Source organism: Oncorhynchus mykiss, chromosome 17 (assembly GCF_013265735.2).
Source record: "Oncorhynchus mykiss isolate Arlee chromosome 17, USDA_OmykA_1.1, whole genome shotgun sequence".
Taxonomy (NCBI): Eukaryota; Metazoa; Chordata; class Actinopteri; order Salmoniformes; family Salmonidae; genus Oncorhynchus; species Oncorhynchus mykiss.
Window position 1 is genome coordinate 71,644,997 of NC_048581.1, and position 65,805 is coordinate 71,710,801.

Genomic DNA, 65,805 nt, shown 5'->3' on the forward strand with positions numbered 1-65,805 from the left:
TTGGACACGACTCCAACAGAGTCACCAGGAGGGATAAGCCAATGAAGTTGGAAGTCCCACCCAGTTGACTACATTAAAATGGTGGAAACCATCAATGGCGCTGCCCATGCTAACACAGCCTTTTTGCCACTAGAGACCTCTATCATTCTCTATGATTTCACCAGAGAAAGCATCCGAGCTAGGCAAACAGCGTCCCTCTTTCTTAATATCTGTAGCCCATGTATTTTGTATTGGGTTGCGAAAGGTGGCCAGAAGCGCAACAGCATAAGGTGGCAAATCAGATTATCTCAGAACCCATGTTTGATTGAATGCAGCCCAACGTGTTTTTTCTCTGTCCGTTAAGTGGCAGTGCTGCTCCCTGTGCATGGAGTAGAGTGTTTTTATTTCCTAAAAGGCCCCTGACCTCTGAGGCTCCCTGACAGGGTGAAGCATTAGCCCCTCGCGGTGGCGTTCGTCCCCAGCCCCTGGATGTAAATTTCATGTCACAATATCAAACGCTCATCTGATCAAAGGTCAGCTCTCCTTTGTGTAGGTGTTTGATATAGAAATGTTTATTTTATATCCAGCTGTCAGAGTATGTTAGGGTGGAGAGAGAGAGATTAATTGAAGAGAAGCTAAAAAGCTTGTCATTTTTGTTGAGTGTTTCTTTTTTATCACTATGTGTTTACATTTAGCAAATGGTTTTGGTTGGTTTGAGCAATACAGTTTGGCACTGTGAAAGTGAGAGCAGATTATCTGATTATTCCTGTATAGTTAGCCAATTGCTCCTTAAAATCCTACCCCAGCTTAATGTGAATATTAGATTGTGTTTTGGACATGCCCCTACACTCACACAGATACACACACAAACAGATACACAGACACTCAAACATTATCCTACACATGATTGATAGCAATAATGATACTGAACAGCTATTATGATACTGAGCTGCTATTTTATGTTTAATAAAACGCCTTATTTGGGTTTACTGGCCCCTCACCTCAAATGGCATTGTTGTTATTTCCCCATGTACTTCTCATGAGCCACAGAAGATTGGAGAGGAAAGGAGGAAGGAAGTTTGAATTGATGCATCATTCCGATTAATTAGGGACATGATTTGCTGCTGCGCTTCTGAAATAAACCAATCTGAATGTGAAATTAGGATTAATCAGAGAACAGCGTGGCCAGGAAGCATCCAGATCTGTGACATTATGCATTAAATTACGTTTAAAAAAGAAACCATCCCTACCAATCAGTGACAGAGTCTTATGTCATTCAGGGTGTGTGCGTGCATGCGTGTGTGTGTGCGTGTGTGTATGTGTGAGAGAGAGAGAGAGAGAGAGAGAGAGACATCCAGATGGGCTGTTGAGGCATGTGGTAGCTGAACAAACACACAGCCATGTCAGACACATGTTTACTTACTTGCACCACCGGAGGTGTTATACATTATCTCCATAATATCTCAATGAGTCTGGCCACTCTGTCTGTGTGCTACACTGGCACCATATTTGCCTGAAGAAATTAAATAAGATTCATGGTAGGCACCAGTGGAACACCATGGCCTGCAGCAAAGGGATTGTTATTATTTAACTTTATGGAAGCACCAGAAGATTTGTCAGCTCAATGCAGACCATAGGAATAAATGTCTGAACTGCTACAAGTAGCCAAGTGGTTGTACTGTTATGTGCTTGATAAGTGTCACAGCACGTCAGGCCGGATGGCACAGAGAGACAAATAGGGAGCATTCTAGTTACAGTATCTCCTGTTTAGGGTCATAATATGTAGTCCCCTGTCTGTCTGACTAGCCCTGACATTTTTTGATTGATACAAACTCTGAAATGAACTACTCTTGTATTTTACCTGTGGTAGCACAGAGAGACCTTGGTGTCAGAACCTGCATAGTTCAGATCTCTTTCTGTTCATAGTTGCCTGATTATCGGGGAAGCTATCTCCAACCCTGTTCCTGGAAAGTTACCCTCCTGTAGGTTTTTTCTCCATTTCCCCAGTTGTAACTAACCTGATTCAGCAAGATCAGTGAAGTGAAGTATATAGCCAATCCTCAATTACTATCCTGTTTTTAAGGCAGATGAAGCATGTCATTCCCTTTCTAGATGATAGATGGCAATGTTGCTCTTCCAAAGAATCCCATCCAGTCAAGTTGGCGGCTAATACATGTGACTAGGTGTTCCCTCTCTGTCCCTTTGCTAATGTAAATGACTGCTCTTGTGAGAGGACAATTCATTTAGGTACATACAACATCATTCAACAATACATCTGACGCTACTATACTAAATGTTACAACTAAATGCACAGGTAACTTTTTTCAACTATGTCTTTATAGCAAAGCATAAAAAATACATTTTGAGAGCAACATTGAGTTTGATGGCTCAATAGTAGGCATACACAATCATAAAAGATAAATGTATATATTCTTCACCACAGCTCTCATCATGTACAACATCATTTTGAACCATACTCAGACATGTCCCTCCATCCTATCCAGTGAAACATTACATTCTCTCTTTGACTAGTTCGATGTGAATTATTGCACAATTCATAATGCTGAGAGATTTATAGATTCAGTGATAATAAAAAAGGCCAGACTACGGATGATTTGGGGGAAGGGGAAGAATTTGCATTGCTCACAGGGGGCCCAAATATTCTGACTATAATCCATAAAGGAAGATCTGTATGTGAGAAGAAAAAAAGCAAAGAAAACGGGCATCTCTTAAACAGATTGCTTTATCATCTCAAATATAAAATGAATCAATGGGGAAGAGATAGATTCATTCCACTGGGTAATTTATTCTCTCCCTGCTGCAAATGAAGGTCTGGTCTCATCTCTGTGGCAGTGAATAGGCTTTGTTTATGACTAAGCCTTGGTGCCCATAGACTGTTGCATTAATCGGCTGACAGCCCAGCGCTGACCATGCCCATAGAGAGGAAAGAGGGTGGGGGACCACAGCGAGAGAAAGGAGGGGAGGCAAGGATTCACGGTCCTTTATTTGTGTGTACTCCACCTTACCCACAGTGAGATTGGAAGAAAAGAGAGCTCAAGAAAGAAAAATGAACAGAGAGGGAGAGAAATAGAAAGTGAGAGAGAGAAAGTAAGAGAGGTTAAGTTAAATACAAATGAGGACAGTTGAAGATAGGCTGAGAGGGGTAGTAAGAAAGAGCTAAAAGAGAGGAGGGGAGATAGAGGGAGGGAGAAACACAGTCAGACAGAGAGAAACTATGATCTTAGTACAGAGTAGGGATTAACATGGGTAACCTGGGACTGCGTCTCTTTTAACAATTTAGAGAGGCATGAGGGAAAATGCTATCTTCTGTCCTAGAGCCTATGCTATTTTACTATCCAGTCCCAATCCCACTGAAACCCCAAATCCTAACTCCTGTTTTACATGAACATTCAAACTTTATTCTGTATAGGTTGCATTACCAAAGCACGCCTCTCATTTCTGCATTCCAAAATACCTCTGTAACATTTCTCCTGTCTCGTAGGCTACTGGCTGCCCATGTGAGAGCTTCGGTAGAGAACGTGTAATCAACCAACTGTGTGATTAATATATATATTTTTAAATGTTGGTACCAGTTAAGGTACCTTGATATTTAAACTATTGTCACTCTTCATCTCCCAGTTATTGATCTGATCTGCGATCTGTATAATCACCGACTTGATTTAGACAAATATAGGAGATGTTCTGCAATTTGCTGAAGGAGGTTATCTAACACGTTTAACAACTTTGGTCATTTGACTTTAGTCATTCGACTACCGTTACGACGTTTGTGTGATTCGACAACGCTATATTCGGGCTGCGCTCTCTGTCTCATTGGCGCTCTCTGTGTCGAAATAGCCTAGTGCTTAAATGCGCTGAATTAATTGAGGAACATGATAACGCTCGGAATTTATGAACGGACTGTTTGGAACTTCACAACATCTTCATCATTGGCGATCAAATATAGTTACTCTATCATTACTAAATCTCAATTTAATTTGCTCTGAAATGTTTACATAGTGGCGCAGCCAAGCCGATAAGGTGGTGCAACGCCCTTCTTTTGTGGGGAGAACCCTGGCATAATGATCATATCTTGGTTTTAAACGCTTTAAATGGACACCACCAATTTTTGTGATATTTCCCTGGACACATAAATATGAATTATTCCCGGTATTGAAATTTGGTAGATTCTCTGAAAAATATTAATCCCTAGTACAGAGCTCCAGATGCTGTTTAAATCTCCCTTTTCCACAGAGTGCCACCTAGGTGACTCCAGCGCTGCTCCCCTGTGTTGTCGCTGCTTCTGAAGCTGAAAGCTTAATTAACACACACACACACACGCACGCACACACACACACACACACACACACGCACGCACGCACGCACACACACACGCACGCACGCGCGCGCACGCACACACACACACACATGTGCGCGCACGCACACACACACACACACACACACACACCGACTGCATGGCTAGGATATGTCAAGCAGACACGTGTTCCATCTCTCAATTCTGATATAAATATTTCTTCAAGATCAAAATGTGTTTTCATGTCACTTTTGTAAAGTGTAATTTCAGATGCAACTTATCACAGTGTGTATTGGAGTGCACTGGAGTGTATATTTCTCCATCACTTTTGCCTCCACACACACTCTAACACATAGCGTTAGGATGCAATGTGGTGTGGGTGTGCTTTGTGATTAGGCTAAGTTGATGAGGGAGAGGAGTGGTGGAGGAGATACTCAGTGACATTTCCTCTCTCTCCATGGCAGGCAGGCAGATGGTGGCCCCGTCCCCAGCCCCTGCTGCTCCTGTGTCTCTGCTCTACCTCGCCACCTCAGGTCAGTGACTTTGATTCACTAAGCACCCTCATTAGTATTCCTAGAAGCTCCACAGCAGACACCCAGTTTCTGGGTGAAAAACATTCGCTTGTGTCATTGTAGGACTCTCTTTCCATGTGCCATATTATTCCAGAGATTAACATCAAGGGATGAGGAGAAAGTGAGATACTCTCAGACGTCTTAATAAAAGTGTAAGATGTTATCTTAGGTAAAACTAACGGAAACAGGAGTATCGACCACTTTCATGATATTTGGAGGCACTGATGACACACACATGTGCACACACATACACACACACATTTACTGACACACTGTCACAGGGCTCTCATGATGTCAACTGAATAATATTCAGCTAAATGAATGAATTCTCCCTCTATCAAAAGAGGAAACAGGCAAAAGTGTCTAAATGGTACATTTTGGTGCACAAGAAAAATCTCCATATTGAAGGAACATTAAGAAATCACTTTAGAACATTTTAATAAACCATGTTTTCTGATATGCAAATACCTCTGTGGGGTTTGGCTTTTTTTTGTTGCTGAAATGCAACAGTGACAGAGAATGTGTATACAGTGAGTAAATGCTAAATTAAAACAAATTACTGCTCAAGGACATGAGCTACATACATTTAGGCAGTTAAAGGCAGTATTAGGATGTCATTTTCAGGAACATTTTGTGGAATAGCCATTAGACAAATTCACTATGAAAATTACAACATTTAAATGTCCAACCTTTAAATCAGAGACAATAAGAGGACATAACCTGTCCATGTCCTTTACTACTTTTCCCTCTCACATGTCATATTCCATGTTCGCACTTTATCTATATTGTTAAAGAAAGAGGCCAAGTATGTACAGTATGTGGTTGTATTGATTGGGGCTATGCACAAGGTAATATACAAGAGGCCACATGGGTCTAATTTCCAAAGCATCTATTGTTATTTTCACATGCATAATGGGATGGACTTTCAGCAGAATTGTCAGTTCACTAGGACAAGGTTGTCTGCTTATATTGCCTAATATTGAGTTAAGTCGGACATTGATTTATCAGAACTTGTAAACTTAAACAATCATGGCCTTGCCACACAATTATATGGGAGTTTCTTAGTGTGAATACCTTGTTAACTAATTCATTTTACTGACTGGTCCCTGGTCATGAGATTAGAAAGATTAAGAAAGGTGTCACGCATACTGGTAGCCTTGAATAGTAGGTTGCACCATTTGTCACTTCTAAGGCAAGTGAATAAAACATGCGGTTGTCCGGCCCAACCAGTAAACCAAGGTCACTCTCAGTCAGTAAAAGGTATTGCCCTTGTCTAACCGGTTAGGCCCCCTGAGGCTGATTCAGACAGGTCTATTTGGAACAGTCTTGCTTGACCTCCCACTATGTCTTCGCCTGGGGCCATGTATGCAGTGAATCAATCACATGATAATACACACCTCACTATTCATGACCTCACCATACACACACAGGTACACACACACACAGTCACACACCACTGCCCCTACTCGGCCAGTCCCTCTCTTTGCTACCATAATGTAGCAGGCAAGAAGGTGTTGTACACTTAGTTGGTAACATGGCACTCCCAGGCAGAACCGTTGAGGGTGCAACAATACAGCCATCCAGGGTTGCAAACTGACGCTATATTACTGGAAACTTTTGAAGGTTACGATTAAACTACCAAAATATTGGTGACTTTCAAGGTTTAATTGGCCTTTTTGGGTACTTCAGATGATCACTAGCGTCTGTAATTATCTTTGGCCCTCTGTGAGGCCTTATCACATATATCAACTAATCAAATATTTTCAGACCAACAGTTGATTGTTATGCACTGCTCCTCTAGAGATTACCAGAGCCAAATGTTTTTGCCAAACAAATAGTATTTTTCACTGGTATGGTGTAGTGGCTCATTTTCTGTGGTATCCATAATGCAAAAGTTTTGAGCTGAAAATGCTCAGCAGTCAATTGGGTTCGTGAGTGTAAATTCTTCAGCAGGTCCTGTATAACATCACACCCTACTGAGCTATTTTTCCGCATGGCATAACTTCACTTATAAGGCAAGGTTTCAGCTGGTGCATTGGTTTCTGGTGCTTCAAATGAGAGAGGGCAAATGGAGGGGCAGAAGACCTAAGACAAGATGGGGAATACAACAGTGCACCCGATGAGGAATGTGGTAACATATTGTTGGGAGAACGATCAGATAGACTGGTGTGGTCTGTATGGGTGAGATGATTAAGTGCTTAAGTTGCATTTTCTTCTCAGAGCAGCCAGCCTGGGGCTGGGAAGCTGCATGATTGCCTCTGTGCGCTACATTACATTGACATGATGGAGAATACTCTCCCGGGGTCTGGAATAATGTAAAAGGGAAAAAAAGCCCATTCCAGCCAGGACCTCAGAATTCTCAGTATGCAATCGGATTTGCTGATGTATCTCCCTGCGCCAGCACCTCAATATTGATGACAGGCAGAGCTTTCACACACGGGTGAGCCGCACACATCGGGGGAGTCCTCTGAGAGAACCAGGCCTCCCAGCTGGGTGTCTCCCGGCCCGCTCCCCCTCACACCAAGAGAGCTCAACCGTGCCTACAGGAGAGAGAAAAAACTGAGCTGGAAGCGAAGTCAAAGTGGACGAAATGTGTATTTTCTTTCTTCAGTAATTAGAGAAGGGCAAAAAAAGGCTGATTTGATCAAAACCGAATCCATCAGCCAGACAACTGGAACAAATGACTCAACCTCACAGCGGGGAGCTGCAGCCTTATTATTTTGCTTTTGCAACTTGAAGGGCACATGACGCATGGTCATCTGGCCCAATGAACTGTCCCCAAAGTTAAGGTGGATATACATTCGTAAAATATGTGTAGTGAGATCTATCTCTCTTCAACATCAGATGTGCAACTTTTCTGTTTAGACTCGCCTTGTATGTGATGTGGCCAAAGCCACTGCTTCATGTAAATAGTATAGTATATAGACAAATAAAATAATGATAGAAATTTAAACTATACAGGAGCTCCTCCAAACAATATTGCACATGGTGTTGCACACACTTGATAAATGCAATGATTCACAAATGTGTGGATATTTTTAAAGCCTTTCATGTTCAATTTGGCTAAGGGAGCAGAAATGCTGTCTGCTAGTATTCTGGTATTTAAGGTCATTGTTGCAGGGATGTGGTGTGAGAAACATTGTCTTTACACTGTACCACTCAGAGGGGGTATGTGGTGTGAGACCCATTGTGATTAACACTGTACCACTCAGAGGGGGTATGTGGTATACAGTAGATGTCTCCCACATTACCACTCAGAGGGGGGATGTGTTGTAGATGTCTCCTACACTACCACTCAGAGGGGGGATGTGGTGTAGATGTCTCCTACACTACTACTCAGAGGAGGGATGTGGTGTAGATGTCTCCTACACTACCACTCAGACGGGGGATGTGGTGTAGATGTCTACTACACTACCAATCAGAGGAGGGATGTGGTGTAGATGTCTCCTACACTACTACTCAGAGAGGGGATGCTGTGTAGATGTCTCCCACACTACCACTCAGAGGTGGGATGTGGTGTAGATGTCTCCTACTTTACCACTCAGAGGAGGGATGATGTGTAGATGTCTCCTACACTACTACTCAGAGGAGGGATGTGGTGTAGATGTCTCCTACACTACCACTCAGGGGGGGGATGCTGTGAAGATGTCTCCTACACTACCACTCAGAGAGGGGATGTGGTGTAGATGTCTCCCACATTACCATTCAGAGGGGGGATGTGGTGTAGATGCCTCCCACACTACCACTCAGAGGAGGAATGTGGTGTAGATGTCTCCTACACTACCACTCAGAGGTGGGATGTGGTGTAGATGTCTCCTACTCTACCACTCAGAGGAGGGATGTGGTGTAGATGTCTCCTACACTACCACTCAGAGGTGGGATGTGGTGTAGATGTCTCCCACACTACCACTCAGAGGTGGGATGTGGTGTAGATGTCTCCTACACTACCACTCAGAGTAGGGATGTGGTGTAGATGTCTCCTACACTACCACTCAGAGTAGGGATGTGGTGTAGATGTCTCCTACACTACCACTCAGAGGTGGGATGTGGTGTAGATGTCTCCCACACTACCACTCAGAGGTGGGATGTGGTGTAGATGTCTCCTACACTACCACTGAGAGGAGGGATGTGGTGTAGATGTCTCCTACACTACCACTCAGAGGAGGGATGTGGTGTAGATGTCTCCTACACTACCACTCAGAGGTGGGATGTGGTGTAGATGTCTCCTACTCTACCACTCAGAGGAGGGATGTGGTGTAGATGTCTCCTACACTACCACTCAGAGGTGGGATGTGGTGTAGATGTCTCCCACACTACCACTCAGAGGTGGGATGTGGTGTAGATGTCTCCTACACTACCACTCAGAGTAGGGATGTGGTGTAGATGTCTCCTACACTACCACTCAGAGTAGGGATGTGGTGTAGATGTCTCCTACACTACCACTCAGAGGTGGGATGTGGTGTAGATGTCTCCCACACTACCACTCAGAGGTGGGATGTGGTGTAGATGTCTCCTACACTACCACTGAGAGGAGGGATGTGGTGTAGATGTCTCCTACACTACCACTCAGAGGAGGGATGTGGTGTAGATGTCTCCTACACTACCACTCAGAGGGGGGATGTAGTGTAGATGTCTCCCACACTACCACTCAGAGGTGGGATGTGGTGTAGATGTCTCCTACACTACCACTCAGAGGTGGGATGTGGTGTAGATGTCTCCCACACTACCACTCAGAGGTGGGATGTGGTGTAGATGTCTCCTACACTACCACTCAGAGTAGGGATGTGGTGTAGATGTCTCCTACACTACCACTCAGAGTAGGGATGTGGTGTAGATGTCTCCTACACTACCACTCAGAGGTGGGATGTGGTGTAGATGTCTCCCACACTACCACTCAGAGGTGGGATGTGGTGTAGATGTCTCCTACACTACCACTCAGAGTAGGGATGTGGTCTAGATGTCCCCTACACTACTACTCAGAGGAGGGATGTGGTGTAGATGTCTCCTACAATACCACTCAGAGGAGGGATGTGGTGTAGATGTCTCCTACAATACCACTCAGAGGGGGGATGTGGTGTAGATGTCTCCTACTCTACCACTCAGAGGAGGGATGTGGTGTAGATGTCTCCTACACTACCACTCAGAGGTGGGATGTGGTGTAGATGTCTCCCACACTACCACTCAGAGGTGGGATGTGGTGTAGATGTCTCCTACACTACCACTCAGAGTAGGGATGTGGTGTAGATGTCTCCTACACTACCACTCAGAGTAGGGATGTGGTGTAGATGTCTCCTACACTACCACTCAGAGGTGGGATGTGGTGTAGATGTCTCCCACACTACCACTCAGAGGTGGGATGTGGTGTAGATGTCTCCTACACTACCACTGAGAGGAGGGATGTGGTGTAGATGTCTCCTACACTACCACTCAGAGGAGGGATGTGGTGTAGATGTCTCCTACACTACCACTCAGAGGGGGGATGTAGTGTAGATGTCTCCCACACTACCACTCAGAGGTGGGATGTGGTGTAGATGTCTCCTACACTACCACTCAGAGGTGGGATGTGGTGTAGATGTCTCCCACACTACCACTCAGAGGTGGGATGTGGTGTAGATGTCTCCTACACTACCACTCAGAGTAGGGATGTGGTGTAGATGTCTCCTACACTACCACTCAGAGTAGGGATGTGGTGTAGATGTCTCCTACACTACCACTCAGAGGTGGGATGTGGTGTAGATGTCTCCCACACTACCACTCAGAGGTGGGATGTGGTGTAGATGTCTCCTACACTACCACTCAGAGTAGGGATGTGGTCTAGATGTCCCCTACACTACTACTCAGAGGAGGGATGTGGTGTAGATGTCTCCTACAATACCACTCAGAGGAGGGATGTGGTGTAGATGTCTCCTACAATACCACTCAGAGGGGGGATGTGGTATAGATGTCTCCTACAATACCACTCAGAGGAGGGATGTGGTGTAGATGTCTCCTACAATACCACTCAGAGGAGGGATGTGGTGTAGATGTCTCCTACAATACCACTCAGAGGAGGGATGTGGTGTAGATGTCTCCCACACTACCACTGGAGGTAGCAAATAATAAAGATCACATCATCATCTGGACCTCTTTGTCTTCTTCTTCTTCTTCTTCTTCTTCACCGGTTGACATTTATTTGGATGAGTCTTGCACTGGAGGCATGAACTGAGCAATTTCAGCAAGATGGGCCAGGCCAGCTGCAAAGTCAAAATTGGCTATATTGTAAAAATGTATGAAAACAAAAATGTGCTTTTTGGTCTTCATTTAAGGTTACCGTTTGACATTAGGGTTAGCAGTGTGGTTAAGGTTAGGGTTAAAGTTAGGGTTACGTTTAAAAAATAAGATTTTCTGACTTTATGGCTGTGCCAGCTAGTGACCACCCTGCAGAGCTGCCTCCAGAGTAAGATTCATGACGAAAAATTCTTACCTGAAGAGAACTGTAGAGGATTGTTTTTGACTCATTGACCATACAGACTTTCAATGAACCAAAGTGGTTTCCAGTTCTGCTGTAATTCAACTCATAAACAATAGCTATTGTAGTAATTAAGAAACATCCTCATCATCAGTGTTCATGGGGTTGTGCTGAAACTAGCCAGATAGGCTCAGAGTAAAAGCTGGGGTATTCATCCAGCCCCACAGATGGGGTTAGAAAGGCACATTTGAAACTTGAAGCGGGAACTCCAGGCCTGTATTTACATCAGCCTCCCATTGAGCTCCTATTTGTCTCACCTAGGTGGCAAAGGAGACATAGACAGAACGAGAGAGGCTTCATAACATCAGCAGGCGTTCTTCCACAGGTCCCTAGAGGCATATAATAACCTATTACCTCCATCTCTGACAAAAACACACATTTAAACTACAATTACACCCCCTGCCTCCTCTCCCTCATGCATTCCATCTCATCCCCTCTTCTGTTCTGCAATTCAATCACTCCCGACCCATGGCTCCTCCGCTTAACCCTTTCTTTCATCCGCCATGGAGAGGGTGCAAGATTGTCTCACAACTGGAGAGAGGCCTTGTGGGCAGGATAGGGAAATTCATCATAATGTGCAATCCTTCTATGGCGCACACACACAAACACACACACAAACACACACGCAAACACACACACTAAAACACTTTGATTCCCACATTCACGTAGACATTGGTTATTTTTATGGAGTAACATCTGTTGTGTAATTAAATGACTGTACACAATACGTACCAAATAATTACATTTGGATTCCACAGGACAATATAGTGCCCATTCTCTCAGCAGGTTCTTGTTGCTAAGGGTAAACATCTGAGAAAAGACAGGGCTAAATGAGGACAACGCAAATTCTTCCAGAGGAATATTTGATAGCATCGCTCTTTTTAATACCGAATGCATAAAGGTTTCCCCTTCTCAAACGAGGCTCTGTGACCCCCACCCCCACCAGAAAATAATGGTATCTTAACAATGTGTATCAAAGGATTACATTTTTTAAACCATAAAGTATCATTCTCTAAGCCTATAACTGCATGATAAAGATCATCCAAAATATTGTCCCTTGGTAGTAAAACATCAGCCTACAAGTTTAGACTGCAGTCTGAGGATAAACAACAAAATATGACCCCATCTATTCCCATTCTCTCAGTCAACATTCCCCACATTTGCAGCAAAAAGTTGAGACAGAGTAGAAAGTGCCCCAAAATAATGAATACTTTTTCAGTATTACTTTGACCTGAAAACGCAGTGCTACGTGCAAAAAATACATGTTATAAAGAGAAAATATATCAGGAGATCGGTTTCAATGTATAAAAAGGGAACATTCTACAGAAGTAAACATAAGCCAAAGGTATCATTAAATTACAGAAACCCCAGGAAGCCGCTTTCCCTCATCCTAGAGCAGCTAGGCCCTATTTCACAGCCTGTGCTGCAGCTGAAGGGGAAGAAATTGGAAAAAATGTGAAATTGATTTCAGTTCTATTTTATTTGACTCTCCTTCTATCATTTTACAATGCTATGCAGCGTTAGTCCATTTCCAGCCTGCACTGTGCTGATAATGGCAAAAAGAGCAGTCAGGCTGTTGCCTGTACTGTAGTATTGCAAGACACAGACATCCTGAGCAGGAAATACAACTAGCCCAGGCCAGGCCAGGGGTGGAGATCAAATCAAATCAAATTGTATTCACATGCTTCGTAAGCAACAGGTGTGGACAGCAGGTGTGGCCATGTACTCTTATAATATCCACCCGATTTCTTGCAAGATTTCTTATAAGTGACCGAATTAGTGTTCCTTGAAAGCGGCAGCTCTAGCCTTTTGCTCAGTGTGAATGTTGCCTGTAATCCATGGCTTCTGGATGGGATATGTATGTACGGTCACTGTGGGGACGGCGGCGTCGGTGCACTTATTAATGAAGCCTATGACTGATGTGGTAAAATCCTTAATACCATCGGATGAGTCCCGGAACATATTCCAGTCTGTGCTAGCTAAACTGTCCTGTAGTTTAGCATCTGCTTCATCGGACTGCTTCCATATTGAGCACGTCACTGGTACTTCCTGTTTGAGTTTTTGCTTGTAAGCGGGAATCAGGAGGATAGAGTTATAGTCAGATTTGTCAAATGGGGACAAGGGAGAGCTTTGTATGAGTCTCTGTGTGTGGAGTAAAGGTGATTTAGAGTTTTTTCGCCTCTAGTTGCACAGGTGACAAAATGGTAGAAGATTAGGTAAAACGTATTTCAGTTTTCCTGCATTAAAATCACCAGCCACTAGGAGCGCTGTCTCTGGATGAGCATTTTCTTGTTTCCTTATGGCCCTATACAACTCGTTGAGTGCGGATTTAGTACCAGCATCAGTTTGTGGTGGTAAATAGACAGCTACAAAAAATATTTACATAAACTCTCTTGGTAAATAGTGTGGTCTACAGCTTATCCATGGGGTATTGTAACTCAGGCAAGCAAAACCTCAAGACCTCCTTAATATTAATGATTGCGCACCAGCTGTTTTTAACAAAGAGACACACACCACCCCCCTTGAGCTTACCCGACGCTGCCATTCTGCCCAGCTGATGCATAAAAAGACAGATACATTTATATTATCCGTGTTTCCGGGAAACAAAGCATATTACAGTTTTACAGGTCCCTTTGATATTCATTTATTTTTATTTAACCTTTATTTAACTAGGCAAGTCAGTTACAAACAAATTCTTATTTAAAATGATGGCCTACCAGAAGGCAAAAGGCCTCCTGCGGGGATAAAAAAACAATTGGACAAAACACACATCACGACAAGAGAGACATCACAACACTACATAAAGAGAGACCTAACACAACGACATAGCATGGCAGCAACACATGAAACACAGCATGGTATCAACACAACATGACAACAACATGGTAGCAACACAACATGGCAGCAGCACAACATGGTAGCAGTACAAAACATGGTACAAACATTGTATGGCACGGACAACAGCACAAAGGGCAAGAAGGTAGAGACAACAGTACATCACACGAAGTAGCCACAACTGTCAGATAGAGTGTCCATGATTGAGTCGTTGAATGAAGAGGTGATAGGTGATAGGATAGTCTCGAATGGAGCTCATCCCGTTTGTTCTCCAGTGATTGTACATTCGCCAATAGAAAAGAGGGTAGAAGCGGTTTATTTACTCGCCGCCATTGTTTCTTCATGGTTCCTACATGTCGGCCTCTATATTGTTGTCTCTTTCTCTTCAGAGTGTTGGGAATTAGGGCCTGGTCCTGGGTGACCAGTATGTCTGCGCCGCCGACTCGTCGAGATAGAAATCTTCATCCAAATCCAGGTTAGTGATTGCTGTTCTGATGTCCAGGAGCTCTTTTCGGTCATCGGAAGTGATGGTGGAAACATTCTGTAAAGATCGTCGCAGAAAAAACACATAAAATAGCAGAACAAAGGTCAGGCGTCAATAAAACAGCCAGGAAGTTGTTCTACACAGCCATCACTGGCCTGGACTAGAAACATGTCCTGTTCTGCATTGATAAAAAGAACAAACAATACAGACAAAACCATTTTTTTCTCCAATGTCAGTGCACATGTTGCCTATACACAGGAATAAAATGTCCAAAAATGTCCAAAAATATGCCAGTGTCAGTGAATTGTTATAGCCACTAAAAGATCATGTCCTCTTGCATGTTGATGTAATTAATCTAATAATGCTGCCAGAATATATATTCTAATTAAGAGCAATATAGATTAAATGACACACCGCATTACCATTTGGAAATTACAAGATAATTGTATGGCTTATAACAGCAACTACCCTGTTTATCTTGACAGCATTAGATTGCAGGTGGCACCTCATGTGCTGAATGCCAAGAGGCCCACAGCACACGCTCAGCACATGTATTGTGATTGAGAGCTTAAATAGAAATTCTTTGCCTTTCATGCATTCTTATTAATTACGGAAAGGGCATTCCCTAACGCTAATGTTGAAAACAAGCTTGATATGGTATCTTTACTAGCATAGGAAAAAAAACAGATTACACAAGAGTATTTGGACACCCCTACAAATTAGTGGACTCGGCTATTTCAGCAACACCCGTTGTTGACAGGTGGATAAAATCAAGCACACAGCCATGCAGTCTCAATAGACAAAGTAGAGTGGCCTTGTTGAAGAGATCAGTGACTTTCAACTTTGCACTGTCAAACTGTAGGATGCCACCTTTCCAACAAGTCAGTTCGTAAAGTTTCAGCCCTGCTAGAGCTACCCCGGTAAACTGTAAGTGCTGTTATTGTGAAGTGGAAAGGTCTAGGAGCAACAACAGCTCAGCCGCAAAGTAGTAGGTCACACAAGCGCACAGAACAGGACCGTCGAGTGCTGAAGTGCGTAGGGTGTAAAAATCATCTGTCTTCGGTTACAACACTCACTACTGAGTTCCAAACTGCCTCTGGAAACAACGTCAGCACAAGAACTGTTCGTCGGGAGCTTCATGAAATGGGTTTCCATGGCCGAGCAGCCGCACACAAGCCTAAGATCACCATGCGCAATGCCAAGCATCGGCTGGAGTGGTGTAAAGCTCACCCCCATCGGAGTCTGGAGCAGTGGAAATGCGTTTTCTGGAATCATGCTTCAACATCTGTCAGTCCGACGGACGAATCTGGATTTGGCGGATGCCAGGAGAACGCTACCTGCCCCAATGCATAGTGCCAAATGTAAAGTTTGGTGGAGGAAGAATAATGCTCTGGGGCTTTTTTTCATGGATCGAGCTAGGCCCTTTAGTTCCAGTGAAAGAAAATCTTAACGCTACAGCATACAATGACAGTCTAGACGATTCTGTGCTTCCAACTTTGTGGCAAAAGTTTGGGCGAGGCCCATTCCTGTTTCAGCATGACAATGCAGAAATTGTTTGTTGAGATCGTTGTGGAAGAAGTTGACTGGCCTGCACAGAGCCCTGACTCCAACTCCATCGAAGACCTTTTGGGTGAATTGAAACGCTGACTGCGTAATTGCTCAACATCAGTGTCCGACCTCACTAATACTCTTGCGGCTGAATGGAATTTTGGAATGAGATATTCGCCAAGCAGTTGTCCACATACTTTTGGTAATGTTGTGTATTTCTGGAGTAAAATATCTATATCTCAGATATAATTCTGCTGTTGAAGTCGTGTTTTGAGGGCGAGAGGAAATCAAATGTCTAGGTAGCTAACTAGCTAGATGGTTAGCTTTGGCTAACCCTGAATCTTACAGACAAAGTTTCATCTCCTGTTTTTAGCTCCCCATATGATATGTGCTTGTTGGATAACTAGCCACCTTGTCATAGGAATAAAGAGTGATTCATCAGATATGTGTGGCAATAGCTAACATTAGGGACAGTTCAAAATTGACTGGGGAACTGGTCCAACTCAAGGTGTCATAAAAAATAAATCCACCCCCCTCCTCAACATAAAAAAATATTTTCACAAGACCCTACCTAGTACTGTAAAATAAATTGCACACCCTTTCCCTCATAGAATTATCTAAAAATAATGTTTACGACCATAAATAACAATAACTGTAGCGACCCTATGTTTATAAGTAGTGACTTCACCGCTTCAGCGTGCTTTTGTGGCACAGTCGATGTCACGCAGTGCTATGGGCCAGAAGGTTCAGGGTTCACCAAACCATGGTCGACCTCACTCTCCCTGCCTGTTTCATTAAACTACAATCAGAGACAATGATCAGCTACACTCTTATAAAAAAGTGCTCCAAAAGGGTTCTTCGGCTGTCCCCATAGGAGAAGCCTTTTTGGTTCCAGGTAGAACAATTTTGGGTTCTACCAAAATGGATTGATTTAATTTGTCAGTAAAAATAAATATATATCCACACAGTACAAAGATGTGTAAAAGGGACTTATTTCCATTGTTGTCCCTATTTTTTACATAAAGAGATATGCAACTACATACAGTGGGGAGAACAAGTATTTGATACACTGCCGATTTTGCAGGTTTTCCTACTTGCATGCAATAAATGCAAATGAATTACTTAAAAATCATACAATGTGATTTTCTGGATTTTTGTTTTAGATTCCGTCTCTCACAGTTGAAGTGTACCTATGATAAACATTACAGACCTCTACATGCTTTGTAAGTAGGAAAACCTGCAAAATCAGCAGTGTATCAAATACAGAGGGGCAAAAAGTATTTAGTCAGCCACCAATTGTGCAAGTTCTCCCATTTAAAAAGATGAGAGAGGCCTGTAATTTTCATCATAGGTACACTTCAACTATGACAGACAAAATGAGAAAAAGAAATCCAGAAAATCACATTGTAGGATTTTTTTATGAATTTATTTACAAATTATGGTGAAAAATAAGTAAATAACAAAAGTTTATCTCAATACTTTGTTATATACCCTTTGTTGGCAATGACAGATGTCGAACGTTTTCTGTAAGTCTTCACAAAGTTTTCACACACTGTTGCTGGTATTTTGGCCCATTCCTCCATGCAGATCTCCTCTAGAGGAGTAATGTTTTGGGGCTGTTGCTGGGCAACACAGACTTTCAACTCCCTCCAAATATTTTCTATAGGGTTGAGATCTGGAGACTGGCTAGGCCACTCCATGACCTTGAAATGCTTCTTACGAAGCCACTCCTTCGTTGCCCGGGTGGTGTGTTTGGGATCATTGTCATGCTGAAAGACCCAGCCACGTTTCATCTTCAATGCCCTTGCTGATGGAAGTAGGTTTTCACTCAAAATCTCACGATACATGGCCCCATTCATTCTTTCCTTTACATGGATCAGTCATCCTGGTCCCTTTGCAGAAAAACAGCCCCAAAGCATGATGTTTCCACCCCCATGCTTCACAGTAGGTATGGTGTTCTTTGGATCCAACTCAGAATTCTTTGTCCTCCAAACACGACGAGTTGAGTTCTTACCAAAAAGTTCAATTTTGGTTTCATCTGACCATATGACATTCTCCCAATCTTCTTCTGGATCATCCAAATGCTCTCTAGCAAACTTCAGATGGGCCTGGACATGTACTGGCTTAAGCAGGGGGACACGTCTGGCACTGCAGGATTTGAGTCCCTGGCGGCGTAGTGTGTTACTGATGGTAGGCTTTGTTACTTTGGTCCCAGCTCTGTGCAGGTCATTTACTAGGTCCCCCCCATGTGGTTCTGGGATTTTTGCTCACCGTTCTTGTGATCATTTTGACCCCACGGGGTGAGATCTTGCGTGGAGCCCCAGATCGAGGGAGATTATCAGTGGTCTTGTATGTCTTCCATGTCCTAATAATTGCTCCCACAGTTGATTTCTTCAAACCAAGCTGCTTACCTATTGCTGATTCAGTCTTCCCAGCCTGGTGCAGGTCTACAATTTTGTTTCTGGTGTCCTTTGACAGATCTTTGGTCTTGGCCATAGTGGAGTTTGGAGTGTGACTGTTTGAGGTTGTGGACAGGTGTCTTTTATACTGATAACAAGTTCAAACAGGTGCCATTAATACAGGTAACGAGTGGAGGACAGAGGAGCCTCTTAAAGAAGAAGTTACAGGTCTGTGAGAGCCAGAAATCTTGCTTGTTTATAGGTGACCAAATACTTATTTTCCACCATAATTAGCAAATAAATTCATAAAAAATCCTACAATGTTATTTTCTGGATTTTTTTACTCATTTTGTCTGTCATAGTTTAAGTGTACCTATGATGAAAATTACAGGCCTCTCTCATCTTTTTAAGTGGGAGAACTTGCACAATTGGTGGCTGACTAAATTATTTTTTGCCCCACTGTACTTGTTCTCCCCACCGTAGATACATTACATAGATACAGAGACATTAGAGAGATACATTACATAGATACAGAGACATTAGAGAGATACAGACACATTACAGAGATACAGACACATTACATAGATACAGACCCATTACAGAGGTACAGACACATTACAGAGGTACAGCAATGCTCAACCCCCAGACGAGTATGAGGGGCGAGTTTGAATATAATTCTTACAAGCTTGTTTGGCTGGTAGTTTATTCTTCAGATGTTTGGGGCTGCTGGTGAACCATGTGCAGACATAGTCAAAGTGACACTGGACTAGAGCAGCTGCCAGAGTCTTTAGGGTGTCAATAGCTGGGTTTCCATCCTGTTGGGGACAGATTTTCATGGGAATATTCTCAAATCTGCATGAAAACAATATGCACATTTTCCCATCACATTTGTGTTTCCACCAAATTGAGTTGTTGCTAATTAAAGTCTGTGAGTAAATACGTAGGGCACATCAAAATAACTTTGTGGGGTAAATTCCCATGTACTGAATAAAAATACAAAGAAAATGGGTTTCCGTAACATTTTCCACTGTAGGGCTACTGATGGTTTTGTCACAAAAACATTGTGTAGGTGTAGTGAATGTGCCCTCTATGGTATTGGCATGTGCGCTCTAGCCAACAGCTCACAGATGAGATTATTATACACAAAAGTGAGATTATTTATTATTTGTCAAATGGCAGCCAAGCATCGATCATCATGTCTCCAGAATAAAACCCTTGATATGTATTAAAATAAGCATCAAGCGCATCACCATGCACTTTCACCACCCTGTGAAGTTCATCATAATTGATTTAATCTGTAGCCTAATAAACTGCAAGCTTTCCCATGACGTCGTGACATGTTTTATCTGACATGTACTTTCCTCGCATAAAAAGGTTGGATGGAAACCTGGTTAATGTCAAGCCATTTTGAGGATGCTATGATTAAATTTTTGACAAATGTGCACATGCCTACAGGAGACTTTGAAGTAGCCTAATCAGATTAAAATGTTGACTGGTTGTGTTTATGCCACATATAAAAGGTTATACATTCTAAAAGTTAAATGACAAATATTTTTGATATATTGAAGCATCAGGTTATAGGTGCGAGAGAAATAGCCACTTGGATTGGAGACAGAGCTTGCGTTAAACTTTTCTAAATAATTGGGCCTGTCAGGAGCATACAGTATGTGGCAACATTATTATTGGACTACTTGGGAGAATGATGATCTGCAACAGACAGAGCATCTCAGTATCAGAAGTAAAAATACAGCCAGACTGGCCTGCTACTGTGTCTTTCTAAACTGTCCAGAGGAAACCCACAATGGATCCAAATGGAATGAAACAGTCAAATCACAGGACTTTTGCACAGTTATTCCAATGATGTTTTCACTGCAGCCTAGAGTAGAATTTTGTACCCACTTGAAAACAATAATCCAAGTATTTGTTGCATTGTGGTGTTGTAGGGTACTATAGTCTAGGTAGGTTAATTGTATTATCCCTAAACAAGATCAATAGGAGAGCTTTTGAGCTGATTGTTTCATGTCTTCACTGTTCTTTCATATGCAATGATGCACCTCACCTCTCCGCGTTGCATCGTGCCTGAGAACAGCTCTTACCCGTGGTATATTGGCCATATATCACAAACCCCTGAGGTGCCTTATTGCTATTTTTAACTGGTTAACAACGTAAATAGAGCAGCATAAATGCATGTTTCGTCATACCCGTGGTATACGGTCTGATATACCTTGGCTGTCAGCCAATCAGCATTCAGGGATCAAACCACCCAGTTTATAATAAAAGTTAGCACATGGAAAAGCGTAGTGCATAAGGGAAGTACCAAAACACCTTGATATGGGGGAGGTGCATGCAAGCAGATGAGGAAATGTGGCTAGCATGGAAGAAATTCTATAGTTAAACCTGCAAAAGAGCTAATGTAAACAAGGGAGAAAACACACTACCCCCATTAAAAAAACACAACCCTCCCCACAGCAAACCCCTGCCCCAAAACAAACCCCTGCCCCAAAGCAAACCCCTGCCCAGTACATTTTTATCTGTCCCTTAGCTAACTAGCTGCAGTGTCAAATATGTAGCTAGCTAACATGAGCTGGGTCAGTCCAGCGAAGCATCCTCCCACTCTACTGCTCTCTCTCACTCTGTGTGTGTGTGTCTAAATGTCATAAGCACATCTACCATACAGAGGGTTTATCATCCTAGTCAGCTTTTTGTAGACCATATACTAGAAATCAAAAATGTTTGTGTGTTTGTCTTTTTATTTACAACTTGTAGTGGCACAACAGAGGGGAATGAGAATGTGCCAGCACAGAAAACAAAACACCCTTCAAGGTGGAAAGGAGAGGTTTGGAAGAGAAGGAGGATGGAGGGTAAATCCCTTTTTGTCTAGAAGGGATACAGCTTTTGTCAAAATTGTTCTTTTAATAGCAGGTTAGGAGAATTGATGTAGAAAATGTATTTTATACCATACTGAAATGTGTCTGATTTGCATACTATTAACATGATTGATAGTAACATTTAGATATTGATTGTTGTTTGACTGATCAACCTTGATATTTCATTCTGAATGAAAATTTGAACATCACACTTGGAGCAAATCTTTTTAGTACGCATTCACCATCACATTTACTTGTAAAATTAATTGTCATTAATGCTATACAAATTGTAAAATTCGAGTACCGTTGACCTTTTTATGAAATTGAGCACATTGATAGATATTAAGTGAACTGTGAATAAGACCTTAATTGAAACTGTCCAGACTACAAACTTTGTTTGACATCAGTCTTCATTGTAAACTACCTGTGCTGGAAGACATCTCCACTATGGTGCTGGAAGGCTTAATTAATAAATTCATGTCAAATAAATTGCACTAATTTGTTGTCGCTGTCACAGTTTGCCATGAGGTGTAAAATGAAATTACCAAACAAAATGTTTAACTAGTACTTAAATAGTTTTCTGACTGGATACGTTTTACTCTTACTTGAATAGTTTCTTAAGAGGCATACTTTTACTTGAGTAAATTACAATCTAAATAATAGTACTTTTACTGAAGTACATATTTTCTGTACTCTACCCATCTCTGTAAATTATACATTATCTAATTATAAAATGTGGGTGAGAATCCACACTGGAGGAAAGTAGCCTAATCAGAGTGTTTCATCATTACACATCACCCCTTGTTCCTGTGGTCGAGCCCATCAAGGCTCTGATTGGTGAACCACTGATCCATTCAAAGCTCTTTGTTTGTTGGCAAGATTAGGGATTTCACACAATGCTTTTAACATACAGTGTTTTTGCAATTTACATATTTGACACACTTTAACATACATGATGACATTGTGCATGTTCATTTATACAGTAGTTATTGTTCAACATGTCCTCCCTTGGGAGTTTAACTCAAAATCTCTTTGTTCACGGCATTCCGATCTTCTTCCTATGCCACCATGTCTGTGTCATTTATCAGTTAATCTGACTGTTCTCTCATTGTTGATTTGATTGACTTATTTCAGCAATTTTCTGGCTTTTTGTATAGTTGTCTAATATTGGTGGGGTATATAACCCTGTTTCAATGTTACTCCAGTCCTGAATCACTATGATCAATAAAATAGTTTTTCTTGAGTGTACTTTTGACAGACCTGAGATTTGCATTCACCCTATTGCTTACACCTATCCAGTTGTTTCAGATTAAGTGTCTAGGGAGAAGGGGTTAGGATTTGTTTACGGACATGGCCTAACTATACTGGCTCAATAAGCACATGCGTGCCCTAGGGCAGGGGCACTCAAATACTATTTGAGAAGGTCCAGTCACACCAATTTCCTAGGTGACAAAGGTCCAGATGGATATTGTCATTTATCGGCATAGTAACAAATGCCCAACTCAAATCAAATCAAATCTTATTTGTCACATGCACCGAATACAACTTACCATGAAATGCTTACTTACAAACCCTTAACCAAATCAAATCAAATGTTATTGGTCACATACAGATGGTTAACAGATGTTAATGCGAGTTTAACAAAATGCTTGTGCTTCTAGTTCCGACGGTGCAGTAATATCTAACAAGTAATCTAACAATTCCCCAACAACTACTTAATACACACAAATCTAAAGGGTTGGAATAAGAATATGTACATATAAATATATGGATTAGCGATGACCGAGCGGCATAGGCAAGATGCAATAGATGGTATAAGGTACAGTATATGCATACTGCGGCAGGTAGCCTAGTGGTTAGAGTGTTGGGCCAGTAACCGAAAGGTTGCTGGATTGAATCCCTAAACTGACAAGATAAAAATCTGCCGTAGCCGTCATTGTAAATCAGAGTTTGTTCTTAACTGACTTGCCTAGTTAAATTAAAAAAATATATTTATGAGATGAGTAATGCAAGATATGTGAACATTATTAAAGTGGCATTATTTAAAGTGACTTGAGATCAATTTATTAAAGTGGCCAATGATTTGAGTCTGTATGTAGGTGGCAGCCTCTCTTTGCTAGTGATGGCTGTTTAACAGTCTGATGGCCTTGAGATAGATTTGATGTACCTGTACTGATCTCTCCTTCTGGATGGCAATGGGGTGAACAGGCTGTGGCTCAGGTGGTTGATGTCCTTGAGGATATTTTTGGCCTTCCTGTGACATTGGGTGCTGTAGGTGTCCTGGAGGGCGGGTAGTTTGCCCCCGGTGATGTGTTGTGCAGACTGCACCACCCTCTGGAGAGCTTTGCAGTTGAGGGCGGTGCAGTTGTCGTACCATGCGGTGATACAGCCCGACAGGATGCTCTCAATTGTGCATCTGTAAAAGTTTTTGAGTGTTTTAGGTGACAAGCCAAACCTACAATGCAGTTTTAAGAAAATGAGAGTTAAGAAAATATTTACTAAATAAACAAAAGTTGTAAAAAAGTAACACAATAAAATAGCAATAATGAGGCTATATACTGTACACGGGGTACCGGTACCGAGTCAATGTGCGTAGGTAAAGGATACCTCGCAACCCATGCGACCCCAAACTGTTCACACCCCTGTTGAGCATTTAGAAGCTTTAAAGTCAATTTCCCGCAATTCTACACATTTTGCATGAGGCAGATATGTATTTTTTGCTATTTTAAAGCGTATTTCCTGCAATTCGGCTCATTTTGTCTTATGTGTTTTTATATGATACCAGGGGTCGAAGCCCGACCGATTCAAATGTTTTATTAAATAAATAAATTGTTGGGACACCGTTTGTAGTATTGACCTAGTTCTGGGTCCAGATCCAGACCGCAGTCCACCAGTTGAGTATGGGGTCCCTTATTGGGACCATGGTTAGGTCATTGGTGCTTGGTGCTGGTGGCCTGGGTTCAAGATCTGCTAGGGGAGACACACTACTCTCACATTCTTAGCAATATACTGTATGTTAATGTAATTATTTAGCAACAGTTACAACACCCCTAACTGATCTAATTAAAATTGGTTTCTCATTGAAAGACGGGAATCTGTAGGATTAGCCCTTGAGCACATATTATTACCACATGTCCGCTACCTCTCATGAAAATATCAGTATTTATTGATTCTATGTGGTTGAGCATTTCTCCATCATCTTCATGTAGTCAAAGTGTGTCAAATATGTGTGTGTGTGTGTGTACGTGTGTATGTGCTTGTCCATAATCTTGCCAACAGAAAGCGCTGTAAATGGATCAGTGGTTCACCAGTCGGGCTTTGATGGGCTCGGAAACAGTAACAAGGCATGGTGTGTAATGAAAACTTTTTTGTTGTTGTTGAAAATTTTTCTTTGGGACCATCAGGTGACACACAGAAATGTCTATTATCTATTATTCTAAGAACATGACAACCATGTTCTGTGTATGTTTGTTGGGAAATTAATGGAATATTTTCCTAACCCTTAGAAAACTGGACACATGAATATTCTTGCAACATTCCCACGCGTGTCTAGAACATTAATATTGGATATCCACGTTCTGGGTAAATTCTATTAGACATTTAGGGAATGCTCTCCTAACACTAATGGCAAAACATGCTAAATAGGTTTTCAGGAGGTTTTGCTAACATAAATAAAATGTTCCCCTAACTAATGGCAAGCTGGACACTCAAACTGGGTAAAATCTGGGTAACATTACAAAAACATTCTCTCTCCTAAATAAAATGCTCTGGGTATATATATATATATATATATCTCTATGGTGTATTTATTATATTTATATAAAATCTAATTTTACTGTGAAAATAACATATAGATGAAAAGCATATAGCTTTTCCTTTTTCCTGTGTTTTGTAGGATACATTCAATGTATCAAAATGTCTTTGAAAATACAATGCAATAGTCTATCTTTTGATTGGAGAAAACGTATTTTTCACTTAGACAATCAATTAGTACCAGTAACTCACATTTACCTTTTTGCGGAACCTTGTGGGCTATGTCAAAATGAGACAATAAATTGATCATCCATTTTTGAAAGGTTGCTTTGATATTTTATTTTGCTTTCTCTTTACCCAAAATAATTTTATTGGCTTGCTCTCTTTTGCGATTGGCTGTCGTCTGTTTCCGGGGCTCACAGTAGTGACGTTTCACGGTCTGCTTTGAGACGATTTTGGCTAGAAGGGATTCAGCTTTTATCAAATTAACGTCAAAAGTTGAAATGTTTTGCGTTTTAGCTAACCCTTCCCATAACATAATTATCCTACGTTAATTATCATAACATGCTGCGTAAATTATCTTAACCTGTTAGTACGAAAAGTATAATCTAACAAAAGCTGTATCCCTTCTAGCCTTAACAGCATTGAGCTTGTAGACCAGTTTGAGAAAGACTGGGGGAGAATGGCTGCCAGTGGAGGTTAGCGTTTCTTGATTGTTTGTGTTGACGATTCAAACTTATTTAACGCATTTTAAAGTTCCATAATTCATACTGAAGGATATATAACCGAGATTACACTCTGACAAAAGTAATAGACAATGACTTCTCTTTTGTTTTAGCTACAAGTGAAGCTGTAAGCGAATGGCTTCTTTAAAATGTGTGCTAGCTGTTAGCATTGTTAGCATTGCTATAACCTTAGCTAATTCGATCAGATAGATGGCTAGCTAGTACAGCCGAGTCTAAACAATTGCATGTCTTTGTATGCAAATGACAGTCGTGGCTAAGACTGTCAACCTGTTCGTAGCTATCTTAGCTTTTATTAATAGTTGTCAAAGTGTGTAGTTAGATAGTTGACTAGTTAATATCTACCGCTACTATAGTTAGCCAACAGAAAAGTAGATATGTCCAGTTATCTACAGTACTTAACATAACCACGTCTCATCCTGACGAACAATTAACGGTGGTTGGCCAGTTTACTTGGATAGCCAGTTAACTGGCTAGCTCCATTTCAACATCATCAGCACGATATCCTTAACGATCAAATTAGATTCGTGACTATCCGTTAGGTGGTTTTAGTGACCGTTTTGACTGGTTTAAGGGCTAAAAGATTGCTTTCTAGCTGCTTTAGCCGGCTAATAATGCCGCGGATGACTTGCTCTGGTACTATGCAACTGAGTTTCTAATCCGCAGAGCTAGCTGGCTTGTGAAAGCCTCGTTGTTTTAGACGGGTCTTTGTTCTGTCATTAAGTTAACTCGAGCACACAAGTTGAACTGGGTGGGGAATTTCCATGGTACACTGGTAACGTTAGCACTACAAACAAGGTATCGAAAAGTAATTTTAGTTCAGTAATAGATTCATGCTACTAATCTCCACGTTGTAGCAAGAGTATTTGTTCTCCACTCTATAAAGTACACTTGACTCAATTGTGCTGCATATAGCTAGCTAATGATGCCACTAACGTTAAGTAATCTTATTTAGTACCAACATAATTTTAACATCTGATCTGTAGCCTTTTGTTTGTGACTCTCGTATGTCAGTGTTGTTTAATCCATCATTTTTAAAAGGCATGTTGTCTCTTTCATGTTTGTTCCATAGACGTAGGCAAGCTGTTACAAGTACAGAATGTGACTCCTGCGAACACAACCTACAGTGGGGTTGATGCCGTTCATGCCTGTAACATCCTCCAGCAGCTCAAAGCCTTGTATGATGAAGCACAGCTCACAGACATTGTCGTTGAGGTGGACCATGGCAAGACATTTCCATGTCACCGAAATGTCCTTGCAGCAATCAGCCCTTACTTTAGGTAGGTCAGATATGTGAGGCATTTGCTTGCTTTTAGTCTTTTACATTTGGGATATCACTTTGAGTTGAGGGAAATGTATTAGCTATGCTGAGTTTTTGAAGGGTCAAACCTTTATATGATAACAAATACCGCGACTAGCCTGAGTGCCAGTTTGTTTGCGCCATCATGCCAACTCTGTAACTTATTGTCATGTCAATGACAGCAATGGAGTAGGCAAGAGCCCAAAATATGCTGCAACACCTTTCAAACTGTTATGCATTTTCTGTTTCCTCCTCTTCCTACCAGGTCCATGTTCACCAGTGGCCTTACAGAGAGCAGCCAGAGGGAGGTGCGGCTCATCGGGGTTGAGTCTGAGTCCATGCACCAGGTCCTGGACTATGCCTACACGTCCAGAGTCATGCTGTCCGAGTCCAATGTCCAGGCCCTGTTCACGGCAGCCAGCATCTTCCAGATCCCAGCCCTGCAGGACCAGTGTGCCCTGTTCATGATCAGTCGTCTGGACCCCCAGAACTGCACCGGGGTCTACATGTTCGCAGACGCCTACGGCCACCAGTTGCTGAGGGAGCGCTCCCAGGACTACATACGCAAGAAGGTGGGTTTTATTCTAAGAACAAGCTGTTCTGTTCCACTGTTATGCTTCACTTTGCTCGCCTTTTGGGAAGGATTAATGTATGGATCTGTTGTTAATATGGCCTTATAACTACAGTAATATGGGAGCACATTGAAGTACATATGGTAGATGACACACTAAATAAGATTTAGATAAGTATCCCAGGTCTGCGTCTGTTAGTTGAGCATGCTGTGACAGATGAAATGTAACATGCGGTGCTGTGTTGTAGTTCCTGTGTGTGGCACGGGAGCAGGAGTTCCTCCAGCTCACCAAGGAGCAGCTGGTGAGCATCCTGAACAACGATGACCTGAACGTGGAGAAGGAAGAGCATGTGTATGAGAGCATTGTGCGCTGGTTGGAGCACGACAGCCCTCGCAGGGAGACCCACCTGGCTGAGGTGTTTTCTCAATGCATCCGACTGCCCCTCCTGGATGACTCTTTTCTCAGCCGCATCCCGGCCCCTTTCGCCTGCGCCCTCTCTCTGTCCAGGGAACCTGCCGAAACCAAGGCACGTCTCAACGGCTGCTCTCAGCGCCTGGGCATGACCGCCTCCGAGATGGTCATCTGCTTTGATGCGGCACACAAACACTCAATGAAGAAGCAGACCGTGCCTTGCCTGGACACTGCTGCTGGGAAAGTGTTCAAGCTCTGCAAGCCCCCCAATGACCTGCGGGAGGTGGGCATCCTGGTGTCATCGGAGAACGACATCTTCATCGCTGGGGGCTACCGCCCTAGCAACAGCGAGGTGTCCATCGACCACAGGGCGGAGAGCGACTTCTGGCAATACGAGCATGCAGGGAACCGTTGGCTGGCGCGTTCGCCCATGCTACGGGCCCGGATCGGCTGCAGGCTGGTCCACTGCTGTGGGAAGCTGTACGCCCTGGGGGGCCGTGTGTACGAAGGGGACGGAAGGAATGCACTGAAGTCAGTGGAGTGCTACGATGCCAGGGATAACTGCTGGACTGCCGTCAGCCCCATGCCTGTCGCCATGGAGTTCCACAGCGCTGTGGAGTACAGAGACCACATCTACATCCTCCAAGGTGAGTCGGGATAGTGGAGCGACTATGGGATCTTGAAATGCAGTGGGAAAAAGATTCAGGAGAGGTATTTTATTTTTCCATGTAAGTTGACTGAGAACACGTTCTCATTTACAGCAACGACCTGGGGAATAGTTACAGGGGAGATAAATGAGCCAATTGGAAGCTGGGGATGATTAGGTAGCCATGATGGTATGAGAGCCAGATTGGGAATTTAGCCAGGACAACAGGGTTACCACCTCTGCTCTTACGATAAGTACCATGGGATCTTTAGTGACCACAGAGTCAGGACACCCGTTTTAATGTCCATTCTGAAAGACGGCACCCTACACAATGTCCCCTATCACTTCCCTGGGGCATTGGGATCTTTTTTTAGACCAGAGAGGTGTTTGAGGTCCTACTGGACCTCAAACACCACTTCCAGCAGCATCTGGTCTCCCATCCATGGACCAACCATGCTTAGCTTCAGAGGTAAGCCAGCCATGGGATGCAGGGTGGTATGCTGCTGGAAGGCGTAGGAGACTAAATAAATACAAAGCTACAGTTCATTCTTTTTTCAAAATGTGTCTTAACACTGGTGCTTCTCTTCTCTGTTTAACAGGTGAGTACTTCTTCTGTTTTGACCCTCGCAAGGACTACTGGGGCCACCTGTCCCCAATGAGTGTACCCCGGAGCCAGGGTCTGGTTGCCTTACACAAGAACTGCATCTATTACATCGCTGGCATCTGCAGGAACCACCAGCGCACCTTCACCATGGAGGTCTACGACATCGAGCAGAACACCTGGGCCCGCAAGAGGGACCTTCCCTTCGACCAGGCCACCAGCCCCTACATCAAGGCCCTGCTCCTCCAGGGCAAGCTGCACCTGTTTGTCCGAGCCACGCAGGTCATGGTGGAGGAACACGTGTTCCGTACCAGCAGGAAGAACTCCCTCTACCAGTATGACGACGAGGCGGATGCTTGGACCAAAGTCTACGAGACGCCTGACCGCCTCTGGGACCTGGGCCGCCATTTTGAATGTGTGGTGGCCAAACTGTACCCGCAGTGTCTTCAGAAAGTGCTCTGAGAGGACCTTGGGGAATGGGTGGCAGGTAGCCTAGCAGTTAGAACATTGGGCCAGTAACTGAAAGGTTGCTGGTTCAAATACCAGAGCCGGCAACGTGAATATCTCTGTGCCCTTGAGCAAGGCACTTAACCTTAATTTGCTCCAGCGGCGCTGTATTGATAAGGCTGGCCCTGTAAATGTCACATTTCACTGGACCTATCTGGTGTATGTGACAAACATTTATTGGGTTGAACCCCTCCGGGAGGAGGGAGCGTGAGGTCCTGCTTGTCTTGTGCCTGATGCTGTCCTGTTTTGCACCACAAGGGCAGTTAAGAGTTTAGTCTTAAAGCATTAACATATAAGGTTTAACACGATCAAATGGGGGTGCTTTCAAAAGATTGCAGTATTTGTGTTTTTTTCTTCCACTCAGCACCAAATACCCAACCTGGTGCTTGTTTTACAGTCCAATGAATTATAAGTGCAATTATTATGTTTGCTTGTTGTTGAGCCATTTTGTTCCATTTAATCTTAAAAGCATATATAGGTTAAAAATTTTACAATTGATTGACATGCAGTTGATGGATCAGATGAAGTACCCTCTAGTTAGCATAAAGTGAAAATTCTATATATATATATAAATCATTAATTTTATATATATATATTCATACGGGTAAGATGAGCAGTGTTGCTCATTGGTAGGTTGTTAGCTCAGATTGAGGATTTTTGTGTCTGACTTTTGTATTGATTTGAATGCTGATTGCTCCCTACAGCAAGTTCGTCTTTGTGGAAGTGTTTATTAGTTGTGTATGAAGTGTGCTAGTGATTTAGATCAATTTAGTATTATTGCCATGTGTGATCGGTATGATGCTATTTTATGAAATGAATAATTTGCTTTCAAGAGATGGCTTAAGTTGTTAACCAATGTGCTATTTGGCTTCGTTGCAGTTGGATTTATACTTTTTGAATTCGTAGACTAATGCAATGGACTCTTAGAACTGGCATCCATTTTGTTGCAACGACTTTCACATGCCAAGACAACTTAAGAGAAGTTAGACGATTCACTCTCCACATTGGAGAAACGAGCAGGGCGTCAGATGTGTGGTTGGCCAAGATAAGTGCGACATTTCGAACCAGGCAACAGTTTGCTTTGATAGCAACTTAAGAGAAGTCAGATAAGGAATGAAGGGACATGGTTCAGGCTGATGCATTGATTTGGCCAAAGTGTGGGCAGCTCGCTGCAGAATAGTCTTTTCTGGGGGGGTTTTCAGCATGTCTGGTATTCATTACAATCTGCTTTAAAAAGTGTTTGGGTTAACCTACCTCTTAAATGCCAAAATGCATTTAAGAACTTGTTTTGTTTCATCTGAAAAGTTGATAAAGTTTCAATTAGCTGTAACTAAGGAAACTTTGACACAATTAGGTAGGGCTGGGATGATACCAGTATTGTGATACTCGCTATTATTATGGCAAGGAAACAAAACATGAAGCAGATTTAACTTCTTTAGGATAACAGTTATAATGTTGGAAACAGACCTCATTATGTTAGCCGGAGTCACCTTTATTTATTTTCCAAACTATAGCACAATATTTTACATACAGAAGGTTTTTAAAGGGCCAAAGAGGGTGGTCTGCTTCGTGTTTTCATTTTTGCCATTGATAAAATATTGCAATGCTGGTATCGTCACAGCCCTACATTTAGGTTTACGCTAGTTGAAGGGGATTACATTTTGTTTTCAAGCTTCATTTGGGTACTTACCTTTGCTCGTTGAAATGTTTCAATATTTGCCTGTGTGGCTGGCTGCTGTACAGTAGTTGTCAGAGGAGGAGTAAAGTAGAGATTGTTGGTGTGTAATTTAGTCCAGATCCCAAGGGGGATGTCATTGTGCCTATGGGTGGGTGGGGGCATCCAGATAGTAGTCCTGTGTGTTTTAGCCTGGCGAGGTCTTATTTATCATTGCACTGAATCACTCTTCAACGGTCCGTCACTGCAAACTTGACCAAGCAGCACCCACCTGGACAGAGCATTACCACAGAGAGTGCTTCTTTTATACATGAATCCATCTGTATGCTATGACATTGAGAGAAACTAACTATTGGTGCTGCTTTTTTGATGATCTTGTATATATTAAATAAGTAACAGCAATTGACTGATGTTCCCTATGGAACTGTAACAAATTCAATGACGTCAATTTCCTCATGCAGGTTCCTGTATCATCTTTGCACTACATATGATCATTTATTTGATCTCATATTTCAAGCATTTCCCCAAAATATATCATTGACCACAAAGCAATCTTGGGAAATGCAGTTCTGTCTTCACAGAATTTCAACTGGAGAGTAGTATGAAAAGGTTCTGTTTGTAGCTGCTGACATGAACTTTTGTAAAGAAAAATACTGCACATCACTTGGCACTGGTTTGATCTGGCCAGAGCAGTGCCCTCCATGGGCGAGGAAGGAGAAAAGGGGTTTCCTCAAATGCCTAAAAACTCACGTGGGAACCAGGAATGGACAACTCAGGATTTCTATTGATAAACAGTACTGTATTTAAATATCTTGTTTCATGTGTAATATACGTTTGCTGTACTTGCACAGTTTTTTACAACTTTTTTTCTTTTATAACTTGAAAAGTAGAAATGTTATTTTCAATGGCTATTTTTCCATTTTCTATGTTTAGTTATAGTAGAGTGATTAATGTAAATATTCTCAGTAGTTTTGCTTTACCAGAACTTCACAATAAGCAGATCTGTAACTCCAATGTTACATTATCTCCAACACATCAGTTTTGTGAAATACTTCAAGTGTACAACGAATCAGCCAGTCAATGTGCTTTTTGTGCAAAAGATATAGTTGGCCTTGTGTGGCCATGCCCAAGCTCATTCAAGCCCTGTATGTATGCATCCTGCATGGATGGCTACTACCAGTAGAATCTTACTGCTTTTCTTTTTGTTTGCTGCTTTGTCTGTGTAGTTTGGGGAATAGTGGTGGTTGAGCTCAACTGTGAAATTCACATTGCACATAATTTGAGAATAAAATGACAAGTGAAACCATAGTGACTTTTTTTTTATTGCCATATGATTATTTGGTGCTATATGAATGTTTTCTAACCTTTTATTCCCCTTGTAGCCTATACTCCGTGTGTGTTATGCATATGTGTGTGTATATATTATGTATGTTTGTACATATATAGCTATTTTTGAAAGTAGGCTAACCTAGATCACATTCATGTAACATGTTGTGAGACATGATACCCATCACCAGTTAGTTACAAGGTTGCAACTTTTGGAACAAATAGACCTAGTTAACATCCCTGAGTAGCGACATTCTTGTGACCTTTTTAGTGAAAGATAAGACAATCAGAAATAGATGTGTTTAGCTAAAAGATAAACCGGCCAGAATTGATAGCCTAGGAGCCTAAAATGCTAATTCCTGGACTTTTGGGAGCAGAAGACAGTCACCGTTATAATTCAATGAACCAATAGGTACAAATGAGGTACACATGTCTAAAGTCGACTGAAAAATCAAATCGATGTTTCAGAAACGTTGTGCGTGAACTGGGAGTTTAAGTTCTGCGCTGTTCGTCACCAAGGTAAGATCGTTTAATTTTTTTTGTCTTGCATTCAATGTAAAATATTTTGACACGCTTCAACTTTCTGTTGTGTGTATGTATTCCAAGTCGGATATCCACGTGTACAAACCACATTTGAGTCTTCGTTTGCTGAGGGTAGCACAAATCATCATTAGGCTACTTCTGAAATTACATTCTTAGAACCTAAACTAAAGTGCCCTCGTTCGTTTACGTGCTGCGGTTTTGCGTCTCATCAGGTAGACTGATGCAACTTCCATATCCCCCTGAGACACGAAAAAAACAAGTTTGGGATTTTTTTCACATAACATAAGTGTTGGAGGTATAAAAAAAAAGTGAACAATTATTTTATTGTAAGTTCAAAATTGGCCTCTTTAGTGGTCATTATGGTGTAAATATGGCAACATTTATATTTCAGTCAATGGGTACAGTAGATGAAAAACAAAGTTGCGGCATCAGGGTGTCCACTACAGAGGACATTTCTTGATAAACTCGTATTTAGGTCTTATTTAATGTCAACAAAAAATATTACACAGTCCTGACACCCTGAGTCAAACAATTGGTTTGGGTAAATGAAGTGATGATTTGATTGACTGCTCTCTGGTGATTCATCTGCTTTCTAAAAAAAGGTACATTCAAGATTGTTTTTGCTTTCATGAAACACTTAGATCATCATCCTCCTCCCCTCTATCAACAGAAACATGTCCCCTGCACCAGCATCTATTCTGCGGGACACCCCTCCGGACGGGGGCTGGGGCTGGGCCGTGGTGTTTGGGGCCTTCATCTCTATCGGCTTCTCGTATGCCTTCCCCAAAGCCCTCACTGTCTTCTTCAAAGACATCCAGCTGATCTTCGGTGCCTCCTACAGCCAGATTGCATGGATTTCTTCCATCATGCTGGCAGCAATGTATGCCGGTGGTGAGTAGACATGCATGTAGCCAAGCAGCTCTCAGTCAGCATTGAGTCAATTATGACCACAATGCACAGATTATGTATTAAGGGATGCATGGCTTCTATGGAGTGTTGCAGTTGATTGTTTTTTCATCCCTAAAATGTAGGCCTACATCGTCCATGTGAGGACCCGTTGTAATAGCTGTAACTGATCAAGAGTAATGAGTATTGCTGTGTTCAAATTATTATGAATGCCTAAAAAGTAAAGTCTTTGTGCAGTTGTCACCTCTAAAATCATATATATTATTCAGGGATAGTAACATCTGTTTGTAGTTTATTTAGTAAGTTTACTAGTTGAAGAAAATACTGTAGTAGGCTATTTAAGATGAAAGACAAGCAATTGTAAGTAACCTAACCTACTTAATCATGTTGATAGAATAAACACCTTGTTACCTCTTACTTTAGTGTAATGATCTTTGACAGCAACCTCTTTCTTGGAAACCTGTAAATAAAATGTATTGAGTAAAATGAACTGCTAAACCAGTGCCTGCCTATTTTTAGGCTTCATATGGAAGGGTTAGAAATGGGTTGTTCATGTGCTTTTGCATCTGACACGAATTTGGATGTTTAAACAAACCCACTCTTTCACTTATCATTGGGGATGTGCAGCGGCAGGTGATTCACCCTGGGGCACGTTCAGTAGGCCATCATGGAGTGATCCAGGTCACAAATGTCTGCACTGTCAGTTGCAAATGTTATTTATTTTGTCTATCCTTGCTCTGTTTGCATGAACATTTGTATATTCGTAATTGTCAGTCTGTGGCTCAAGTGTAAGGATGTTTTATAATGCACCTTCAATGACTCATTAGATGACACTGAGATATTATAATATAATGAAGTTGGAGGTAAATCCATCAGTGGCTGCAAGGTTAAAAGATGACAGGGTTCCTGACTCACCTGCATTCACCAGCATAGAGAATTCTGTGAAATATTCCCACGCACAGTGGCAGAGGCACATGTCTTTATCATATTGTCCTTGACTCTGCTTTTGCAATGTCACACAGTGGAAAAAAGACAGGGGGAATATATCAGACATGGGTTCAGTACATTTGGGCCTCACAACAAGTCCCTATGGGATGAACGTGACAGCATTACAGGGGACATATGACTTAGGGAGCCAGAGTGATAAGGTTCTAATGGGTGAGGAAATTGTGATGATGTCTGGGATGCCACCCCAAAGTGACACAGTCACTAGGAGGACACGGTCTGTATGTACACCTAGTCTCTATATCCACACAGGGTTTGCTAAGCTGAATGAATCTGATCAAGCAATAGCTAAGGTCACTGCTAGGATGAATTTATTTGATGTTAGAGCTAATCCAGAGATTTCTTCTGTATCTTGTAGATAGGTAAATATGAAAGTGCATCTTTTTATCTTTCGATTCAGCTGTAGTAAAAAAAAAAAACGAAGTTTACGCTGTAATGACTAAACATAGCATTTTACATTGATAAAAAAGGATAAAAGACTAGATCTGGAGAAAGAGTAACTCTGTAGGTGATCATAAGCAGATTTGATTAAAAACAAAACAGAAATAAAATGAGGGTGCTAGTTATTATTTGAACATGTGCAGTGTACAGCTGCTTTTATATTAAGTATAACACCAAGGTCATTGTCAGAATGTCTAACTGACGAGGGAAATGATTTGTTTTTTCACATTTAAACATCCTTTTGATGTGCATAAGTCCTGATCAATGTAGAACGATTTAAGATGTCTTTTTTAATGTATGAAATCAATTTTGGACAATGGATTCAGCTGTATGCCAAAACTGTAATCTTCTTATTGTTTACTAGGAATTTTCAATTATCACCCGCCTTGCAGTATCATTCCAGCACTGACTAGAAAGTCAGCATGTTGAGATTTCAATATTCGTGTCAGCCTACATATTTTTTTGATTGATGCTGAAGGGAATGATTTAGTGACTATTTAAATCCTCTGGTTTTAGCAGGGAACAGAAGTGGGTGTTAGGTTAGGACTGTTGTACGTATTCTCTGTGGCAGGGTTATGAATGAAGGATAGAGAGAGACAGAATATAGACGGCTATTTAATGATTGATCACACTTTTTGGTGGGAACATTATCAGGAGACATGCAAATTAGGCACTGGTCTGCTTTGCTTATGTAGGTAAGATAACTATTTAGAACATCAGCCATCTATTCACGCCCGACATAAGTTACTTTGTGTGGATATTTGAACAGCAGTGCATTAGGGGTAACATAAGATCAAGGGTTAGGTTTCGGGAGGGATCTATCGGTCCGATGTCAACTGCCTATCTATTATCTCAATGCTGCATGAACCTAAGACGAACACTTTCTCTCCCCTTTTCATCTCTCCTCTTTCACTTTTTTCTTTGCAGGACCTATCAGCAGTATTCTGGTCAATCGCTATGGAAGCCGGCCTGTGGTCATAGCTGGTGGAGTGATGTGTGGCATTGGTATGGTGACTGCTTCTTTTGGCAATACCATTACGCATTTGTACATATGCGTAGGAGTCGTTGGAGGTATGGTACCCACTCATACCATACATTTGATTGACATGGCTTGTTTTGCGATATTATGTGTGGGCCAACAGAAACAGAAATCACTTGTTTTTAATGCATTAAAGTTGACTAATGAGAGATACTAATAGTTTCTGTAGGCCTAATCCATAAGCTTACTATATGCTCTAAATGTGAAAACCTAAGCAATTTAATTATTGGTTCTATTGAAGATACTGTAGTGGATTCATTATACATAAAACACAACTTTAGATATAGGCCTCATAGTTTTCTTCAGGAAAGACATCTGGCACGATTGCTGGATGTTGTGTATGTGAAGTAGTCTCCTGACAGGGAGACTTGTTTATCCCACCGCTAGACCAACCCTCTCCCATCTCTCAACCAGGTGGTGCTCCTTTAGGAGTATGTATCCTCCCTGGGTGGCCAGGTCTCCCTGGCATACAGTCTGTCTTTTATTTTTTTAACCTTTATTTAACTAGGCCGTCAATGACGTTCTAGGAACAGTGGGTTAACTGCTTGTTCAGGGGCAGAACGACAGATTTGTACCTTGTCAGCTTGGGGATTTGAACTTGCAACCTTTCGGTTACTAGTCCAATGCTCTAACCACTAGGCTACCCTGCCGCCTGGGCCCAGGGAGTCTCTCAGCCTCTGGGCTTGGGCTGGAGCACTGTGAGGACAGCGCAGGTGTAATTAAGACGGTGTCATTCCGGTTTCCAGAGAGTATGGTCTACCAGGACCCCTGTTCTTTCCCGTAGGCTTCAGTCCTGGTCCTCTCACGGGAGTCACCGCCATCCTCCACCCAGAGAGACTCATTAGCCAGCGCCAGGCCCGCAGGCCTGGAAGATTAATAGAGGGAAGAGGTGGCTATAGCTATAGGGCCTTGTGTTGTGTTCTAATCTCTCTGCATCCCCTCTGCCCTGGCCCGGTGAGATGAGCTAGCTAGGCTAACACACACATCCCTTTCTCACATACATCTTACCAGTCTGTTGAAAGCTGCCACAAACACCCTGTGAGTTTAGATGGTAATGCAGCTACCATTTAAATGGAAGTGATTTTCTTAGTTTGTACCCTCTAAAAGAGACAAATAATAAATAAAATGAGTATTCATTTCTAATCAGTGTACTTTAATGAGCCTCCAAATTCAATCATGTTGAGACAGCCATAATTGGAGGTGAAAACTAATCAAAATCTGTGTTGGCATTATGCCATTTTAATCCAGGAAGAATGCATACTAAGAACTATTTTTTTATCTGTACATTTAATAAAATAAGGCTTTGGAAATTGTGTAGCTCAGTGGGCATTAGTGTGGAATTGTGAGCAGAAGACATTTAGTAAATGTTAGAATGATGGAACGGGTCAGTCGAGGTCACTACCTGGAGCTTTACATCTTAAAGTGAAGACTCATTTAGAGAATAAGATGCTCATTTACAGGCTGAAATGCTACTAAATTGGATTTTTGGGAAAGGAGGTGGTAGTGAATGGACTACCCGGAGCCTGTAATTTATTGCCATTTAAATGGAGAAATCATTTCTGAAATTATTCCTGCTTTCCTTAATGAGATTTTAGTAGGCAATGTTCAATGAGTTGGAACCTTAATGTGCACAAAGTAGAATTGGTCTTAATTTAATCCTGCAGTACCAGGCGTTTATGTCAAGGTTTTAGCCTCTGAAAATGGAACTTGTGAACGTGACTGCTCTCCTCTCTTGTATTCCCGCAGGATTTGGTCTTTCTTTTAACCTCCAGCCATCCGTCACCATCATTGGGAAGTACTTCCAGGTCAAGAGGCCGTTAGCTAATGGGCTGGCCATGGCAGGAAGTCCAGTCTTCCTCTGTACCTTAGCACCTATCAACCAGTTCCTGTTTAACCAATTTGGCTGGAGGGGCAGTTTCTTCATCCTGGGAGCTCTGCTGCTCAACTGCTGTGTTGCCGGCTCTCTCATGAGGCCCATTTGTCCAAAGCCAACTGGAGGCCAACTCACGCAGACAAACGGAACCCCAAAGAAACCTACCACTCACCGGTCTGAGGCCCAGGTGAATGGACACAACACACAGTTGGAGAAAGGCTGTTTGGACAGCTTCAACAAGTTTCTGGACCTCTCACTCTTCAAACACAGGGGCTTCCTGATCTACATCGTAGGGAACGCGGTGATGTTCTTTGGTTTCTTCGCCCCTGTAGTGTTCCTGGCCCCTTACGCCCTGAGCCATGGCTTCGACGAGTATTCCTCCGCCTTCCTCTTGTCCATCATGGGCTTCGTAGACATGTTTGCCAGGCCGTTGACAGGGCTGATGGCTAACACTAAGTGGATCAGGCCCAGGATACAGTACTTCTTCAGCTTTGCCATCATCTATAATGGTTTATGCCACCTGCTGTGTCCCTTGGCCAGTGGGTATGGGGGGCTGGCCGCCTACTCAGTGTTCTTTGGCATAGCATTTGGAATGGTGTGTGCCCTGCTGTTTGAGACGCTCATGGACCTGGTGGGGCCTCAGCGGTTCTCCAGTGCAGTGGGACTGGCCACCATCATAGAGTGCTGCCCCGTACTCCTGGGACCACCTATTGGAGGTAAGCCTTCACGCTGCACACAGCCCACATTCCCGCTCTCTCTAAAGTTAATACACAACCATACAGCTCTTAGACAACTAATCCTATGACACCTTTAGACAAACGTACTCCCTATTGACAAAGGACAAGCACTATTTTCCCTTTAGTCAACAAACACTCTCCCTCCATTTCCCCCAAGACCACCTCTCCATGGTCATTTAATACATGGCTGACAGTATCCCAGTGTTACGCATGCACTTGAGAGAACCTTTATTGTCAGAGTATAGGAAAAGTCCTTCTTTAGAATAACTTCGGTAAATAAAGCAGAAAATGGATTTGGAGCAGAGAAAACCCACCAGTCAGTTGTTCCCCTCTCTCTCACTCTGCTCCTCGGTCACGGCCGTGTGCTGCATGCTGCATGGTGCCGGAGTGGAGCCCAACTACTTTCCAGGGTGTCATTATTGTAAGACATTCCAGTAGAATTGGATTATCATCGGTGAGCAGGGCGGCCTGGAGCGCACGGCCTGCCCAGAGAAAAGCAGTAATTGGTCACGGTTTTTTACTGTCGTAAATAAGCCGGGCCGCTCTGGCTTTCAGGGCACGCCCGCTAGAGGATTCATCCTCCACACAAATGATGGAACATTTTTCGGAGCTAAGAAGCCGTAAGTAAGGGTAATGAAGGTCTCTCTGCGACTCTTTCTCTCAGTCTATTTTCCCCTTCTCTCTTTACCGGGTCCCCTCGGTCTAGAATAGACCTACTGCCACTGGCTGCAAACACAAGCTTGGAGAGTTTCAGTTATTGGAGTTACGGAAAACTTTGACCATTGCGATGTTACCAACTTCATTTGATTAGCTGATAATACTAGTCAAATCATTGACCCTAACCCCAAATCCTAATTAGCGTGCACACTCTGGTACACTTTACTATGGCATAAATCTCTCTCAAAATCTAAGGTTTAAGATGAGAAAGACCTTTCCCAATAATAGCTTACTACTGATGAAATGAACATCAGGAGTCATTGTGCAAGGTTATTCCAAGACGGGTCTTCTTTTTGTAAACCACAAGCAGTGAGTTTTAGAGGACCTTTTTCCTTTCATGCTTTTTAGAGTGTGTAATCAAAAAGGTTATGTTTCCCGCCCATATTTCCCTGAGATTACTAGGGATAGCACACATTTTGAAAACTTTGTCTCCTACAGCCCACTTTCATTTTGGTCTTATTTGGCACAGAGGAGAACTAACAATGCTAACATTCTCTGCTCAGCCCAAGCTGTTAAATAACACATTTCCATGGAAGTGAACTTGCTTAGTCTTTGAACCACCTGTGGGCTTTCTCTGACAGAATACAAATGTTCTCCTCAGAGTGCTGCTAGAGCCCATCTCATTTCACAGTCTCTGAAATGGCAGACAGGCACAAACGGTGGAGTGAAAAAGGAGGGAGAACGGGCTCTGTCAGAACACACTTCTCTTCTCCATACAAACTGGTTGTCTGTCTAGTCTGTCTGGTAGAAGTAGGATCACGTTTGTTGGCATTCCTATGCTTCTCTCTCCTCTGCAGAGTTTTAATGATGTGTAAATGTATAGTCCTCCTGGTTGTTTTGTGCGACCCTGTTCTGAGGTGCTCATTTAATGGGGGTAAATAAGCGCCTCCCTGCACATTGAGCGTTATTCTCCAGAGGGCAGAGTCTCTACATTTCCCTTTACAAGTCTCCTCATTACAGCCAGCCTCGTCATGCCGCGCCATGCCTCCTCCCAAACCTGGGGGTCAGCCTAATTAGGAGAAAGTGAGGTAATTGGTGTAATTAGCCTTTTGCTTTCGGTGTTTAATGAATCTCAGTTCAGACTTCACTCATTAGAGGCCCGTACCTGGACCATAATGAAGCTATGAATACATTTAAAAAAGAGGTGACTCTGCCAGATGGACTTAATTACCATTCAGCCAATCAAGGGTTGCCTTAATGAGGGTGATGGTCATCTGCACACACCCACAGGATAGAACGCCATTAATCAGACCATGTCCCTGTTGCTGCTTTGTACTGGACCACGGGCAAAGTGACCTCCACACACACACACACACACACACACACACACACACACACACACGCACAAACAAACACACAGAGTGAGAGAGACAAACTCATGCCCCCATCCTCAACTTAATTGAAAATTGACTCATTAAGACCTGTCTTTTAATTGGTTTACCTAACCTGAAAACTGCCCTTCTATTTAACAACCTAACTCTGTGTTTATGTATAGTGGGGTGTTGTGTTGATTGTGTCTCCCAGATGATTCAATAATGCCAGACTCGGTAATTGACCATTAGTTACTGATGTTTGCGGGAAATGAGTCCATTACAGATAAACACCTCAATATAAGTTTGAAATATAGAGAGCAATCAAAGGCCCTGTCTCATTGCATAAACAAGGCAACGTTACATAAGATACATAAAAGGGGTGTGGTTAAATCATGTAGTGTCGCTCTGCTGTGGGTGTTCGACTGCTTGGAACTATACCTTTCTTTCTGCATTTTTACAAAAAATTGTGTTATTGACATAGCCTTGTTCTGTTTTATATTCTCTTCCTATATAATTCATGTTGTTAAGTTTGAAAGAATACAAGATAAAATAGCTGAAACCATTCAAACCAATGAAGGTTCGGAACTTTAAAGCCAATTATCTCAGAATCCTCTTTTTACAGATAGAACCTTCTAGTTCCAAGCTCTTGTCTTATACTTTCTAAAGTTATTCATTGTGAATGAATTAGTCAATGACCTTCAACTGAGCACACAATAGCTTGGGAAAGTACACTGTTGTCACAGTTGATCTTCCCTTCATGAATCAATTTAGTGGTTCCTACAAACATCTGACTTGCATGATCCTGCAAATTGATATACAGTATGCACAGACGGATGGACAGACAGTTGATTAGATGTTCACTTTGGAGGCTGAGTGAGTTGGGGAGGACTGCAGATCGATCCAGGGGGAGGTTCAAGAAGCTTATGGCTCCAATCTGATATAAACTCCATTTGTCACTTTTCCTCTGAAGCGGGCTAGATTTTGATCGTTTTCAGAATCGACATGGCCACACTCCTGATTTGTTCTGGTGCAGCAGACAAAATTGCCTTCCCAGAGAGCTGTGGCAAGCAAGGTCAGGTGTAATGGCTCCATGTCATGTCTCCAGTAGGATCTTCTTCTCTACAGAACAGAGTTTGAAAAGAACATCTAAACCATACCCATGTTACACCTCCTGATTCACCTCGTGGAGAGAGATGGGGAAAGGCTTACCTTAACCCCTAACAAACTGTTGATAGGAATATACTATAAGCAGGGGGGATTTTGTGGGCATCTTGTCTAACTATCCTTCCTATAACTGAACTTTTTATCTGATAGGGGGGAAAAGTTAGCTACTTTATGTAACCTTCAGTAACATCTCCCCTCTCCTCCCCTTCAGGAGCCTTGGTGGACACCTTTGGTGACTACAAGTACCTGTACCTCATGTGTGGAGCGGTGATGGTGTTCGCAGGACTCTTCCTCTTTGTTATGAATATCTACAACTACAGGATGCTGGAGCGGGAGAGGCGGCAGGAGGAGGGACAGGTAGAGGAGGGCTGTGAGAGCCAGGAGCAGGACCAGGAGCAGGGCCTGGGGCTGAGGGAGAGGGGAGAGACCTCCTCAGAGGAGCAAGGAGAGGCAGGGAAGGAGGCTAAGAAGCAACATATCCCCTAGGGAGACGAATCAGAAGCGGAAGAGACTAAATTAAGCCATGCATGATACCACTGTTTACAAGTACACTCTCATATATTGATGCCAGTATATCAGTATATAGGCCTACCCAATACTGTATATAGTCCACCCCCCCCCCCCACCCCCCCCCCCCCCCCCCCCCGGTATTGAAATTTGGTAGATTCTCTGAAAAATATTAATCCCTAGTACAGAGCTCCAGATGCTGTTTAAATCTCCCTTTTCCACTGAGTGCCACCTAGGTGACTCCAGCGTTGCTCCCCTATTTTGTGGCTGCTTCTGAAGCTGAAAGCTTAATTAACACACGCACGCACGCACGCACACACACACACACACACACACACACACACACACACACACACACACACACACACACACACACACACAAGCATTTTGCTCACATTAACATCTGCTAACCATGTGTATGTGACAAATAAAATTTGATTTGACACACACACACACTACTACTACTAACCTTGGAGGGGGACACTCCTGAAGTTTTTACTCTTATGCTGTTTTTCTCCATGTAGCAGTTTTTCCCCCATGCTGACAAAGGCTGTTTGGAAAGTACTTCTGACTGTATGAGATCAAATAGCAGTGTAATCTTTTCTGGGCCTTTATTTATTTATTTGAGCTGCAGGTGTGCCACTCCCCACTAGTATCGCAGTTCCAGCTAGTATCCATTTTTTCTTTTGTGCTCAGTAAATTCTCCTGGCCCTAGGTATACCGTATAAGTTAAAACCACCTAAAAATTATATTTACATTTATATTGATTGTTATTCTGTGAATTTTGACAGTTAAATTCATATGTTATATCAATCATGAAACTGAACACGTTAGCAGTTGAGATGTGTGTCACGTACATGCTGACGATGTAATATTTCAGCCTTGAGGTAGTCATAAACATTTTACTCTTCCACCTGTATTGATGTTCCAATGAGTGAATGAAGAATGCCACATGTTTCTACATGCACTGTTACAGACATAATGATGTCATTTTATATTCTTGCTCAGGATCCATTTATATTTGAATATGACCAAAATAAATGTCTGCTTTTACATTTTCACATATAGATCATAGAATGAATGCACAAACAGTTTCAGCTGTTATGAAGTCTATGATGACAACCATGTAATTCATGTCTAGATCGGTTGTAGCTTTGCATTAGTGTCTTTTTAAAGATGCGTTTATTGTTATAAGACACTGATGGGAACTCACTTTTTTAAATGCTGTAGAAGAACTATTTTTGAAGTAAATATGATTGTTGAGTAGAGTGCTCAGCAAAAAATGACATCATTATCGTTCAGTATTTGCATATAATTATTTCATAAAGAAATGATATCAATTACAATTCACCAGATGTGAATACCCTGTCATTCACCTGTGTCTACTCATGTAGCTATTAAAATGGGTAAGATTATTGTTTCTTGTAATTTTATCATTACAATTCAGCTAAGACAAAACCATGTCTGTGTGTTCTATTTCTTATCAGCATGTTAACATTGGGAGAGGAAAATGACAGTCAACATGGTGTCAAAGCCAGATTTACAATGCAGCCATGACTGTTTGTTTGTAGCTGTGTCCAATTTTTCACGCCAATTGGAACGCTGTGTAACAAGTTTGAAAATGTCAGCGCTAAGGGTGTGACTAGCTAATGAATCAATGCCCCGATGTTCCAGGCTAGCGCTCTGAGCCGCATGCAGTCTGAAACACTCAACAAATCACTATGCCAATAAGTTAGAACACACACCAGCCCACTGAACCCAGCCCAAGGTCCTGGGACATGACAAGGTGGTGGATGCCCCAGAGACCGGGGGATGGTCGCTGAGGCTGAGGATCTTATTATTATTATAAGATTTCATTTCACTCCGCTCCCTCCACCATGTTGACCCCCTGCCTAACCCCCATCTACACCCTGTGTGTTCCCATAATGTCCCTTTATGCTTTTCCTCAGAACAACTTCCTGGTGGTCTCTGGTGTGTCCACAGGGGTGGTTGAGTGACCAACCTCTCCACAGAACTTTGAGGTCATGTCGACACAACCTGGTCTCAGAGCATTTTGTATTATGTTGTACATAAATCCGAGACACTCCATTTAGTATGATTTGTTACGTTTCATATGTTATGTACTGTATAAATTTGTGGATGTCCATCACCCATTTCATATGATATGTTATGAATTACCATTTGCAAAACGTATGATATGTTACGAATTCTGGCTAGGTGGCTAACACTAGAAAGCTGGCAAACGTTGGTTAGGCTACGAGTTAAAGTTAAGTTTAGGAGTTAGGTTAATAAAGGGTTAAGGTTAAGGGAAGGGTTATTTAACATGCAAAGTAGCTAAAAAGTAGTAAGTAGTTGAAATGTTGCTTATTAGCTAAAATGTTAAAGTTGTCCATGATAAGATTCATACTCACAACGTTTGAGTTGCTAAAAACTCACGTTATATGCCTACCCATCCACCCTACATTTGTTTATTCATTATGTAACCATCTCTCTTATGTAACTATACAAAATGTAACATACAGTGCATTCGGAAAACCCCTTGACTTTTTCACAGCCTTATTCTAAAATGGATTACATTGTTTTACCCCATGACAAAGCAAAAACCGTTTTCTTTTTACATTTTTGCAAATGTATTAAAAATCTAAAACTGAAATATGGCATTTACATAAGTATTCAGACCCTTTACTCAGTACTTCATTGAAGCACCTTTGGCAGCGTTTACAGCTTCAAGTCTTCTTGGGTATGAAGCTACAAGCTTGACACACCTGTATTTGGGGGGGCTCCCAAGTGGCGCAGCGGTCTAAGGCACTGCATCTCAGTGCTAGAGGCATCACTACAGGCACCCTGGTTCAGATCCAGATTCTACATTGTGGAATAATAGTGAAGAAGTCAAAACTATGAAAGAAGTCAAAACTCATCAAGGCAAAGGGTGGCTACTTTGAAGAAACTCAAATATCAAATATATTTTGATTTGTTTAACACTTGTTTGGTTACTACTTGATTCCATATGTGTTATGTCATAGTTTTGATGACTTCATTATTATTCTACAATGTAGAAAATAGTACAAATAAAGAAAAATCCTTGAGTGAGTAGGTGTGTCCAAACTTTTGACTGGTACTGTACATGCTTCTCTTGTGAAATTAGGATATAAGACACTGATTGGCAGACCACATGAACATGTCAGTTCTAGTTAAGAACTAAGATACAATATGGAAATGAAAGACTCACTCTTTGTTAAGATAGTGTCATTTTTACCTTCGATGAAAAGCTAGAAAGATAGATGTACTGTTCGTTGAATGGGTGTTTTTCTTGACCTTGCTAATGCAGGTCTATACTGTGTTTGAATTTAGAGTTGGCTTGCACAAGAAACACAGTCAGGGCCGTGGTGAGATGGAAAGATTTAGTCCCTCAGGGCTCAAAGAGCACCACCATCTATCAGCAGTAGAAATTGAATGGGTTGTGTTTCTCTGAGCTTCACAGATTAGATAGGCATAGATGTTGTGCAAGCAGAACAGAGGCTACCAGTATGCTTATCTTGCTTCTGCTACTGTTGTAGGATCAAGCATAGCACACTGACACAACTCTGGGGAAACCTTCTGTCTGTCTGTCTATCTGTCTTTGGAGATGACGTGTTCTAGTTATTAGTTTAGAGAGAACATCCCTGTACCCTGGAGTATAATGTCAGACCTGTACTATTTCCACACTAAGCAGCCCAGGGAGAATTCATTATGTATTGTAGATGGGATGTTTGGTAATGTGTGATTCCCATTGGAGTGTTCTCTGCGTATTTGTATTATTAACCATATGAAAGTGAGGTTCATCAAAGGCGGCTTAGGTTTGACAAACTTTTTTTTAACCCTCATACTACCAACAGGGGTAATTTCAACCCTCATACTACCGACTGGGGTCATTTTAACCCTCACACTACCGACTGGGGTCATTTTAACCCTCAGACTACCGACTGGGGTCATTTGAACCCCAGAGACACATTTTCTATCATAGCCCAAAGGTGTTTTTACTCTGCTTCATATTTTTATGACCTTGTCAATAAACTTGTTCTTAAAAATTCTAAATCATTTTTTGGTGTTTCTGTATCAATATGGACTTTGAAAAAAAATGTATGTTCTAAACTAAAAATGTAAACACAGAACAAAACTTTATTTTCATATATGTTTCTCTGGAGATGGATAGCAAGTTATCCATACCACCAGAGGGTGGAGCGGGACCTGTGTCACAGATTTTGACCAGATAGACAGATAATCTGCAGAGATATAGCTGTACCACGTATCAAATGACTGTGTACAAAACCAAAATTGCCTCATTTTTGTGCATATATAAATCTGATAATGGTATACAACATATGCCAATTGTTTAAATACTTGATAGAACTGCAATACAGAACTTAGATACACTCTGAATGTACACAGAGAGATGTATTGGTATGTTTTCTCCAAAAAGTAGTTATTCTAGGGCAAATCTAAAGAAGTATTTATTTGAATCCAGATATTCTCTGGAGATGTACTGTTAAGTTAAAACATATCCCCAGAAGGTGGAGGAGGACCTGTCGGAGTGATCATGGCCTGACAGACAGATCACCTGCAGAGATGGAGCACCTTATGGGCTCGCATATACAGTAGTTATAACTGGGTATAATGACGTATGACTGTATTGGTGTGTATTTTGCCAAAAAATAGTTATTCTTCGGAAAATTGTATATTAATACCAGAATTTCTATAAAATCCTCCAATATTCTACATGTGCAACTTGTTATGGTATTTGCGTTGCTATAACATTTGATTTGAAGTGACTTTGAGGATTTGGGCTAACTTTTTAAAGCCTCCTGCAATAGGTCCTACCACTCCCATTGTTTCACAAGCAGCAATGCTGATGCTAGCTGTAGGGTAAGTGAATAAATAAAACTAAGCCATAGTTGTGGTCATTGTCTCTCAGGATCAATGGATAAATAACTTTTTGTCAATAAAATTAAGTATATTAAAATGTTTTATGATATTCCAATCAAATGATGGTAAATCTGCTTTTTAGTACTTGTGGATTGAACACATTTTTTTAAAGGAAACATTTGTATTGAACTGTAATTTTGCTAAATGAATAGTCTGTTTTGGTTATTTTCTATTTCATATAACATTATTTAAATGTATAATGATGTTTTGTTTTTTCCAATAGTTTCTTCTTGGGATCAAAATGACCTGAGATGGTGAACCGTGCATGTAAAATATGTGACACGGAATGACAGACCACAGTAGAATGTCAATTATAGTTAAGAACTAAGATACAATAGTCAAATTAAAGACAGTCTTCATTAAGAAAGTGTAATTGCTACAGCAGGTGAAAAGCCTAACATGAAATAAGATGGATATACTGTTAGTTGAATGGATGTTTTTCTTGACCCTTGACACCTGGTACTGCAGGTCTATGCTGTGTACAAGATAATGCCCATCTGATGAATTTAGAGTTGGCTTGCACAAGAAACACAGTCGGCCGTGGTGAGATGGAGAAATGTAGTCCCTCAGGGCTCAAAGAGCACCACCATCTATCAGCAGTAGAAATTGAATGGGTTGTGTTTCTCTGAGCTTCACAGATTAGATAGGCATAGATGTTGTGCAAGCAGAACAGAGGCTACCAGTATGCTTATCTTGCTTCTGCTACTGTTGTAGGATCAAGCATAGCACACTGACACAACTCTGGGGAAACCTTCTGTCTGTCTGTCTATCTGTCTTTGGAGATGACGTGTTCTAGTTATTAGTTTAGAGAGAACATCCCTGTACCCTGGAGTATAATGTCAGACCTGTACTATTTCCACACTAAGCAGCCCAGGGAGAATTCATTATGTATTGTAGATGGGATGTTTGGTAATGTGTGATTCCCATTGGAGTGTTCTCTGCGTGTTTGTATTATTAACCATATGAAAGTGAGGTTCATCAAAGGCGGCTTAGGTTTGACAAACTGCTTTGTTAAATGTCAGAATGTGTCCCTATGTGTACGGTTGGACATCATGCAAGAAATGCCAGATTAGATTGCTTTACAGTACAGAGTGGGAGGGTGAGCAGAACCGTCTTTGTGACAATTTACGCTAGACCTAGACAATATATTCAGAATATATTCCTTTTGAGAGGCACTTTTTTTCAGTTGAATGTAGGACAGAAGAATTTCCTATGATTGAAGACAATATAAATATTGACCAGTTTAAACATTACCTCAAGGGGGGTTATTCTGACCAAAATGAAGTTGTTTAACAGTTGGGTCTGTTGCACTATCTTTATATGTGTGAGTTTTGTATATTGTTCATATGAGAGATGGTATATACTGGAGGGTTTACTTTTTCCCTTATTGTGGAGTCTGGCCATAATCTATCCCTCCCCTTCTCTCCTCTCTCTTTCCAGTACCTACATGGATCAGAACCTATTTCACACTTTCCCCTGTTAGGAATCCTGCAGTGATGGATCCTGGGTCATTTCGGTCTTCTTTGCACAATTCACCTCTCTCTCCACCTCTCATCCCCCCCAGTAGACCTTCCTTAATGCATTATCTATTCACACCAACATTTGACATGGCCTTTTCTGCACAGCCCTCCTTAGAATAAAAATAAGCACCAGTTTCTCACTGTTCAGCAGTCAGCCACATTGAGATAGACGGAGGGAAGGAGAGAGAGAGGGAGAGAGGCAGTAAAGGAGGGGAGGTACAGCGCAGAGAAGACGTGGGGTAGAAAAGCGAAGGCGAAATAGAGGGTTGGAAAAAGAGTGAGAGCAGTAGAGAGTAAGAGAGACAGGAGAGAGTTCACGGCTAGAGGAGGTATTGAAACACTATTTCATTAGTCACTCTCTCTGTCCCATCCATGGACCAGGGGAGGTAGTGAAAGTAATCTAACGTACATCTATAATTAATTTGCTCTCTTTGGGCTGTTGCATGTGATTGGTCTGTGCGGCTGAGCTTGATCGGGTGATGGAGTGTTTTTATTATGAGTGTGTGAAGGAGCTGGCGTGGAGGGGCACAGGGCCACTGACACTGTAATGCTGTAGCCATCACTACAGCACCAGGTTGAGCAGGGAATGTGGGCCGATGCTGGCCCGTAACTCAAACACCCACATGTGCATGCATGCACAGACATACACACACACACAGCTTCCTGAAGGCAGAGATGGGAGTCACAGCACGTAGCACAATGTTCTACCACTATGTGTCCCACTATTGTCCCATTTTGTGTCCCACTATTGTCCCACTATGTGTCCCACTATTGTCCCATTATGTGTCCCTGTAACGAACCTCTTCTTCATCTGAGGAGGAGTAGGAAGGATCGGACCAATATGCAGCGTGGCAAGTGTCCATGTTAATTTATTAGACTGAACACACAAAGCAAAATACTAAAGTGAATGAAAGAAACGAAACAGTTCTGTCAGGTGAAACACACAAAACAGAAAAAAACTACCCACAAACACCAGGTGGGAACAGGCTACCTAAGTATGGTTCTCAATCAGAGACAACGATTGACAGCAGCCTCTGATTGGGAACCATACCAGGCCAAACACATAGAAATACAAACATAGAACAAAACATAGAATACCCACCCACATCACACCCTGACCAAACAAAAAAATTGAAAGCAATGCAAAGCAATCTAAAGTCTACTGCGTGACAGTACCCCTATTGTCCCATTATGTGTCCCACTATTGTCCCATTATGTGTCCCACTATTGTCACATTATGTGTCCCACTATTGTCACATTATTGTCCCACTATTGTCACATTATTGTCCCATTATGTGTCCCACTATTGTCCCATTATGTGTCCCACTATTGTCCCATTATGTGTCCCACTATTGTCCCATTATGTGTCCCACTATTGTCCCATTAAGCGTCCCACTATTGTCCCATTATGTGTCCCACTATTGTCCCATTAAGCGTCCCACTATTGTCCCACTATTGTCCCACTATGTGTCTCACTATTTCTTTCCCTTTCTCTCTTCTCTCTCTCTATCTTTCTCTCTCTTCCTCCCTCAATGTGAGCACACACTGTTGCTGCTTCTGTACATTTCCTGTACCGCCCCCTGTAGCCCCTCTGCAGATGTGCTGATGCCTTCCTCCACCCCCCCCCCCTCATTTCTCATACTACTTTCCTCTCCTAGCTCTGACAGAAACTCACTTAATGGTCTTCAGAAATGTATTTCTTACCCAGAGTCCTTTTCACAAACACAGTTCAAACCAAACTGCCCTCAGTGCTGGTTCCTTTTGAAACTCCCTGCTCTTTGAATCCTGGCTTTTTGAAGAGAATGACCTCTGCATCTCTTTCTCAGAAACCCAGACTCACACACGTACACACGCACACTCTCACACTCAATCTCTCTTTCCCTCTCTCTTTTTCTTTCTTTCTTTCTTTCTCTCTCTTCTCTTCCTCTTCATCTCTCCACTGAATGTGATTAAGGCTTTGTAAGCAGATGTGGAGTGGGTCAGTAGGTGCTTGGACTTTGCCAGGAAGTTGCTCACATGTCTGGTTTTAATGGGCAGCATATGGAGAGGATGACTGATGAGTGGTGAATCGTGATGACAGGTGCTGAGTCATCTGTCGCACTGAGCCCCAGTGCACAACAGGCCAAATCAAAGGACACCTTCAACCCCCTCACACACACACGCACACAGCGCACACACACAGCACACACACAGCACACACACAGCACACAACCTCTGAAGTCTTACAGGTTGACCACACATTGCACAGCACCAGGTGTCTCAGTTTCACACTCTTTACTTTGCTATTTTGGATTCTCTCATCTCCTCAGCTTGCCTTGTGTCTACACACACCCACTCAGTCACACAATATAGAAAGCATCTTGTTATTTAGTAGGAAGTAATTATGTTTTTGAGCAACATGAGACATATGGCTTAGGATTTAATGTTCTTCATGTTCATTGAATGTTCTTCTCTGGTTAATAATGAGAGGGGGAATAACTACAAACTGGCCTCCGGATTGCTTATTCAAGAGCGGCCTGTACATTTATTTACCTTGCCTGGGGCAGAAAAAAATCTATTTGCTTCCACTTATGCAGGGAAGATAGTGTTCTTTGGTCATGTTTATTCATTCTATTGGTTGGGGAACTATAACCTACTGCACATAGTGATAAGACAACCTTTCTCCATCCATCTCACATGTGCTCGACAAACACAAACAGTCTGTACCCCTCCTATCAAAGTAGTGTCTCTGGGCTGGGGGTCAATCCAGCTCATTTATACTGAGGAGATTATTTTGTGTAATTGGGCCTTTTGAGGTAACGACACCCTATAAATTGGAGATGAGAGATCTAGATGATGCAGGGCCCAAATGTATTGCTATTCCATGGCAACTGCCTCCCGCAATAAGGTCGCGGAGGAGGTGTTTAATTAGACCAGCATGGCCGTCCCAGAGGAGGGGCTTTTTATTACCTCAATATGTCATAGGAATGCATCAGCAACCAACATGCCAACTGCCGAAGAGAGACAGCGAGAGAGAGAGAAAAAGAGCTAGAGCCCGAGAGAGAGAGAAAGAGAAAGAGAGCTAGAGCGCGAGAGAGAGAGGAAGATACAAAGAGGGAGAGAGAGACAGAGAGAGAGAGTGAAAGAGACCTAGAGCACGCGAGAGAGAGAAAGAGAAAGAGAGCTAGAGCGCAAGAAGAGGAAGATACAAAGAGGGAGAGAGGGACACAGAGAGAGAGTGAAAGAGAGTGAAAGAGATTGAGGAAGCGAGAGTGAGAGGAAGATACAAAGAGGGAGAGAGAGGGAGGGGGTGGCATGGGGGAGCGGGGTTGGGAGAAAGAGAGGAACAGAGAAAGGGAATTGGAAAGAAGGAATGAACTATGTAGTGTAGCTTCTTGCTGTCTTATCACTGAGTTGAGCATTAATTTCATTCATTACTGGTTGGTGTTTTTTGGAGATGGGTGGCCAACTGATCTTTGGGCCAGTGGCCAGCAGAAATTAATGGCATCTGTTCAGTCCTGCCTGTGTGAACGTGGTGCCAATCGAACATGTCTCTTCTTCACAGTAGAATGTTTTTGTTGTTGTCAGCCCTGGCCCTGCCTGTTTGTTACAGTGGATCCCTGTGTTCAGTAACATACCTATACTAATGAGCCTGTCCAGGCCTGGGAGGACTCCTGGGTTGCCCCTAACTGTTATAATTATAGCTCAGTGCCCCTGACACACTCTTTCTAGGGAGTTTTTCCTAGCCACCATGCTTCTTCACCTGCATTGCTTGCTGTTTGGGGTTTTAGGCTGGGTTTCTGTACAGCACTTTGAGATATCAGCTGATGTACGAAGGGCTATATAAAATAAATTTGATTGATTGATTGATTGAGCACTAACACCTGCAGGTGGCCTCTTCACTGCCTGTCTAAAACAGAACTGAACTGATCTGGAGGGATGGTTTTTGAGAGAAGAGCTGTGTGACAGGTGCACACATCCGATTTCTAGCTATCCCAAGGTCACTAAACATTTCAGTATTCTGAATAAGTCTCAGGCAGTGGAGGTAGGCTACTGTCTACCTACAGTGGTGGTGTAAACTCTGGGCTACGATCTGGGTGACACACATAGACACACCCACACACGCACACACATAGCATGTAGGGGGAAGTGATTGATTAGGTTTTTAAAAGTCTGATGTGGACCCACGGCCAGTAATTGGCACAGTGCTTTGTTTTTTTTTGTATTCCTCCACGGCTTGATCTATGTCCCCTCTCACATTCAGAATGATTTAAGAAAGCAATTTGAGAGCTCAAGTAGCTGCGGGGTGGGAGAGCAACAGGCAGAGTTGTTCTGTGATTTTCTCAGACACTAGAGGTCAGTGTTGCTCCACTGTTGAAGTTTCAGGGCAGCGTTATCTGAGCTGTTTAAATTCTCATCTGACTGTTGCCCAGTAACTAAGCACTGCGGTTGAGGCTGATTGAGCCAGGGCTGATGGCAGTCTGACAGTCTCTGGTCACTCCCTGCACAAAGCTGAGGTTAGACCAGCTGGAGGGCTTGATAAACTGGGTGACTGGAGCAGTTATCTTCAGATACATTATGTCATGCATAATCTGATTCATCAACTACGTATTTAGTGATAATAAAATAATATTGTTTTTTTTGTATTACAATACATAATGAAATGTTTGATAAAGGATCAATAAATAGATTGAATGTGTGTGGACTGAAGAATATCTACTACAAAAGTAGGCTTGTGTGAAAAGTGATGCAAAAGAACACTGAGAGAATCATATTCAGGGAATATTTTTTAAAACATTTTATGTTTATTTGAAAAAATTGAACATTTATGTAACTAGGCAAGTCAGTTAAGAACAAATTATTATTTACAACGATGGCCTACCCCAGCCAAACCCAGATGACACTGGGCCAATTGTGAGCCGCCCTATGGGACTCCCAATCAAGGCCGGGTATGATACAGCCTGGAATCAAACCAGGGACTGTAGTGACGCCTCTTGCACTGAGATGCAGTGCCATAGACCGCTGTGCCACTCGGGAGCCCCCATGGAATACGAAGGGGTGAGAGGTTGATATGTGTCAATAGGATTTTGACATGGTGTAAAAATGAAGAAACAAACACACATGAAATGATGAATTCATATTGTGCTGTAAATTCCCCCTCCTCCTTCCTCCTCTGTATTGATTGCTGGACGTGTTGTTGTTAACATTTAGATTTGATTACTGCTGACATGCAGGCCAGGGCTGAAACACAGGCTGGTAATGACTGGATGCACCCTGCATATTAAATATAGAATGGATCCTGCAGGAGTAATTAATATCGCACTGTGGTGATAGATTTCCTGGCAGAAACTGACAATCAGATTTGCATGGCTAGAAAGTTCCTTACATGGTTAAATGAATCCTTACTTCCTCCTCTCTCTGTTTGATGGGTTTCTGACTCGGTCACAGTTGTCTTTAGGGTCTCAAGCTAAAACTAGGTGTTGAAATTTGAGTTTTTTTCACCTTTTCACAGTTAAGAGGAAGGCATTCTGGTAATTTCACAGTTGTGGCTGGGAATAGTGGAGGCATGCATGGGGGACATTGGGTCTGTAGTGTTGTTGATACCCTTGACACAGGGCTTTTCTTTCGCTTTACGGCATGGTGCCTTTGCTTAAGTGTGAAGCTCTTGCTTTTTACAGGTCCTGGTGTTTCTTGTTGCGTGCCATGGCCCTGTTAGAATATTCCAGGCCATTCTGTGTGGCTCTGGAGGGAATCATTCTTCTGTACCTCATGTTCCATTTGACACTGGATTGTGTTCCTCCTCTTCTATCACCTCAGCTCTCCAGAGATTCCATTGTGGTTTCTCAAAAATCATTCCACTTTAAAAGGTGTCAGTTTAGTTGCAGATTATAATGCAGTCAAGATGTTGGAGAGGATATTGACCTTGCGGTAAACATGACTATGACATGACCACTTATTTTATCATAATACTGTATATTGCTATATTTCAGCAATGTCAGTATCATCGCTGTCTTTGACCGCTTGTTATTATATTAAAGCTGTTATTACCTAGTTATACATCAAACATCTTGGAAGGTCATTTAGTGTGTAAGAAATCCTCAGTATAGTCCTTAGAATAATGTCATAAATAATGCTCTTTTCTGTAAATATGCGCTTCGAAAAATATAGCTACCACAGTGCCTCTGAAAAGATGAAGTGTTCTTGGTGCTGAAAACATGCCCTTGAATCATCTCTCCTGCATAATAATCCCTCTCTGAAATAACATTTAAACCCTTATGCGTGAAATATCAGGTGTTTGTGTCCATAGCTCCTGTAATGCATCTTTGTCCTTTTTTTTGGCCCCTGCAGATGAGATGACTGATTCTCCTGCATCTGGGTTCTTCTCATAGTCTGTGTCATTTCCAGGCCAGCGCTCCCCTGGGAGACCCCCCTGCCCCGGGTCTGACACACATAACACATAGGCTCTGTCACCACTGCTTATTTTAGAATGGCCTCCTTGGCTGCATGCGAGAAGTTGAACTTCATGTAAATCATATTAATACATTTGCTCCAAAGTTGCTCTAAGGATTTGGGCATGCTCTGGTGAGAGACTGACAGTAATGCTTATGTTCTGCAGGGGCTACATCCACAGTCTGCTGGCTCTGCTGTTTGTGTTGGAGAGAAATGGATATAAAGGGGGTCACTATCAATTCTGAAAGATCACAGAGAATATTTGCTGCAGGACATTGGAACAAAGCTGTAGTGTAGGGTTTACAAGGTTGTTTATCAGTGTGTGTGTGTGTGTGTGTGTGTGTGTCTGTGCATGCGCATGTAAGAACATATTTTGGTGATGTTCAGTTACCCACAAGAAACAAAAACAGGGATTGTATTTGTTCCATTTAACTCCTGCTGCTTGCTCAATAGCTCTCTCCACTGTCTTCATGTCCTCCATTTCAGCCAACACCTGGGTCCCCATCATAAAAACAGAGAGGGAGGGGAAAATGGAGGGAGAAAGCGAGGGATCAAGAGAGAGGATGAGTGAGTGAAAGAGAGAGACCGAGACAGGGAAGAGGCAGAGAAAGAAAGAGAGAGATAAATAAACAAAGAGCAAGCGGGAGGAGGAGATAGAGATGATAGATGAGATGAGATGATGAAAAATAAAATCCTTTGTCTTCACTTTAAGCACAGCTCAGTAGCTGGGCCAGCCATTGATTAGAGTGTGAGGTAATGTTAATGTGATCAATATGTGCCGAGCTGATAAGGATGTTCACAGAAAGTGAGGCTGTCATCTTCCTCCCTCACATCGCCTGGCCTCGCCACATAGCCAAGGAGGGGGAAGTAGAGGAAGAAGAGAAGAGGTGGATGAAGGGAGAAGAGGAGAAGAGGAGGAGAGGAGGAGACTGGCCTATCTTTATCTCCACCATGAGCTAATTGCTCCAAGAGATCAAAGAGTCTCATCGTTAGGGAGGTACTGGATAGAGAGTAGAATGATGATGTCACTAGCTTATGTAACCCTCTCACCACGACTCCAATAGATCAGCACAAGGAGAGGGAGAGGTTTTGGATGGTTGAGGGGCAGCTTTTGGGGAACTGTGGGGAATCTTTGATGGTTGGTTGCCTGGTGGTTGGGAGCTTGGCCCGGTGGGCGGTGGCCAAAACGGATCCCCGTTTTGACTTGGTGGGAGAACCCTTTGGCGAGAATGCCAAGAGTGTGCAAAGCTGTCATCAAGGGAAAGGATGGCAAAGGGTGGCTGTGTAGTAATCAATACGTTTTTGGTTACTACATGATTCCATATGTGTTATTTCATAGTTTTGGTGTCTTCACTATTATTCTACAATGTAGAAAATAGTAAAAATAAAGAAAAACTCTGGAATGAGTAGGTGTTCTAAAACTTTTGGCCGGCAGTGTAACTATCTACACTTTATAGAAAATGTGCTCTTTTAGTATTTCTCCAGCTGGTTTCCTGAAAAAGAAAGCCTCCATTTCTATGTCAAAGATAATAAAACACTGTAGTAAATACTATAGTAATGTCTGCAAAAACACTACAGTAAATACTACAGTATAGTAAAGTCCGCAAAACACTACAGTAAATACTACAGTATAGTAAAGTCCGCAAAACACTACAGTAAATACTACAGTATAGTAAAGTCTGCAAGAACACTACAGTAAATACTACAGTATACTACAGTCTGCAAGAACACTACAGTAAGTACTACAGTATACTACAGTCTGCAAGAACACTACAGTAAGTACTACAGTATTGTAAAGTCTGCAAAAACACTACAGTAAATACTACAGCGTACTACAGTCAGCAAAAACACTACAGTAAATACTACAGTATAGTAAAGTCCGCAAAACACTACAGTAAATACTACAGTATAGTAAAGTCCGCAAAAACACTACAGTAAATACTACAGTATAGTAAAGTCTGCAAGAACACTACAGTAAATACTATAGCACATACTACAGTCCGCAAAAACACTACAGTGAATACTACAATAAAGGCTGAAAAAACACTACAGTGAATACTATAATATTTATACCATGTTATGGTATACTATAACACTTTTATGTGGGTAACCCTTGCTGCAATGCTGGAAAGCTATAATCTCCACAGCAGCAGGCGATTTCAGGTCAATTCGACAGATAGATGTTTAACTAGACTTTCTCTGGACTTGTTACAGGTTAGTAAAATGAAAGATGCACTATGCAGAATTCGCTCCGCCATTTCCTGGTTTCTAAAATGTAATTTGCCTAATTGTTCACCTAATTTCAGTTTCTGTGACAAAACAAGAAAGTATAGTGTAGAGCCCTCAAACTCTGGACTTCAAAGACAGTTCCACTGTGTTTTTTCATTGTTCCCCTCGAATCAGGCACTGATTTAGACCCGGGACACCAGTTGTGTGCAATTAAATATCAGGAATGTTGGCAGTTGATGTTACTCTTCAATAACACAGACCCAAAGCAAATCAGGGGGAGAAAAAAAGGTTTATTCAAAGATAAAACCAAGTCATAGATGTTGTGCTGAGAAGTAGATGTTCATTCTTCCCTATCCTCAGTGATTCTTTCCATAGAACAAAGAGGCAGGATATAGTTTTATATCCGAACCCTAGCCTGTGGTTGACCAATTAGAATTCCTTGCAATAAAACTGTTTCAGGCTCAATGCCTAGACAAATTCCTCCCATGTCTCTGACCCATTGATCATTAATTCCCTATTACAGAAATACCACTATTTCCATTGATCATTAATTTCCTCTTGACCTTTAATCTTCTGCGTTGTGTATTTATCTTCAAAATATTCTTACACTCCCCCTAGACCATTTTAAAAATACATATACTTAAATATGTATTCCTAGAAAATAATAGGAAACATGAAAATATAGGCAGTATAAAAAACATTAGCAGTAAGCATAAAATCATTCACATTTAAACACCTTGCTGTCACGCCCTGACCGTAGATTGCTTTGTATGTTTCTATTTTTTGTTTGGTCAGGGTGTGATGTGGGTGGACATTCTATGTTTGTATGTCTAGGTTTTGTATTTCTATGTTTTGGCCGTGTATGGTTCTCAATCCGGGACAGCTGTCTTTCGTTGTCTCTGATTGAGAACCATACTTAGGTAGCCTGTTTTCCCTCTGTTAGTTGCGGGTGGTTATTTTCTGTTTAGTGTTGGTTGCACCTTGCAGAACTGTTTCGGCTATTCTTTTGTTGTTTTGTATTTGAGTGTTCAGTTCAGTATATTAAAGACGAATACGTACCTCGCTGCATTTTGGTCTGACGATTCCTCTTCTTCTTCCGATGAATGCCGTGACACTTGCATTTCTATAAAACACAAAGGGTATATTTTACTTGCTGCTACAATAAGAAATACATTTCAAACAAAGTTATAGACAATAAGTATTAACAGGTGTAATGATGATGTCCCTTACAACTCCTACCACATCCTGTATTAGGGTGCACACATCCTCAAGGGTGCGTACTCAGCCCCCTCCTGTACTCCCTGTTCATCCATGACTGCATGGCCAAGCACGCCTCCAACTCAATCATCAAGTTTGCAGACGACACAACAGTAGTAGGGTTGACTACCAACGATGATGAAACAGCCTACAGGGAGGAGGTGAGGGTTCTGGGAGTGTGGTACCTGGAAGACAACCTCTCACTCCAAGTCAACAAAAAAAAGCAGATGATTGTGGACTTCAGGAAACAGCAGAGGGAGCACCCCCCTATCTACATCGACAGGACCACAGTGGAGAAGGTGGAAAACTTCAAGTTCCTTGGCGTACACATCACTGACAAACTGAAATGGACCACCCACACAGACAGCGTGGTGAAGAAGGTGCAACAAAGCCTCTTCAACTTCAGGAGGCTAAAGAAATGTTGCTTGTCACCTTAAACCCTCACACATTTTTACAGATGCACAATTGAAAGCATCCTATTGGGCTGTATCATCACCTGGTATGGAAACTGCACTGCCCGCAACCGCAAGGCTCTCCTGACGGTGATGCGGTTTGCCCAACGCATTAACTGGGGCAAACTACCCGCTCTCACTTAATAATGTTAACATATCTTGCATTACTCATCTCATATATATATATATATATACTGTTTTTTCTATACGATTCTACTGTATCTTAGTCCGTTCATATGTATAACTCATTCCTACTTAGATTTATGTGCATTGGCTATTTGTTGTGTAATTTGTTAGATATTACTGCACTGTTGGAGCTAGAAGCACACGCATTTCGCTACACCAGCAGTAACATCTGCTAATCACGTGTATGTGACCAATAAAATTGGATTTGATTTGATTTTGATTAGGAGGAAACTCACAAAATAAATAATTGTCTGCAAGACAATAATAATCAATCGTCCTATTGGCAAGGTAATCGTTCACAGAGTCCTTTAAAAGTTACCAGCTCTTCCACACTGGTATCAGTCCCACATAGACAACTATCAGAACTTACGTTCAGTCTGCCGGTAGTGAGGAATTCTTCTTCCGTTCAACTGGTTGATAAGGACTTCTTTAATGAACACTTCACTGGTGATCATGTATCATTTCAGGTACAGGCCTTGGGTCAAGGAATATTGCTTCAGCTTCAGACGACAGATTATCATAACCTGTAACGAAGGAAACAAAAAAGTGAAAGTAACATGTCCTAGTTTCAAGAGAAATTGACATTTCACCTAGATATCCCTAATATGACGACTGCGGTGTACAACATAGAAGCTTATCAGGTTCTGATCATCTTACTATGCTTCTTCACCCAAGATTGACCCCCGATTGCTAATCAATCAGTTCTTCATTCTCCAGGCTCCGCTTAGTCATCAAAATGGATAATCTTGCAATGAGTGACATGTATCCATCGTGATTTTCTCTGAACTTTCACTGCTGACCTTGTTATGAGCAAAACATGATAAGGACCTTCCCAGTTTGGTCCTAATGTCTCTGTTCCATATTGTTTTACCATCACCCACTGTCCTGGTTCTACGTCATGTCCCCCCCTCGGGAGTTATTCCCCTCTTTTACTTGTCTGTCTGCTTCCCCTACTGCATTAGAGAGTTGTATGCAATAGTTAAGCATTGTGTCACTCACAAAGTGAACGTCTCAAATCTAACGTGCCTGTCACTATCACATTGTCCGTTATAGTAACTGCCCAGCCTGCCTTCCTCACACCCTCCTTCACAATGCTTGAACCATCTGTGTACAAGATAAGCTCAGGGTTTTCCTGCAGATGACTCTTAGTAAACCCATCAGAGAGCTGATCCAAAACCAACTCACAACAGTGGTGTTCAAGTGATGTGGTGTCTGAAGGAAGCATCAGAGTAGCTGGATTACATGGTGTGCCACGTTGTATGATGATGTTATACAACTTTTGAAGTTAATGTAATACCATTTTTAAGTGAGAGAACCACTCTGGATAAGGGCAGGACAGCTCCTCCGGATGTGAACATGAAACATATTTTAAATTCACTGTCTAGTGACATGAAGAACCATTTCAAAGTAGAGAAGTGTAGGCAAGAGATAATAAAGAAATATTCCGTCATTGTTGAAAAAGATGGAACATGGAATCTGTCTGATATGCAAAAAGCGTAGGGAAAAATACAGAAAATGTCTAACTCGTTGACAAAATCACGATGGTCTTTAACAGTGTTTGCCGAAATAAGAAAAAGGGAAGATAAATGCTGTCTTGAGAACCGTGATAGGATACAGAGAAATAAAGAGAGTTTGAGGGCTCTTGGTGAACAGATAAAAACCTTAAAAGAAGAAATTCAACAATTACAGGCAAGGGTCGTAAAAGCAGACTTGGTCCCAACCTGTGGACCTTTTGTTCCCTCAGGCTGAATTGCGCAAGGATGATAGGGTTTCAAACATCTGGTCTGCATTGCGTGGCTTTGAGTCAATATATTCTGACAGCGGTGACAAACAATGTCTTAGGCCAACCAGAACACAGGCTGTAAAAGGTGGTAAAGACAAACCTCCGGTGACAGTAATCACACATAAATCAGCATCTCCAAAACAGTTGGATGAATGGTCAAAAACTTTGAAGCATCCACGAGACAGGGGTATGAAGATGTGGGACCCCGTATCTCTACTTGCACATCATCATCTGCACATCTATCACTCCAGTGTTAATGCTAAATTGTAGTTACTTCTCCACTATGGCCTATTTATTGCCTTACCTCCCTAATCTTACTACATTTGCACACACTGTATATAGATTTTTCTATTGTGTTATTGACTGTTTGTTTATCCCATGTGTAACTCTGTGATGTTGTTTTTGTCGCACTGCTTTGCTTTATCTTGGCCAGGTCGCAGTTGTAAATGAGAAATTGTTCTCAACTGGCCTACCTGTGAAATAAAATGTTTTTAAAAATGTTGAAGCGTTTTACGAAACTCTACAATCTGCATCCTTATGATGGGTTCCAGTTATTAGCCTTTGTTTTGAACAACCATGAACATGGTGTTGTTGATGAAAAGATTTAAAGAGCTGTGGGTGGTGAAGAGCAAGATGTGGCCGATGGACGGAGAGCCATACATGTTTTCCTTAAGGGTCTGACCAATGCAACCACCAAGAACCGTTTGTTGAATTTGAAGGTTTAGAGCAGAGGTGGTTAGACACAGTGGGTTACCTGACATGGAAGATGAAGATACACTCAATTCCTCCAAAATGGGGCAATCACTCAATCTATACACAATGATTTGCAAAAAAAATGTTTGTTTCCACAACTACTGATTGGGAGAGACAAAACTACGGCAACATCATGGAAAGGCTGTCACGACTGGATAGAGACATCAGTCAACATAATAAACCAGCTGTTATCAGAGTTGTGCAGGTTCCGAGTGAAACCAACAACATTATTCGTTCAGCAGAAGAGAAACCTGGTGTACAGTTGAAGTGGGAAGTTTACATATACCTTAGCCAAATACATTTAAACTCAGTGTTTTACAATTCCTGACATTTAATCCTAGTAAAAAGTCCCTGTTTTAGGACTAGGATCACCACTTTATTTTAAGAATGTGAAATGTCAGAATAATAGTAGAAAGAATGATTATTTCAGCTTTTATTTCTTTCATCACATTCCCAGTGGGTCAGAAGTTGACATACACTCAATTAGTATTTGGTAGCATTGCCTTTAAATTGTTTAACCTGGGTCAAATGTTTTGGGTAGCCTTCCACAAGCTTCCCACAATAAGTTGGGTGAATTTTGGCCTATTCCTCCTGACAGAGCTGGTGTAACTGAGTCTGATTTGTAGGCCTCCTTGCTCGCACACGCTTTTTCAGTTCTGCCCACAAATTTTCTATAGGATTGATGTCAGGGCTTTGTGATGGCCACTCCAATACCTGGACTTTGTTGTCCTTAAGCCATTTTGCCACAACTTTTGAAGAATGCTTGGGGTCATTGTCCATTTGGAAGACCCATTTGCGACCAAGCTTTAACTTCCTGACTGATGTCTTGAGATGTTGCTTCAACATATCTACATAATTTTCCTGCCTCATTCTGCCATCTATTTGTGATGTGCACCAGTCCTTCCTGCAGCAAAGCACCCACACAACATGATACTGCCACCCCCGTGCTTCACAGTTGGGATGGTGTTCTTCGGCTTGCAAGCCTCCCCCTTTTTCCTCCAAACATATCTATGGTCACTATGGCCAAACCGTTCTATTTTTGTTTCATCAGACAAGAGACATTTCTCCAAAAAGTACAATCTTTGTCCCCATGTGCAGTTTCAAACCGTAGTCTGGCTTTTTTAGGGTGGTTTTGTAGCAGTGGCTTCTTCCTTGCTGAATGGCCTTTCAGTTGTAAAAAAATATTTTAACCTTTATTTAACTAGGCAAGTCAGTTAAGAACAAATTCTTATTTTCAATGACGTCCTAGGAACAGTGGGTTAACTGCCTGTTCAGGGGCAGAACGGCAGATTTGTACCTTGTCAGCCCAGGGATTTGAACTTGCAACCTTTCGGTTACTAGTCTTAACTGACTTGCCTAGATAAAATGTAATTAAATTGATGCAGGGGTGTGGATAGGCTAATTTGAACAACCTATTTTAGGACTTGATGTTACGATGCAACTTGACTCTACACTGAACATTTCTGAAGGGAAGGTGACGTGGCAAATCAAATCAAATGTTTATTTGTCACATACACACGGTTAGCAGATGTTAATGTGAGTGTAGAGAAATGCTTGTGCTTCTTTTTCCGACAATGCAGTAATAACCAACGAGTAATCTAACCTAACAATTGAAGGATATGTACATAAAGATATATGAATGAGTGATGGTACAGAACGGCATAGGCAAGATGCAGTAGATGGTATAGAGTACAGTTTATACATATGAGATGAGTAATGTAGGGTATGTAAACATATAAAAGTGGCATTGTTTAAAGTGGCTAGTGATACATGTATTACATAACGATGGCAAGATGCAGTAGATGGTATAGAGTACAGTATATACATATGAGATGAGTAATGTAGGGTATGTAAACTTTATATTTATAAGTGGCATTGTTTAAAGTGGCTAGTGATACATTTTTACATCAATTTTTCCATCATTAAAGTGGCTGGAGTTGAGTCAGTATGTTGACAGCAGCCACTCAATGTTATTGGTGGCTGTTTAACAGTCTGATGGCCTTGAGATAGAAGCTGTTTTTCAGTCTCTCGGTCCCTGCTTTGATGCACCTGTACTGACCTCGCCTTCTGGATGATAGCGGGGTGAACATGCAGTGGCTCGGGTGGTTGTTGTCCTTGATGATCTTTATGGCCTTCCTGTGACATCGGGTGGTGTAGGTGTCCTGGAGGGCAGGTAGTTTGTCCCCGGTGATGCGTTGTGAAGACCTCACTACCCTCTGGAGAGCCTTACGGATGTGGGCGGAGCAGTTGCCGTACCAGGCGGTGATGCAGCCTGACAGGATGCTCTCGATTGTGCATCTGTAAAAGGTTGTGAGTGCTTTTGGTGACAAGCCGAATTTCTTCAGACTCTTCAGACTTCAGAGGTGGTGAAGAGGTGGACCAATTCAGTTTGTCTGTGATGTGTACGCCGAGGAACTTAATACTTACTACCTACTCCACTACTGTCCCGTCGATTTGGATAGGGGTGAGCTCCCTCTGCTGTTTCCTGAAGTCCACGATCATCTCCTTTGTTTTGTTGACGTTGAGTGTGAGGTTATTTAGACAACTGCAGGGATCTACAGTTCAGAACCATCCCATTTGGACGACGAAGAAAAAGGAGTGTGTAACTTTGGATATGGAACCAATGTATTTGTCATGTGTTGCCCCACCGTTAGCAAGGAAGCTATGGCCGCTACTAAAGTAGTGATTAAAGATCTGTGGGACATGGGTATAGTTGAAACGACACATTCTGCCAACATGTTGTTCATACTCTTTCGACAATGAATCGAGCTGCACAGGTCATAGCTGCTCGTTGCTCCGGTCCTCATAGGGTAAGAGTTGAATACCCCTTGTGTAGAGAGTCATTGTACCATTTAAACCGCTGTGAAATATATTTTCCATAACCAAAAATATTGTTTACAGCTGTTTGAAGCTGGTGTACAAAACCAAAAGTAAAATAAGCAAATATTAAA

General features: G+C 42.0%; 2 protein-coding genes, 1 long non-coding RNA gene and 1 other non-coding gene across 6 annotated transcripts; 3 read left to right on the forward strand and 1 right to left on the reverse strand.

The window, feature by feature from the left end:
- Positions 1-14,242: 14,242 nt before the first annotated feature.
- Positions 14,243-23,808, reverse strand: LOC118940489. The gene is made up of 3 exons (XR_005037060.1): positions 23,672-23,808; positions 19,320-19,452; positions 14,243-14,747 (listed from the first exon to the last, which is right to left on the reverse strand). It is a non-coding gene; the product is annotated as an uncharacterized LOC118940489 (long non-coding RNA).
- A 1,850-nt stretch (positions 23,809-25,658) lies between these two features.
- On the forward strand, positions 25,659-33,020 carry kbtbd8 (kelch repeat and BTB (POZ) domain containing 8). The gene is made up of 5 exons (XM_021569629.2): positions 25,659-25,955; positions 27,073-27,280; positions 27,566-27,872; positions 28,120-28,930; positions 29,529-33,020. The coding sequence occupies exons 1-5, from the start codon at positions 25,940-25,942 to the stop codon at positions 29,990-29,992; spliced, it is 1,806 nt and encodes a 601-aa protein (XP_021425304.1). The 5' UTR covers positions 25,659-25,939; the 3' UTR covers positions 29,993-33,020.
- A 372-nt stretch (positions 33,021-33,392) lies between these two features.
- LOC110493246 (monocarboxylate transporter 2-like) lies at positions 33,393-43,659 on the forward strand. 3 transcript variants are annotated; one of them, XM_021567510.2, is made up of 5 exons: positions 33,393-33,557; positions 34,252-34,472; positions 36,861-37,004; positions 38,719-39,561; positions 42,988-43,659. In XM_021567510.2, the coding sequence occupies exons 2-5, from the start codon at positions 34,256-34,258 to the stop codon at positions 43,260-43,262; spliced, it is 1,479 nt and encodes a 492-aa protein (XP_021423185.2). In that variant the 5' UTR covers positions 33,393-33,557; positions 34,252-34,255; the 3' UTR covers positions 43,263-43,659. The 3 variants fall into 3 exon arrangements, with proteins under 3 accessions (XP_021423185.2, XP_036806467.1, XP_036806468.1); XM_036950572.1 differs by lacking the exon at positions 33,393-33,557 and adding an exon at positions 33,587-33,907; XM_036950573.1 differs by lacking the exon at positions 33,393-33,557 and adding an exon at positions 33,587-33,876.
- A 13,989-nt stretch (positions 43,660-57,648) lies between these two features.
- On the forward strand, positions 57,649-57,705 carry LOC118940657. Its single transcript, XR_005037244.1, has one exon. It is a non-coding gene; the product is annotated as a U7 small nuclear RNA (small nuclear RNA).
- Positions 57,706-65,805: the final 8,100 nt, after the last annotated feature.

Coding starts and splice junctions, on each gene's coding strand:
- LOC110493246 (XM_021567510.2), top strand. CDS start 34,256: ATGTCCCCTGCACCAGCATCTATTCTGCGGGACACCCCTCCGGACGGG. Junction 37,005..38,718: donor ATGCGTAGGAGTCGTTGGAG/GTATGGTACCCA, acceptor GTATTCCCGCAG/GATTTGGTCTTTCTTTTAAC. Junction 39,562..42,987: donor CCTGGGACCACCTATTGGAG/GTAAGCCTTCAC, acceptor CCTCCCCTTCAG/GAGCCTTGGTGGACACCTTT.
- kbtbd8 (XM_021569629.2), top strand. Junction 27,281..27,565: donor GCAATCAGCCCTTACTTTAG/GTAGGTCAGATA, acceptor TCTTCCTACCAG/GTCCATGTTCACCAGTGGCC. Junction 28,931..29,528: donor CCACATCTACATCCTCCAAG/GTGAGTCGGGAT, acceptor TCTGTTTAACAG/GTGAGTACTTCTTCTGTTTT.